Source organism: Saccoglossus kowalevskii, chromosome 16 (genome assembly GCF_978046115.1).
Source record: "Saccoglossus kowalevskii chromosome 16, keSacKowa6.1, whole genome shotgun sequence".
NCBI classification, from domain to species: Eukaryota; Metazoa; Hemichordata; class Enteropneusta; family Harrimaniidae; genus Saccoglossus; species Saccoglossus kowalevskii.
The window spans coordinates 8,588,764-8,650,185 of NC_140656.1; the positions used below are offsets into that span (position 1 = coordinate 8,588,764).

The following is a 61,422-nucleotide window of genomic DNA, read 5'->3' on the forward strand; positions in this document are numbered from 1 at the left end:
CCTCCCACGTCCGGGCAAATATTCACTGGTAGTAATTTTTTTTAATTGAGGAACTGGTGGTGACTGAGTAAATAGTAGAATATCCCTGTTACTAACCTAACTTCACTAAATTTTATTTGTTGCAGAATTGACCGACCGTCCCACTCAACTACATTTGTGATTCATAAATTGTCATTGTTTTATATATATAAAAAGATTTTTTTCTTTGTAACCTCTGAAGATATTTTACTAAATCTTTTAACATGTTTTTATAAATATATATTAATTTGTGTTTCAGTCGGGAAGTAGTAAATTCCTTCCTTTTCTTTTTTTTTTATTTTATTTAGAGTTATATTTAGTGTTATAAACATTTAGTGATATTTCAGTCTACCTGGATAAGTAAACACAAGGACACTATGTGGGTTATGCGATACAACATGTTAGAAGGCAGAGGAAAATCAAATAAGTAAAAGTTGTGATTTCGATATTCAGTTGGGATAATCTGCCTCACGATTAGGCCAACGTAACCCGGGTGATTGTCATTTGTTGAGTTTACTGATTCAGATAGGAACCACATGGGATGTTGGTAAACGACGAAAAGTGGAAAGTAATTAGACCTAAATTTGATACTGCTAATGTTTTATTTGGAGATCTTCTAATAGACAGTTAAAAACAAATTAATGACACTAAGTTACTTTATTTTGCGACATGATTAATGACAGAATACTGGTGAACTGTCAGCACCCATTTATCTAAAATAATCAAAGGGAGATTGAATGACAACCACATGTGTTCTAGTTCTTAATTCCGTTCATCGTACGTTGTTTTGAGCCATTGTGGAACCCTTCATCAGTCCAGCCTAGAAAAAAAAAGAGAGAGACAATGGGGAAATTTGAGACGGGTCAAAATGTATGGATGGTCGATCGCGTAAACGATGGACCACCAAATCAATGGCCGACATTGCCTGTGAAGTATGCTTCGCGACAACATGGAGTAGGCAAGAATACGACGAACATATGAGGAGGTTGCATCCGAGAAACCTGACAACGAACACAACACTAATGCAGAATCCAACACCTCATGATGGGGAACAGCGATACCAACTGCGGAGAGTGAGTGCGCCGCCAGCAGGACAACCCATGCCGAGCTTAGATCCGCGTGCATATGCCACTCCCGGCACTTCTCTCTTGTCAAATATGCCACAGTTACTAGAAGAAATGGCACAGCCGGAGGCTACTACATCCACACAAGGTGGGGAGATACGCAACATCCATCCCTCTCCCTCCAACCATTAATCACGCACCAGAAGACCAGATGGTAGAGACTGATACCACCTCAAGTGGCGATACCACCGAAGATGAGGCAGACGAAGCATTGTTAATGGAGTTAACCATATACAATTTGGGAGTGGAAAACGCTCATTACCTCCGCAATATAGCCAATGTTGGATTGGATATATTGGAACAATTCCGGATTAGGCGAGGAATTCGCGCCAGAAGACCAATTGTGCGAAGGGTTGGGAAACCGAAGATATCCCGAAAAATAAATTGAAGCTAGTACAGACTTTTCGTTGGCAAAGGATTAGGCAGTGAACTTGAAAAAAGGGGGGATGAATTCGATATTTTAACACTATGGGGACGTAAAGCCTGGATCGACATGGGGAAAAACAGCGGCTCATAACCCACTTAAGGTTTTTAAGTATTTCTTTATATTTAATATAAGCCATTATTTTTGTTACCCTTTTCTCGAGATATTACATTAACGTTTTTTTTTTTTACTTTGTAAATTAACGGACTGGACCTCGAAAGGATATAACGAAATACATTGATGGGTAAAAGTGACGTTGAACGGACTTTGTTTGATTTACAATATTTTTTTATTATCTGTATGCATGCATATTTCAACCTACCTTATTTAGCCGTATGTTAATTGTTGTTAAGGAAAAAAAATGGTCTGGTAAGGGAGAAAGGGATTTGTTCTCTAACATTAAATTTAGCAAAGAGACCTTTAAAATTGTATGATTAGTGTGAGTTTGTGTGTGTGTGGGGGGGGGGGGAATCAACCGAATCGTATTTTTATAACGAACTAACAGATACCCGAGGCAGTGAACTAGGCGGATATTTAATTTTGGCGAAAGAAACTAGAAACCGGACATGAAGTCGGAGTCTTCATCCTTATTTAGGTCAAAGGGTTTGTAATAAAATAGCCGCCTAGTAGATTGTACACCCCCTCCCTTTTTCATGTCCTGCTTGGATCGTATATCAACTCTTGTACTAGAATCTCGAAGAGACGTGAAGACAGATCAACAAGTAGATACATTCGAAGTGCTGGGATGACAACTGATACTTTACAGTCCACGAGTATATTGTTTCAAGTCCAGCAACCAGGTGGCTGATGATATTCGATCCCTAAAGTAAGAGATCTTTGTCTTCTCTCAGTTAGTGACCAGAACCCGGGAAAAAGCCTCCCGTTATTATTTCAGTTTTGGAACAAGTCTGGAAACCGAAAATGGCAACACAATCGCGATAATAGTTGTTAAATGGTTTGTGAGATCGCTTAGAATTCACAGAGAGGTACTTCATTACAAAGTAGAAAACCTAGTAAGATTATTAATTCCGGACCTAAAATTCGGCTTATTATTAGTCGTGGTTCATTAATTGATTTGTTTCGGCTCTTAAAGGTTATATAATGTTTCAATTGGCCGTGAAATTATAACTAGAGTTAATCAAGGGATTAGTGGTGATAGCTAAACAAGAGTATCTTAATTGGTTTATCATCGAGCCTGTGTTGAAGCCAAATACTCTCATTGTTAGTTGACGGGTTTACAGATACTTGGAAAGTGATAGTGTCCAAGTTCATGTATTGATTTACGGTTGGAATACAGTTGGCATAGCAACCCAGGCTATGGGAAACTGAGTAGCACGCAGTACTGCCCAATGTCATCACGAGACTCTGCGTCTACAAATAGCGATACCTCATTAAAAATCCAGACTTGATTCAATAGCTCGAATATAGGTTTGGAGTCCAAGTACGCTCTGTACTCTTTTATAGAAGACTGAACTTAATCCTTGCAAAAACACCAACGGCAGATATTGTCAATATGTGATGTATTTCTGGAACTTAATTAGCATCTGACCATACACATTTTAATTTTATATTTCCTTTGTCTGAGTATATTTTATCGAAATAGGAACTGACCTGAGTTGACCCCTTCGCCCTTCTGGTATGATCTCCCATTGTCATAACCCAGTGTACCAGCCATTCATTAGGAAATAAGCCTTCAATTTATGACAACTGAAGCCGGACCTTGTGAATATGTGAAGCTAAATTACCTTTATTTTATTTGGCAACGCTACCTTTTCGAGACGTCGCTCACATTCACTAAAGTAGAATTCGTGCTACTGTTTAACCGTCAGTAACACAAAGTACATTAACCGAAGGGGTGTTTGGGGATTGCTTCCTTGCAGAGTTCCTCCTTGCTCCCCGACGAAATTTTGTTCCAATATTCATAATTAAAACAATAATTTACTACTGTGACATTTATCTGATAAACTGAAATCATATTACTATCTTCTGGTTCTCAGTGCTATAAATGTCTTCATTTATTTCTATGTCTAACACATGTTTTAGTTCAGTCAAATTTTAGTTTTCATAGTGATTGCTGAAAGAAGAAGACAATTTAAATGAAATTTTACCAATTACTCAAACATTATGTTCGTGACTTGCATCTATTTGAAATATATTAGCAAAACTATTGGATCAAACAGACCTAGTGTCAGGTATACCTCACCTTTATATTCATGCTTAATAGTAGGATTTTAAGGTCACCATCACGATGGTCATCCAATAACTTGTTTGTATAAACAGCTTGGTCATCTTCATAAACTACATTGAACCATTCCCCATAACCCGGGACCTGTGAGAATGAAATTAAATTGAGTTGCCTGCAATCTACCAAAGTTATATGGTATTTCAGACAGTATAAATGTAATGGTACAACCCAAGCATAACTGTGATACTTGCTGAGTAGGCTATTTGCCTTTTGGTGAAAATTCTAAAGTCGTTAATATTTCCCTTATTATTCATCTCAGAAATGTTAGTTTTGAAAACCAGCGAAACATTATGCTAGCAATGCAATAACATTTGTTCATATTAAACACTGGATAATACAATTCACTTTATTCGATATGATCATATGCAGGCAACCATTTTTTAATGAAATAAAACTGAGCCTGCTCCGATTATAGGCCAACACAAACCATACAATAATATTAGTATTCATTTCACACACATGAACTAAAAATATTTGAAATAAAAGAAAAGGTATGATTATGGTCACATATGACACTACTGACATTGATTACAACTGATAATAAGAATAATGAATAAAGTTGTTGCTAACCAGAAAATTGAAAGCATGGTAATGACTCTAGTGCTGTGTCGATGATACTCAGTTACTGTTAACACAATTTATACATTTTTGAAGTTATTTTCAAAGTCCATAGTTTCTTGAAAAGGCAAACCTGGGAAATAACTTTGCCAGTGTACCAATCTGGCGGTAAGTATTACCTGCCTTTCTTCCTGGCTTGTTGGCAAATTGGAGTAATCTTCGACCAAAGTGATAAGATTATCTCTCAATTTCTGCCATGTCAGAGATACTCTCCTATCCCTATCCGCCGATACTTTCTTAGAAGAGAAGGTGTACACTTTTGGTGTAGATGGTTTCTGCTGAAGAACAGTATCCCGAAAACGAAGCTAGGCCTATAAGCCATCATTCTTCCCTTCAATGGTCCAGAATGTAGGCAATGAATACAGGACTTGTTGCTTGGATTGCCATAATCCATAGTGTATCCATATCTGCTGTTACCTCTTTAACTCTAAGTTGAGCCTTTTTTTCTCTCTGTTCTTGTAACGCTTGTTTCTTTTGAACGATTGGCAAATAAAGTGCAAAGATATTTTACATCCCTTCGCACCTCTTTAACCAGGACTGCAATTTCATCTTGAGATTTTGTGGTCAACCATCTCTGTCGCGTAGTTGCAATACATAATGTATGCTTCAGCTGGTAGTAATATTGGGATGATGACGCAACATCATATCTAGATATGAGAACACCCGCTCAGGAAATTTTTCGTGTATTTCTGCACTCTGTGTAAGCTTTTTCAGACCCTCTGTAACATCAGAATATCTTCCTCCAGGTAGGTATTCTTTGTGTTGGGTCTGGATAGTGATGGCAAGAGCAGGAAAGGCAATAGAAGGATATTGACAACATGGTGGTCATACTCATCTGGTGGTTCAACCAAGTAGTCATAGATCACATCTCGTTGTATTTCTGTGTCTTCCCCCAAAAGGTAAAAGATTGCCAAGCATGAATTCCTCTATATTATTGAAGGCATCACAAAAAAGCACAGCAACTGCAGATAGTAGGTATTCATATCCAAAATATGAATTTCTTTTTTCTTCAACAGTCGCCAAAAGGGTGTGACAAGCTTGGAGAGAAGAGCTAGTGCTTTAGAACATAGAAAGGCTGCTTCTGATAATGAAAAACAAAATTATGCAAAGCATTTGACTTGTGAATATCTAAGTATTTCATCCTCTTATGCAGAAAATACACATGACTAGCATTGGTAAAATGATTATTGAATCGATTCCCTTGATAATGCACCATTGGTAGGGATCTGAAACCTTTCTCTCGCAAGAAATATCTTGCAAAGACACTAAATGGCCCATGACACCCACATTTCATATCACCACCTCAAGCAAAGATTTTACAAGAAGTGCGGACAAGTCTCACTACTGGGACTCTTGTTTTCTGTTATATGCTGGATTGAATGATGGTATATTTGAGCCAAATTCAGCTTCCTTACTTTGAAGGATAGCAGCATCTGTGGCTTCAGCATACTGGACAAGTCTATAGCCACAAGAAAATTGAAAAGACGGTCAACTACATCTTTGTCTTCCCCTCTAATAGATGGTAATTGTGGATGGTGTAAGGAAGAACCGTTTTTCTATAATATTAAATTTCTTCTATGTGCTGGCTCTATCAGACTTGTAATGTTGCTCAAAATGTTGCGTGTGGTTATGTTGTCTTGAGTTTTAGATGCGAAATCAATATGTTTCAGAATCTCTTTAAAGACCTCCAGAATGTCTTGAGTGGACTTGGTCACCATATCACGCAAACCTAACACATAATACTTGTAATACTGATCTGCTGATGTGCCAAGGAAAGCCACTGCAAATTCATATTGCTGACTGTGGAGCAGCTTGGAATTTGTTGTCATTTTTTAAAAACCAATCTCAAGACTGTCGATGACAGGACCCACATGTGCCAACCCAACATGATGCTCCAGCAATGTGTAAACACAATGCTGGAGTTCAGACGTGTAGCATTTTTCATCACCGTCATACAAGCTCATCCAGTTTGTCTTTGGGGTCAAATATTGCTTTTCGAGCTTTGTCCAATTTTTGGATGTTTTGCGTTTCTTCAATGTTGAATGCCACATTGTGAGATAGCTTCTTATCTTCAGAATGGTAATACTCTTCACGACTTCTGCACCGTTTTAATTCAAAACTTTTGGTGTTCAATTAAACAGCCATTGACGCAATCTGTTTTTCTAGTGATACTTGTGATCCCAGTTTACCTAACTGTGCTTGATTCATTCTTTCCTTGGACCTAATCACTTGATGAAGGGATTTAAACCCCTGTTCTTTGGTTTGCGCCAGCTCCTTCAACTCTCCCGCCAAAGTACATGCAACATCTTTATGAACGAAAGCTTCGATGTCGCTACCCTTTGATGTACATGGTTTTGAACTCGTTTCTGTTGAACAGCTTTGCTTTGCTTTCCTCACCCATAAACTCCTCCCATTTTTTCAGACCCTGCTCTCTATGCTTATTTTTGCTAAGCATGCGATTCTCTGAATCTAGCTTGCTCCTCAGAATACACTGTTTCCTGCAAGAATTTGGCTATCATATGCGTAGACAGCTTCTCCCCCAAATGTTTGGAAACAATAAATTTATTTAGCATTTTGCAAGACTTAACCCTCTTTTATGAGAAAAGAAAGTTAAACTTACCCAAATTTGTAACAATCGGTATCTACTTGTACACCTGGAATGAATAATACAGGAATACAAATTTTATCAAAAAACACATGTTCAGGTTCACAAATTGGTTGTACTATTTCCAATGTGTTGAGAGTAATTTTAATGAAACATTGCAAGTAGTACTTAATTGAAAACTCTGAAGTTATATACTTACCCAAAATTCACCACTTGTTCTATTCTACAGTATTAAATGACTGAGAACACTTATAGTCGTCAGCCATGAAGATTCCAAGAGGACATACACATTTGAATCAATAATAAAAAATAATAATAAATTATTCAATCACATCATGAAGCACATTGAGTTTAAATGGTCTTTGTTACTATCACATGGTCTAGTCTGCATTCAATAAGAGTACCTTATTGGTCAAGATGGTTATGATTGGGCCCAGACATACTAGTTTGCATAGTATATATCAAATGCCAGTACCACTGAAATATGGAAAATAGGCAAAAAACGACCATCATTCACATCCATGCATTAGTATAGGGCATGTTAGTTTAATATTTAGGGAAACATACTTACACGAACAAGCAGAGTTTTAGCAATGGTTAATCATCAAATGCCTAAATCAAGTAGACAGATTATGTATATACCTGCAAACCCACAAGAATATAAACTATTGATTAACTTAGCAAAAGGCATAAATTACTTGTGACAACCTACCGAAGAGTTCAAACTGAAAACTTAATTAGCATAAATTAGCGTATGATTAGAATTAGAAGCGTTATGTGAAATCATTTTTGTTTGAACACTCGATCATGTAATAAAAAGGTTATTATCTGATATTACTTATCTGTAGAGCTGATTGATACTCCGTCAGATCGATGATGCTGACTTATGGCGTTACTTGTATCAAGCAGCTCTAAGAACAAGTAATATCAAGTGATAGCCTAATAATAAGTATTTCCCAACAGCGAGGGAAAACAAACGATGAAACAAACATTGGTCGTAAAGAATAAATACTAATACAAGTAAATAAAGTATTTGCAGATGCATATAGCGAGATTCCCATCGGCCCAAGTTTGAAATCACATAATTGGTCAAATACCCAAGGTGAATATACTAAAAACACATTCATTCAAATAAAATGTTTTATCCATAAATTGAAACAAGTGCATTTAGACCCATGAACAAAGCAACATGTTGAGATATGGGTAATGGTATGTGATATTTAAGCTACGATCAAATTTATAAACTAAAGATGCAATTGCAGGCTATAAGCTCATGCTCATCATGTAGGCGAATGTTTATTTTTACTGCCCTCGTAAATTCAATGTTCAACGCTATTGGTATTATATACATGCATGCATTGAACATCACAATTTTAAATCAGATGAATTGCAAAATGAATGGAATAATCTCAACTTTATTTTCTAGTAATAATGACAATATCAAAGTATACAAAAATTAATATTACTCTAGGCACTCTACGTTATTTTAATTATAGAAAACAATTGCTTTTGTTAAATTCAGTTGTTTGAATCAGGAGTATTTATACACTTTACAGTTGCCACGTGATAAGGACACACCGCTTTACTGGTGTAATTGTCAAGTAATTAGCATTTTAAAAGCTACTCTCGCGAATGCAAAACACAATAGTTTGGTAACTCAAATAGCTGATAATTGTATACATGACCAGAGGCTGAACAGTTTATAAAAACGTCGCTGCGCTCCAAGGCGCTCGTCACCAGCCACAAACTGATCACACATGTGAATTATACATTCTACAACGACAAATCGACACTGGTGTTTGATTGGTTTTTCGGTTCTTGATGACGAGAAAAATGCATTTCAACATTTCATAAGCATATTAATTATATTGAAATCACCAATTCAACAGCGTCAATACAAGAAACATAATCACTAACCTTCCATCTAAGGTCACTTTCGCTTTGTGGGATTTTTTGCAAGATTTTCCGATTGTCAAGCGAAGCGCGTTACTCGTTCCGTGGTCAGTAAAAATATATAAATTATATGAGCTTATATTGATATTTACATATTGAAAATGAAAATTGTTATATATGTGCTATGTATTTAGAATGTGTGCATAGTGAATATCGATGCTCGACAATATAATTATTATTTTAAGGTAGATTTCAATGGTGACAGAATGGGGATACCTGTTGTGGCGCTTTCAGTGTCATCGCTACAGCATAGTTTTTGGCCTTTCATTCTGACTCTACAAACGGCACATTGGCCAAAAGTAATTCATTTTAGTTCAACACACAATACTAAATCTGAAACTAGTCATTTTACACTCATCTGCGAATTGCAGAATTGAACAATAATCTTTCTTGTTCGAGCGTACGCCGATGGGAGTTTGAGAGGACAAGGCCAGAAAAAATTTCAAAAAATTAATAGAAGAGTCTTTATTAATGGCTGAAATCTTAAAATTTAAAAAAATAGAGATATGTATCTAAGAATTTAGAGAAAACATAGTAAAATGCAAAGTGTTTTTATTCTTTAGGAATATGCCAATGCACTGAATTCTATTCAAAATGCAGAGTTGTCTTCATATGTTTAAATATATACATGGCAGGTACAACCCCAAACTACAAAAATATGGCTGTTCCCCATGAAAATTCACCCACATGAAAACGTAAATGACTAAAATGACGTATATATTCAACTAAATGCAGGGTTCACCATTTTCACTTTCACCTGCACTTCTGCTCAACATCACAAATCATTTACAGCTTTACTCAGAGACAATGTCACAACAATATACCAAACAAGTTTGTCAGTCTGCTCTGCCAGTAATTCGGCGATGGCCCGTAGCAGCTTGTCGAAGTACAATGTATGTATATGTTGTATTCAGTTTCAGAAGACGCCTCTTCAATGGAGAGCGATAAACATATTACATCTTCGAATGCGCAAATTCAAGGGTCGGCGAAGTTTACTTGCAGGAATTCACAAGGAAGAGCACCAAATTCACGTCGTCAGTAGTGAACACGAAAACCAGCGCTAAAGTCCATTTCCCAAACCTGCGGACAGCATCACAAAGATATTCTTTGAAAATTAGAGGGAATTTGAAAACTTTCCATTAATTTTAAAAAAAATACGAAATTCAATGATTCTCGACTATAAATGAATGCCGTCACAGTAAGAAAGAATATAAGAAAATTCAATCATATCTTTTACATGTGTGTGATGCAACCAAACGAGAAAAATCCTACAGCGTGTTTACTTAGAGAGTATCCATGCAAGCACTAACCACGCCCGATTGAGCTTAACTTTGGATCTTCGTGAATCGCCTAACCACACTACTGCCTGAATACTTTAAAATTGACTCGAATTGGCGGCTATTTCATATTTGGAAATGTTTTAATCTTGATATCGGATGTACAAGTGACTTCTTGATTTGACCTATGACCTCAACACGCTTCGGTAACAATACGCTAATTTAACGGCAATTACGAAATATGTATTCAGTGACACATTTTCGAACTTTTAACTATGGGACTTGTTAATATAACATCATAGGTAACAATCTCAAATGAAACTAACAACTTTGCAATTATCTTTCACAACTTTGTAAGCTGTTTGTCTTCGATTTTTCGGTTCGCTGCTGTGATAATCTGCTTATATGTTTTCGAAATATAACTGCGGGGTTGGCATGACAATGACTTAGCTCATATATACAAGCAACTCCGCCAACTTTTCAATCGCTTTTTCTAACTTTGCACGCTGTTTTATTACATTTTGCAGTCAGCTCATCTGACAATCTACTAATATAGGCTGTTTTCATCTGGCTTTTATTAATTTTTGCGCCTTTACAAGTGCGGGGTTCTATATGCAAACAACTTAGCTCAATATACAAATGCATCTATCAACTTTGCAATCACTTTGCACAAATATGCAATCATTTTGCACAACTTTGCACAGTGGGTTAACGGCTTAAAACCATCCACGTACGGACAGCATCACGAACATGTTCTTTGAAAATTAGAGGGAATTGGAAAACTTTCCATGAATTTAAAAAAATACGAAATTCAACGATTTTCGACAATAAATGAATGACGTCACAGTGAAAAAGAATATAAGAAAGTTGCCTCATATCTTTTCCATGTGTGTGATGCAACCACACGAGAAAAATCCGACAGCGTGTTTACTCAGGGAGTCTCCCATGCAAGCACTAACCACTTTCCATGATTTTAAAAAAATACGAAATTCCACGATTCTCTACTATGAATGATTGACATCACAGTAAGAAAGAATGCAAGAACGTGGCCTCATATGTGATGCAACCAAACGAAAAAAATGCAATAGCGTGTTCACTCTAACCACTAACCACACTGCCGCCTGAATACTTTGAAATTTACTCGAATTGGCGGCTATTTCATGTTTGGAAATGTTTTAATCTTGATATCGTATGTACAAGTAACTTCTTGAAATGACCTATGACCTCAACACGCTACGAGTAACACTACGCTAATTTAACGGCAATTTACGAAATATGTATTCATATTTTCGAACTTTTAACTATGGGACTTGTTAATATATCATCATAGGTAACAATTCCAAATGAGTCTACTAACTTTGCAATCACTACGAAATATTTATTCACATTTTCGAACTTTTAACTTGTTGGACCCGATAATGTAATAATTAACGATAATGTATCATTAACCGATAATTTAACGGGTAACAATTCGAAACCAACAATGTAACAAATAATAACTGATAATATAATAGATTTGTTTTCAACTGATAATGTAGCAAGATGGAAACCGATAAAGTAATAACATATTTGTAAGTATATTTACTTTTTAGAGACGGGCGGCCCCAACAAATCAGATTCCTTTGCCATCCTATGCCGCGGAACAGGAACTGATTTAGTGGGCAGCCAGGCCATTCTTATTTTAAACAAGTCAATATTAGCGCGTTCATGTACAGCTCGTTTGCAAATACACTGTAAAGTTAACGTGGGTGAACGCTCAGCGCGGGTACGAAGCGCCAAGTACGGATTAAATCTGGCCCGTTTTAAGACTCACTCCTGATACGCCATTGCATTCATTGTTCATTTTGAAGATTTACTATTACATGCATAACTATTCGTTTCTGTATGTCATTTCCGGCATGACAATCAACGCGAGCACATCAAAAGATGTTGTTCTCGAGAAAAAATGAACCGACGATGAGACTCCGTGCTACTGTTATTCTGCAATTTGCATAACTTTTACCCATCAAGTTAAAGGGGAGCAGAGGTGTGGCTTTTGACACTCTGTACATGAAATTTGAGATCTATGAATGAATTCTGTCGATAAAAACAACTTATATGTGCTGCGAAATGCCCTAAATATCGGGTATAAAACGGGCTGTGAAGCAGACGACAAACGCCCGCTTTGCCTGGCCTCATTTCGCCTCTAGAGGGCCAGTCAGATGATGTCATCAGTGAACACTGATAACTGAACCCATTCATGCTAGTACGTCAATCCCATAGAAATGCTACTATGAAAGACCTTGTTAACTGACAACTTAAAAGTTGAAACATGGAGAGGTGTGTTATAAATGCCATAACGATTCATGTTATGTTTCTCGAAATACCAAATAAAAATTCACGTTACTGGTTGCGAGAAATCGGCGGAAGAACTAACCTGAAAGTGAAGACACGTACAGCGTTCTGGCTATAGTAAACAGTGCGTGAATAAATATTGTACGAGTTAAAACTAAATGAGAAATATGCTAATATCACTTGAGCCACAGTACTCATTTTGCCCAACTTCCCACTTTTTAAACGATCGCTTAATTTCCGACCTCACTGTATTTTCCAACCGGAAAACGACTACATTTTTACCGTTTTTTTTTCCCTCGCTCACTTATTGAAAACACCGACCGCTTGCCCAAACACTGGTCATCGGCACAGGAGTAGTCAAACTGTTTGGGGATATACAACGAGTGTTAACTATTATAAATTCTGAACGGCTCTTCAAATCTATACCACTCTGTATCATTCGCGAACAACTTCATCTGTGTGACTGTCCAATACTAGAGCCGGTACAATATTATAAACAAATGCCATGATATCTCAGTCATATCGCTATTGTATACACTACCTTTTTTTTATTCTGGTTTGCACAAACGTTGAATAGCCGTCAAAAATTCAAATATATTTAGTTTTTAACTATCTATAATTATATGAACGCAATTTGACCCTTTGACCTAGATATGATTGGGATGGAATATTTTATTTTAAACAATATTCTGACGTTACTTATTGCCCCAAAAATGTTTCAACACAATTGCGGTATGACTGTCCGATTTACAAGTACATCGGGTAATATATTAATAACCATTCTCGCCAATCGCTAGCTTAGGAGAAAGTAGGAAATCAAACAGCCGCAGGTCGCCCGCCTTTTATGCATAGATTTCATGACGCCGTCTGACCGCGGTCGGGTACAAAAAGCTCGCACAGCAATTCACATATATTGTCAAGACAATGAATGAACAGAAAGGACTGAGAAATTAAAAATATTATATTGCCACAAAGTTATATAAATCTGGCTGCATCAACAGTTTGGAAACTAGTTATAATATTTTGCAAAAGACTGAGTGATCAACGACATCATTTTGGGACGCAATTGAACCCTCAAGTCACGCACTGAACAGGCGCGTTACCTTAGAAATCTTTTTCTTTCATGCTCCGCGCGTCGATCTTGTAAAATTGTTATTAGTTCTGACGGTGCTGTACGCAAACTTGTATATTTTGAGGTCGTTTACTTAGTGCGCTGCTTTTCTAATTACGCAAATTTGTTTACAATGTTATACCGGCTCTAAAAATTTCAACATTGTAATATATCGCTTTCATAATAATTACGCAAAGTCAGTTATTTAATATTGGACACAGGTGAAGTTTCGTCCGCGAACGATACAATGTGGTATAGATTTGAAGAGTAGTTCGGAATTTAATAATAGTTAGTACCCGTTGTATCCCTAAACTGTATCACTCAAAACCACTATTTCGATCACTCCTGTGCAAGTGACCAGTGTTTGGACGACTGGTCGGTGTTTTCAATGAGTCAGTGAGAGAAAAATCACGATAAAAATGCGGTCGTTTTCCGGTCGTGAAAAATACAGTGCGGTCGGAAATTAAGCGATAAGTGGTCGATTAAAAGTGGGAAGTTGGGTGTAATGATTACTGTAGTTCAAGTGATATTAGCGTATTTCTAATTTAGTTTTTAACTCAAACAATATTTATTTACTCACTGTTTTTTTTTTTTTTTTTTTTTTTTTTTGTAACTTATTTATTTTCTTGGGCTTACAATACATTTTATGAATACACATTTAAAAGACACTTCAAGTAATCCATATGAAGATGTTACTTTAAATATGGTATCAGGGAAGACCACTTCTTTTTGTGTGACGTTTCTTTCTCTTTTTGTTTGGCGATCGCACTCTCAATTTGAAAATGATGTTTAAGTAAATTAATAAAATTTGCATAGTTAGGTTTCTGTTTCTTCCATTTTGAGTAGTATATGTGGTTTCTGATCAGTGAGCAAACAAAGTTCACCGGCCAATCGTACTCCGGGTCCCCTAGTATCACACAAAGTTTACCAGGTACTTCTGTAATTTTCAGTGGTCTTCCCAGTTCCTTGATAACATCATGCCAGAGGGATTCAGTAAATTTACATGTCATAAAAAGGTGTTCATATGTTTCACTATATTCGTTACAGAAAGTACATTGGTATTCAGGGAAGCGTTCTGGATTTACTTTGTGTAAATGGTCATTTGTATACAGTATGTTATGTAATAACTTGAAATGAAATTCTCTGGATTTTGTGTCAATTGATAACCGTGTAATCATTTTATACATTTCCTTCCATTCAATTTCCACATTAAGTTTTCTCTCTAAAGAACATTCACTTATTGGTTTCACAAAAATTTTGCTGATGAATTCTGTTTTAAGCATATTTTGGTCAAGTCTTCCAACAAAATTTGCTTGTTTTTTATAACGATAGTTGTTTCCCTATTTTCTAGTACTTGACAATGTTTCAGTTCCTCCGGAACAGTATTGCATATTCCAATCCATTTTAGTTTATCAATAAGCGATAGGCCCTTCTCTTTGTATTCATTCCATGGTTTCAGTATACCATCAATATACAAATCCGAGATAAATCTAATTCCTGAATCATACATGTTTTGGTAAAATATTGATTTTCCGCCTATCAAAATTAATTTGTTGTTCCAGAGAACCTGATCCATGTTGTCTTGCATACCTTTGTTTTCTGCCCATGTATCTAAACAATCTGTCATGAATGCCGAATATTTCACAGGAAGCAGTCTGGTGGAATAGTTACATTTTAATAACATATCTCCCCCTAGTTTGTTTAATTTTTCTTTCACAAAATATTTCCAGGGGTGATCTGTCTCCTTGCTTATTGTATGTTTTAGCCATAATATTCTTTGTATTTTCTTTGTTACATACAAGTCTACCATTCCTATACCCCCTTTGCCCACCCCGCCTATCATGGTTTTCCTTGCAATACGATCAACTCCTTCCCATATGAAATTATTTACTATTTTGTGCACCTCTTTTAAGACACTATTTTTAACATTCGTATTTGCCAGAATATAAGTAAACGTTTTGATAATTTGAGTTTTTCCAAATATTGACAGTTTTCTGCTTTTCCACTGATTTAAAACTTTCCACAAATTATTTAATGGTTTTTCAATGTTTATCTTTTGCATTTCTTCTTTGTCATACGAAAAATGTACTCCCACAATTTTGATAGGCGAGGTGGGCCATTTGACCCCAAACTTTTCCTCATTTTTGTTTTTCCATTTTCCCAACCAGACTGCCTCAGTTTTATCCCTGTTAATTTTTAACCCACTACATTCATGGAACTTTTTCAACACCTGCATTAAATTGTCAACTGATTCACTATTGGATAGAAAACATGTCATGTCATCCGCGAATGCAGATTCTTTGACCTCCTTTCCTGCTATGGTGATGCCAGCAATATTTCTGTTACCCCGTATACTGATGAGCAGGGTTTCCAGTACCAAGATAAAGAGGGCTGGTGACAGTGGGTCCCCCTGCCGTACACCTCTTTGGACTGAGAAGTAACCTGTGCCGTAGCCATTATTTATTACGCTACTTTCAACATTGGTGTACATTGTTTTTACCCATTTTATAAAACTTTCTCCAAAGCCAAAATTGTGCAAGACTTTCAGTAAAAAACTCCAATTAACCATGTCAAAGGCTTTTTCGAAGTCCACTGCCATTAATATGGCTGGCAAATTCTGCTCCTCTGTATAGTTATAGATTTCATCAATTAGCCGAATGTAATCACCTACTTTGCGGTTTTTTACAAACGCAACTTGTGTTGGGCCTATTATTTCCGGTAATACCTTTTCAATTCACTTTGCTAAGCACTTGGAAGCTAATTTCATGTCTACATTTAATAAAGTTATTGGGCGCCAGTTTTTAAGGAGCCGATGGTCCCTTCCTGGTTTTTCTATTAAGGTTATTATTCCCTGTCGTTGCGAAGGTGAGAATTGTCCCTTTTCAAACGCAAAATTGAGTGAATCAACCACCAATTGTCCCACAGAAGGCCAGAAGGTTTTATAGAAATCCGATGTCAGACCATCGTTACCCGGACTTTTGTTTTTCGGCAGTGTATTTAAGATTGTATGAATTTCCCCTTTAGAGAACAGGCCCTCGCAATGTGCTTTCGACCTTTCATTCAGATTAGGCACCTTGTCATTTAGGAAATCATTTAACATTCGATTTGTTAACTTTTTTTCTTTGTAAAGGTTTTCATAAAAGGTTTTAATTTCACAGTGGATATCCTTTTGATTTTCTATAATTATATCATTTTTCTTAATTTTTTTAATTGATGATTTGCTTGTGTTTATTTTTATTAAATTAAGAAAGTACTTATTATTTCTCTCCCCCTTTTCAAACCAGTTAGTCCTTGATCGTATAATTTGCCCCTCTGTGATGTAGTTGTATTCTTAATCCAACTCCATTTTGGCTTCCTCTAGTTCATTAAAATTTATTTCATTCGGCGCCTCTGAGCATTTTTCTTCTAGACTTTTAACTTTGTTTTCATATTTTTTTGTCTTCTCTTTACGATTTTTAGCTTGTTTCTTACTGTATTTAATTGAAAACTCTCTTATTTTAAATTTAACATAGTCCCAGATGAGGTCTGGATTTTTTCCTTCTATATCTTCCATCCAATTCTTAATTTTTTCATTTATACTATTCACATACATTTCATCCTGTGTGAGACTCGCATTAAATTTCCAATGGGACGGACCGCGTCTAGTTTGTGTAAATTTTAATTTAAGTTGGACTTTGGAGTGGTCTGATTGAATACCTGGAATTATTTCTAATGTATCCACATCATTTTGTAGATTATCCCCAATCAAAATATAATCAAGTCTACTCTGTATAACATATGGCTTCCTTCTTCCCCATGTGAATCTTTTTTTGGTTTGGATTATATAACCTCCAAATGTCTACCATGTTAAAATGTTCCATAATGTCATTTATGATATCAATAGATTTTTTCCAACTTTTAGGATTCCCTCCATCTCTATCCCAACTAATATCAAGGACACAGTTTAAATCACCTCCCCAGATAATTGCACTTTCAGTTTCAAATAAGTTGTCTAGTAGCAAGTGGCGAATTTCTGATACAAATTTACTGTGATCTATTTCTTGGTTTGGCGCATAAGTATTTAAAATTATGTAAGGTTTTTCATCAATCACGGCATGGAGCAGAACATACCTTCCATTTGGATCATGTACGCATTTCTTAATAGATAAATTTAGATTCCTGGCTATCACCATAACACCCCTGCTGGACCCTGTTCCATGGGCAAACCAGCATTGCCCTTTAAATTGCATGGACCAAAACATTTCGTCCTTCGGTACACTATGTGTTTCTTGTAGGAAAATCAGATTAGCTTTTTTTCTGTTTAACCAAATAGACATTTTTTTCCTTTTGTTATACTCTCGTAATCCCCTAGCATTAAATGTTAGTACATTAATTTCCATATATTAACATGTATATTGTACATTACACCTCGTTTGCAGTGTCCCACCATCTGTTTACCCTTTGCCCATTTTATGACCATAACAAAATTAAATAAGGAGTAATAAAAACACAAAATGAATATTGAAATAACAAACAGGAAGGCACATCCTGACATACTACTACCCAAAGCACAGAAAGGATAAGGGGGAGTCGCAATCAGGTGCCAACCAACTCCACAAACAATTTGATTTCGATTTGTTCAGTTTAGAGTCTCCTCAACTGGGCAGTCTCAAGTCCTGTACCGTTAATTACCGGAATATACATATGGAAAGAGAGTACCTTTACTTAAATGTCTTTGACTGTCATGGGTTGAAGCTTTCCTTGGGCGTCTTCGACCATTAATGTGGCTGGGATCCTCCATGCTACGAAGCAGGTTTTATCAGGATTTTTAGCTTTGAATAACTTTTTGTACTCAAACCAGCCGCCTACGTTCAGCTTGTACCACAGCGCTCATATCATCAGTTACAAAAATGTGATTTCCCTTGTATGGGTGGTTTTGCAATTTTCGTGGTGCCGCCATTAGTATGTTCCTTGCTTCTCCTGCACTTACGAAGGCTACCTTTATGGGTCGGTTTCTTGCTACGTTTCTTCTCGTTGCATCCAAAAATGGCGGGTCTCTGTGCGCCCTCTGTATTGCTACATTTGCCGCCTCTTCAATTCCCATGTGCTCCACTATAAATTTACGTATAAAGTCCACACTTCCGTTGCTTCCTTTTTCCGCTCCTTCTGGTATATTTCTGAAGTTTATGTTGACTCTTCTTCCTCGATTTTCCTGATCGTCTTGTTTCCATTTCATCTTCTTTATTTCTATTTCAGTTTCCTTGAGTTGTTGTCTTAGTTCCATCACTTCTGTTTTCATAGCGGCGTCTTTCATCCCTTCTTCTATTTTCTTGTGCGCGTTTTCAACTGATTTCTCGATATCCGAAACTTTCCCTTCTATTTCTTCAATCTTCCGAGCTAATGGCTCTATCTTTTCTACCTCTGATTTAATTTCAAATATCTTTTTCAAAATAATCGTTACTTTTTGATCAGTGGGTAGGTCCAACATCACATCAATGTCGCCTGTCTGTCCGCCATCTTTATCTTTTTCCCGGTTAGGTGTGTTCCTTATCGTTGTTCTCCCCGTTGCTTGTATCATCTGATCGAGTTTTCTCTCTTTCCCTTTGCTGCTAGACCTATTACTCGCCATACTGCATTCAAACTTTGATGTTGGAGAGATATTCCTGTATAATTATTCAATTCTTGTGGAGCCGATCGGCTTCGATAACTCATTCACTCGCGCATGCGCACCTGTACGTACCTATTTACTCACTGTTTACTATAGCTAGAGCGCTGTACGTGTCTTCATTTTCAGGTTAGTTCTTCTGCCGATTTCTCGCAACCAACAACGTGATTTTTTATCTGGGATTTCGAGAAACATAACATGAATCGTTATGGCATTCATACGCACAACATTTCGCCATGTTTCAACTTTTAAGTAGTCAGTTAACAAGGTCTTTCATAGTAGCATTTCTATGGGATTGACGTACTAGCATGAATGGCTTCAATTATCAGGGTTCACTGATGACATCATCTGACTGGCCCTCTAGAGGTTTGTTTGTCGTCTGCTTCACACCCCGTTTTATACCCGATATTTAGGGCATTTTGCAGCACATACAAGTTGTTTTTATCGACAGAATTCATTCATAGATCTCAAATTTCATGTTCAGAGTGTCAAAAGCCACACCTCTGCTCCCCTTTAATATATCATTTGAAAGAGTTTTATTTAAACTTTCCAGTTCCATGGTTTACAAAAATGTGCTATGGTACCATATTAAGTGGTGTGGATTTGGGGTTAAAATCGTGCATTTTAGGTGAAAGTGTACTTAAAACGTTTGAATGCATACCCTGATTTTGATTTTAAAACACTTATTTAGAACTTATTGGTTTGTGTATTGGCTTATTTATTAGTGTTTCCATTGAAATGTTTTTACACAGATCTCTTTGAAACATTAAAATTTTATAAATCATTCACAATTAACAGAGTCTAATTGGCAGCTCTATTGTTTCTGTTCAAGTGAAGACAGTGAAACCAAACGAAGCCACTCACTTAGGATAGACCTGATGGAATGATGGATGGAAAGTGATTTATTCCACTACCAAAATTGTCACCCTTTATACTCTGATTTGTCCGCTATTTCGAGATAACCAATAATTTCATTGGATACATTTTATTGTTTGCATGGCCATAATTAAGTTGTATTTGTAGTAAGTTGAGACATAAGGGAAAATCTTTAGTCAGGAAGGTGACCTGACTTGATCCTGTAACATCTTGTCATGCTGATTCCTGACTCCAGTGAGCTGTACCCTATACAGGGGTACATATGCAGACGTGCTGTGCAGTAAACCCTGCTGATCAACAGGTACAGGTGCTACGAGTAGCAGCGGATAGCAGTGCAGTTTCCGATACTCCCTGACACAGAGCACAAGTTATATTGTAGTGCAGCTGCTTCGACAGTGTGCCAGATAAAAAGGAACGCAACATTGTATATTGCTGTTTACCGGAGAGTCCTGTGTTTCATTTGTTTACTGGATATCATCGACCCAAAATATTCCGCATTTTAATCAGCAGACGCATATTACTAAAATATATTTTGAACTATCATCAATATGTAATGTTTTCGATCCCGTGGTTCAGTGTTCGGCAATAAAAACGACCACTTTAATACTTACTCTTTCTTGTCGTAGTTGGCGTCATCAACCCCCAAACACGTAAAAAGTAAATATAACACACAAAAATGTATTTCACGTTTAGAAAAAGAATATGAACATATGTTTTACGATATAAGGCACTTTACAGATAAGTATACGACTCTGTTGTCAGTGAACATTGTTTCCACAGAATATCCCATGCTAAAAACGGATATGTGGCCTGGTTTTCCAATTATTTTCCACGCGACTCTCAGGGCAACACTATTGGCAGTAATAATCAAGAGAACTGGGACATTTTTTGGGGAAAGTAGGCATAACCTGATACAGTGACTGTGTGGATATTCCAATTTGAACTTTGACCTTAAAACTAAAAAAAAAAAAATGGCCGTCCGGTAATATTAAATCAACATTTCGAAAGTGGGAAATTCCAATTTTAATCTGCTTTTTAAGTTCCAAATAAACCTTGGAATATGAGTAATAACTAATTATTGACTATGATACCCCAAGAAAACAAAATGGTCACCACATTTGTTGAATACTAAAAACATTTCATACAAAAACTTAGGCAGTTCGGTGAAATACAATTTTTCCACAATTAAGGGTTTGTAAATCTTTCAATTGTTAAAATAAATACTGAATGTAAATAGCCTCAATGTTCAAAGAAAGATTTTAAGATTCGCATGGAATTTCATTAAAAATCACATTGTTTTGTAGTCTTTTGTAATCAACAAATGATGGCTGCTTTATTGAAAAGGTAGATTCCCTGCAGGTAAAAGTTATAACAAAACATTATTAAAAGTCGTGTGAAAGCATTCATATAAATATATTGTCATACCACCCGAGTTGTAAAAAGTTATGAAAAGCGATAGAAAAGTTGGTAGATCTGCTTGGAAAATGTGACATTTTTGTCGTGTAGACACCTGCAGTGAAGTGATTAAAACTGTGATTATGAAGTGATTGTATTATCGGATTATCATCTGAAGCATGTAAAACACATAATAGTGCAATTGATATAAATTATAAAACATTGCTTTCAAGTTTATAACGCATGTTTGAAAGTTTGAAAAAGCGATTACAAGTCTTATTACAAAGTTTATTAGTAGATTGTCATCTGAAGCTTGTATATCATCGCTGTACCACCGAATCAGTCAACATCAAAACATTCAATGGATGCAAATTTGAATGAATTCAGGCAATCAACAATTGTCTGTTATGTAATTATAAGAAGTGATTCAAAATTTATATAAATTTAAGCTGAATGATTTGGAAATTGACCTATAACTGCCTAGTTACACAAGTCTTAAATTAAACTTTTGCAAGATTTCTACTAGTTTGACTTTCTATCAACCACATTCAGCTTTCAATTAAATTTCACCAACTTTCAATCAAAATGTTCAACTTTTCCAAACTTTGCACTTTTTAACAGATGATTTACTAGTGAGAAAATATCTAATAAAAATTTGCGAGATTATTTTAACAATCTTGTTTAACTTTCCAAGGAATGTAAGCGACATTCAAATTAGTTTATATTTTTTTTTAACCTTTGAAGGCTGCTTCTGACGGCCAATGCTCTTCTAGCCTATGAAAACCACTTTCTTATTGACATTTTGTGCAAATCTTACCACTTTTTTTGAACATTTATGACTTTCAAAAAAAAAATTTGACATCACAATTATGTTAAACAGGCCTGAAATTGACGCATGTTCTGCCTGAGCTTGCATTTTACCAATCTCCAAGAAAAATTGGTGGCATAGTAGTTGTTGCATCAAACTCGCGATCGGTAGACCCAAGTTCAAATGCCACCTTAGGCTGAACACCTACCCTGGGCGAGTGTGCCAGACTCAGTGGGAAGGCCAATTCCACTGGCCGAGATTCATTCACTAATAAAATGCGACTTTGGGGGAACCTTGGTCAAGGTCTGCAGGTGCTTGTGTTCGACTGAGCCTGGTTGACGCCAGGATAGCGCATTAAATTGCCATTTGATAGAGAGATGGCCGCACAGCCCTGTCATGTGTGTAGTCCCAAAACATGAATATGACTTCTGTGGCAAAAATGCACTACATGTCAGCACTTGCAACTGACACATACAAAAAAAAAGTCAGGAGAGACAACAGTGACATTCAATGTCCAGAACTGTCGCCGGGCACAAAAACATTAAAAAATAAAAAAAGAATTGTTACACCATTTACTGGTAGTTTGCTCCATCGGATAGAAAAGGTTTTGTGTTTCATTTACAACTGGTTTACATGTAATCCAAAACAAAATTCACACACATCCAACAACAAATTATAGAATATTCAAAGCTTTATTGGATTATATAAAAAAAAGATTTTCTAAATAAAATGAGAAATTTGTGAAAACATAACAGGTTCTGTCGACCATCTCAGTGAGGTAAGTTTGATATGAAATGCAGAAATTGTTGGTCTTCACACAGACGTTTTTTCATGATGTGAAACGTACACAATGTGAAACATACACATGGCAATAAAATAGAATCTCTCTTTGGGGTGCACAACCTGTAAAACCAGAGTGACGTTTTAGGTTGAGTACTGCAACAACGCTTCTTTCAAAAAAAAACTATTATAAAAACCTGTGTTTGCATCACTAGTCTCCCACACAGCAAGGAATCGCAAAATCAGGAGAGTTCACCAGATTTAGAAACAAATGAAGGTCTTGATCACGACAACCCAGATGTTCAATTTGTGTGTCAGTTCGCATTTAGCCAAACAGATAACTATTCGTTCATTTTTAAGGTGGTTTACCAATGTTTCATAGATTCATCTTTCTCTTTCATCCTGTAAATGCATTAATTATTTGCAGCGTTTTAATTGGGCTATTTTCGCTGACATGTAAAATTTACTAAATTAAATCAATGTGAACATGTAAAATAACAAAAGAAGGAATTGTTTTGCTTGCAAATCAGGAAATTAAAATCCAGTGAAATTGCTTAAATAGTGAAATTAAATGTCAGTGAAAATAAATGGGTTTACAATATAGCGTACAGACCACAGACCCACTTTTTTGTACATTTTGACTGAATATCATCCAAATCACTGAATATACCAATCGCAAACTGGAACAGATTCAACAAAAGTGGATTGTGGGATTGCTTTTTTTTTTCTTGTTTAACTTTCACTAAAAGCAGATCACTGACTATGAAACCACAGTAAATCACATGAGTACATTCTCTGTGAAATAAAACCTGCACATAACATGTCCTCTAACTCCATACCTATCCAAGCCTCAAATCAGACCAGGATATGTACAGGAATGAAAAGCATACTTGGTACTGTATTTGGTCTACCTCATCCACCCACTAAAAACATGACTCAGATTTGACTGTACAATTAAAACTGAGAAATTACAAGCAAACATCAAGAACAAAAGTTTAGTTAACAAAACATTGAAAAATTAATTACTTTTTTTCCAAATCACATTTGTTCGCTTAGTAGTGCATGAATTTACATAAATGATGTTTCTATGGTAATAAAAATAGTCATGTTTTAATGATCCAGCAATGTGTGTGCTTCTGTTAAAGACATCTTTCTAATAGAACAAATATAATATTTCTCTTTAAACGATTGATGCTGTATAGTAGACACAAGTTTGGTATAGGTGAGGAGTTAAAATCCTTCTGTGAATTGCCAAGAATGGAAATTACATACTGCATTCGAAAAAATCAGTCGGCCATCTTGAATCATATAGTCTGTTGACATGCTGGTCTGTGTACATTTCAGACAGCATGTAATGAGATAGAGAGTAACAAATGATGTGTATACAAGCCTAAAACATTACCTATGTGCGCCACAGTGCAAAGCGGATCCAGTCGGCAATCTTGGAAACAAATGTGATGAAGCTCGTTCATGCAAATGGACTTAGGTTTGATTGAATCATGTGGAAAATTGCTTGTCCCACACACATGCAGGGGTTGGTGACCAGATAGACAGGACAAAACAGCAACATTGCCAGCTAACTTATGTACATCTGCAGTTTGTTTTGAAGTTGTTGGATCATACCATTTTACAAGGGTGTGGTCAGCTTTATACAATTATCTAAATTTGTTTTGTTTGTTTGCTAATTATTAAATTTACATTATACTAATTATTATTGAAAATAAATCAACTTTTGAAATTTGACTTGTGAAATACTTTGACTCTCTGAACTTAGTCAAAACTTATTTAATTGTTTTTCCAACAATTGTTCTTTTGGGTGTCCCTCAGTATCAGTTGGACATACCTTTTTGTGATATTGGTTTGAGCCAACCAGTTCTGATCAGGTATCCTAGCTTAGACCACACACATAACAGTCTGCAATTTAGCTGGCGATGATGGTGTGTAAAACATTATTGTGACAACTGTAAGTCATGAAGTAAAGACCAATGATTCCAATGCTGTTACTCCCAGAGAGTAACCACTGTCTGCTTTGTTATTTGATAACTTCCCAAGAGATGCACCGTGTCTCGGCAAATACGGATGTAATTTACCATATATCAAATCATTATGAATATAAAAAAAACAACAACCAGTAATGGCAGAACAAGTTAAGAAATCAACACTTTTCAGAATAAATGGGCATGAATTGTCATTAGTTATCAAAGTTTTTTTACAGGTATTATAAAAGATGACAGTAAACAGAAGAATAGCACAGATATATGGCACAAGTAGAACAAATTTCCCTGAAAGCTTCATTCATTTGTACATTGGAGGAAATAAATTACAATATGATTACAAACTTCCCCACATATTACACCACGCTATAGTTTGAGTGTTGCCAGATACTCCATTTTCTGTTTCAATATCCCTGAGAGATTCTGTGAAGACTGTTTGTAACTCTCTTCTATTTTCTTCCACATCGATGACTCAAGTTCCCGGTCACTCTGAAATACAGAATAACATTTTATGATAAGAATTCACTAAACACCCCAAAGTGAGCCCTTTTTCTATCCTTCGCAGATAACTAAAATATGATTTACCATTTACCATAGCAATAAATTTTATTTTATTTCCCACAAAACAATTTCCCAAATTTCTTTGTCAATTTTGGATCAAGTCAACTTAATTTCTTATAGTTGAAAGGTCAGGATAAATATTGATAGAAAAAATGTGAACAAATTATTTCAGTTTATTTTGATTGTGTGAAGGACAACAAAAAGCTAAAGTTTTTACAATGAGAAAAATCTTGTACTGCCGACCCCAACCCAAGAAAATCAAATTTAATTCAGCTAAAATTTTTGCAGTGGGAAAAATAAGTTAAGGTAGAAGCCTACTCAGAACTAAAAATACTTCAAATTTAGTCATTTTTCAATACATTTTACTCCAGGGCAATATAAGGATATAGACAAATAACAATTTTATGATGACCACCTTACATAAATGCAATTGATTGACAATTAGAAACTTTAGAAGGAGAATTTAGTTTCCAGAATCATGATGTGCTATATTTGTTTTGCTTTCATCATAAAATGGATTTTTTTTAAAATATATATACCATATTAGCTCTATTAGTGACACATCTGCAACAGAAGCACAAGCAATCCAATTGTAGTATTTAAAGCGAGAGTGTCGTCACCTGTGCACGCGCAGGAATCAAGTCCCAAGCGATGATAAAACACTAAGAACGCAAAAGCTCATGGGTAGACGCTTGTTTGTAAACAATGACACGCTATGGCCACCTGACGCATGCGTAGGTGACGAATCCCACGCTTTAATGTAACACGACTCATTTTGACCATAGCTGTCATTTGTGTATGTGGATACGTAACTAATACAGCAAATATAATACTTTTTATGTCTGTGTCCTTTTATATTTAAAAAGAGTTATTTTTGTACCCCCACCCCTAACCTTACCCTCCAGCACTCCCCATTTAATTGTACATGCCCCTCCTAAGGACATCTATAGTTATCTAGAGGGGGAATATACAAATGAATTGTGTAACTGGGAGTGAGTGTTAGAGTTAGGATTAGGGATGGGGTGTACAAAAGGAACTCGATCTTGCCTAATATTTTTTCGTAGATTTTTAATGGTCACCCCTAACAAAGACTATTTCAGTTTCCTTGAACACGATTATTCATAAATCATGATAAAGTATTAGTACTTTTTTTTTGGGGGGGGGGGGGGGGCAGTACACTCACCTCACTTAGCGTCTCCTTGTCAACAAGGCTTAGTTGACTGAGATCCATGGATACAAACACTGGGTCAAGGTCTAACACAGCAATATGAACCGTATCAGCAAACTGCTGAATGCTGTCTAAGAACTTCTTGTAAGTTTCAAATATTGCAGGCTTAAAAAAAAAAAAAAGATTTTTAGGTAAGAACTAATTCATACATTTTACTGCAGTGCTTGTATACAATATACAGCTAAATATACAGGTAGAAAAATAAATAAATACCATTGCTTGTGGAGCTTCTTTCTTCTTTCTGTTTCGTTTATTAATTATAGATTTAATTGGTTTTAATAATTTACAGCACACACCAGAGAGAAGCGTGATATAACCGATACTCTGCAAAGAGACGTAAACGTTAGGTAAATACCAGTACATACTCACCACCGGTGTCACCTTTGACTCTTACCCCATCGATGACAATTTTGACCACCAGTGTCAACTCTGACTATCATTAACACTCGCAATCAATCAAGGTTTAACAGCACATACCACTATCATATAATCACGCAGACATGTCAATGTACAGATTTAGGTTGACAACCATACTACGCTCACCTCTGTTAAAAGCACCATGTTGGGTAATACAGAATAATGCAATTTTTTCTGTCCATCCTTCTCTGTCACAAGACTTTGTCTATTTTTAGACAGTGTATCTTTAAATAAAGAAAAATATTTACATGAAGAAATATAGAACCATTTTTTGTCAATTCCTTGATTTTATTTACAATATCTGAGCTTAATCAGTTCTCTTACCATTGTAAATTAACAGTTCATTTAATCAAATAATTTTTGTAAACTCTACGTAAAAAATACTCCCACCAGGAACTATTTTATATTTGACCTGAGTAGAATAAATCTGATTGGACATGCCATGTGTGACCAATCAGAATTGGTGTAGCTTGTGACAATGGAAACAAAGAAACAAAACAATGAGATGTCAAAATGTCAAAGCAGGTGTACTCACAGCAAAAATTAGTGCTAAGCAATTGGACACTTTGTATTTTTAATTAAATAAGCTAAAATATACTGTGGAATACTTTATTTTTGCTGGAATTAATTTTCGCTGAAAAGGCTTTTTGGGCGTTTTGTATGGAATTTATTTTCACTGATTTTTGATGAGTTTAATGTGAAATATAGAAAAAAAAGTATATTCGCTGGATTTTATTTTCACGGAATCATCCCTTCAGCGAAAATAAATTCCAAGCGAAAATAAAGTATTCTACAGTAGTAGTGTAGACATAACACACACCGACTCCAAGAAAGTCAGAGACTATGATTATTATTAACACAGTTGATAGTGATTACTAATATTTGTTGATGTTGGTGCGTTAATGGCCAAAAAAATGACCTTTGTCTTGTGAAGGCTTATAGCAAAATATACGTCCTAATCTTTTAACCACCAGTTCCCTGTTTTCATCACAAATCTGCACTTTCCTTCAGAAGATTGGGACAAAAATAGACAAAGTTTTTGAGTGAAAAATGAAAACTGACTCAAATTGCGTCTGTTGGCTTCAAAATTAGCGTTCATTTACAGAAATATTGAAGAATGTAAGAAAAAAGCGCAGACAAATTTGGGTAAAAAATGGTCTGGTGGTGAAACGGTTAAAACACAGAAGGAATGGTGATTACTTTCTACCATTTAAATCATAATAAAAACAAAGACACAAATTCACCTTCAAGAAGTCTGAGTGTCTGTTGAAGATAATTCTTTATTCTCTCTTGTACCTCACCAGAGTTGTCTGAAATTCAAAGAAAGAAACAAAAATATATTAGAATTTTTTTCAATATTAGGTAAGGATATGCAACTTACATAAACATGTGACACCATATTTCCCCATCATAAGCCCATAACCGATTATAAGCCCAACTCTCTATATTTAGACATTTAACGAGTTAAGGGAATCCTAGATTATAGGCCCGGGGTGTTTTAACCGTTCGTGAACGACATTTATTAAAATATACATGTAAAAAGTGTCTTTAATTGCTTAAAAATCGTAATTGGTATGGTAGTTTGGTTCATGCTTTTATGAGAAAACTCGCATTAATTTCAGAGTGCATGGCAAACGTACGCAACATGGTTTGAACCAGTTCTATTCTGTTATTCACTCAAGATGAACCACAATGTTGCAATACTAAAATAATCCATATATCTGAGTGGTAGCTTTCGTGACCATCAAGTCATGAAACCTGGTCATTGTCTTTCTGAATAATCATGTCCATTAAGACTCTCGTGAATAGAGTTTGAACGAGTAAACTATTATTTGACGTGACATGTTGGTGACCGTGAAAGATACTTCCTCCACATTACCTTTTGAGAATTGTGAATCACCAGTTTTTAATGGGAAAAATCACCTTTTTTTTATCAAAATCAGTGCCAACAGATCGCATTTTAACATCGGAAAATTTTGTCAGTATGACACACATTTTAAATAGTTAATAAAAGACTTGACCTTTGACATTGTTTCAGGTCAAATCGTGCTGAAAAACATGGTGGAAATTGCTTTGAATCAAGCGTACAAACAAAAACATCCCGCAACGAAGATAATGTTTAATGATCTTGCCTTTGACAGTTTTCCCACAGACCTTACCCATTATTACACCGTAAATTCAGACGCTGTGTAAATCGCATTGTAATAAAATATGTGTATTTTTATGAACATGTTCGTTTCTTTATTGTAAAAGTGTTGTTGAAATCACTGACGACTCGTTTGTCATTTTTTTCTTTCTTCCAAAAGACGTGATATTCCCATGAGCACGGCTTGGTGAATGAAAGATGTAATTTTTCGTTGACTGTAAGATAGTCACTACATTAAAGGGGAGCAGAGGTGTGGCTTTTGACACTCTGTACATGAAATTTGAGATCTATGAATGAATTCTGTCGATAAAAATAACTTGTATGTGCTGCGAAATAACCTAAATATCGGGTATAAAACGGGCTGTGAAGCAGACAACAAACGTCTGCTTTTCCTGGCGTCATTTCGCCTCTAGAGGGCCAGTCAAATGACGTCATCAGTGAACACTGATAATTGAACCCATTCATGCTCGTATGTCAATTCCATAGAAATGCTACTATGAAAGGCCTTGTTAACTGACAACTTAAAAGTTGTAACATGGCGAGGTGTTGTGTTATGAATGCCATAACGATTCATGTTAAGTTTCTCGAAATCCCAAATAAAAAATCACATTGTTGGTTGCGAGAAATCAGCAGAAGAACTAACCTGAAACTGAAGACACGTACAGCGCTCTAGCTATAGTAAACAGTGAGTAAATAAATATTGTTTGAGTTAAAAACTAAATTAGAAATACGCTAATATCACTTGAACTACAGTAATCATTTCGCCCAACTTCCCACTTTTAATCGACCGCTTATCGCTTAATTTCCGACCGCACTGTATTTTCCGACTGGAAAACGACCGCATTTTTATCGTAATTTTTCTCTCACCGACCCATTGAAAACACTGACCGGTCGCCCAAACACTGGTCACTTGCACAGGGGTGATCGAAATAGTAATTTTGAGTGATACAGTTTAGGGATACAACGGGTACTAACTATTATTAAATTCCTACTCTTCAAATCTATACCACATTGTATCGTTCATGGGCGAAACTTCACCTGTGTCCAATATTAAATAACTGACTTTGCGTAATTATTAGGAAAGCGATATATTACAATGTTGAAATTTTTAGAGCCGGTACAACATTGTAAACAAATTTGCATAATTAGAAAAGCAGCGCACTGAGAAAATGACCTCAAAATATACAAGTTTGCGTACAGCACCGTCAGAACTAATAACAATTTTACAAGATCGACGCGCGGAGCATGAAAGAAAAAGATTGCTAAGGTAACGCGCCTGTTCAGTGCGTGACTTGGGGGTCAAACTTCGGTCAACACACACTTGATGTCAGCATCGCCGCGCAGTAAGTTACGCAATGAAGTACTTAAAGTTCAATTGCATCCCAAAATGATGTTGTTGATCACTCAGTCTTTTGCAAAATATTGTAACTAGTTTCCAAGCTTTTGATGCAGCCAGATTTATTTAAGTTTGTGGAAATATAATCTTTTTAATTTCCCAGTCCTTTCTGTTCATTCATTGTCTTGACAATAAGTGTGAATTGCTGTGCGAGCTTTTCGTACCCGACCGCTGTCAGACGGTGTCATGAAATCTATGCATAAAAGGCGGGCGACCTGCGGCTGTTTGATTTCCTACTCTCTCCTAAGCTAGCGATTGGTGAGAATGGTTATTAATATATTACCCGATGCACTTGTAAATCGGACAGTCATACCGCAATTGTGTTGAAACATTTTTGGGGCAGTAAGTAACGTCAGAATATTGTTTAAAATAAAATATTCCATCCCAATCAAATCTAGGTCAAAGGGTCAAATTGCGTGCATATAATTATAGATAGCTAAAAACTAAATATATTTGAATGTTTGACGGCTATTCAACATTTGTGCAAACCAGAATAAAAAAAGGTAGTGTATACAATAGCGATATGACTGAGATATCATGGCATTTGTTTACAATATTGTACCGGCTCTAGTATTTGACACAGATAAAGTTGTTCGCGAACGATACAGAGTGGTGTAGATTTGAAGAGCCGTTCAGAATATTCTTTGTATATCCCCAAACATTTTGTCTACTCCTGTGCCGGTGACCAGTGTTTGGACGAGCGGTCGGTGTTTTCAATAAGCGAGGCAGAGAAAAAAAACGGTAAAAATGTGGTAGTTTTCCGGTCAGAAAATACAACTGTGGTTCAAGTGATATTAGCATATTTCTCATTTAGTTTTAAATCGTACAATATTTATTCACTCACTGTTTACTATAGCCAGAACGCTGTACTGTCTTCACTTTCAGGTTAGTTCTTCCGCCGATTTCTCGCAACCAACAACGTGATTTTTTATTTGGGATTTAGAGAAACATAACATGAATCGTTATGGCATTCATAACACAACACCTTGCCATATTTCAACTTTAAGGTAGTCAGTAAACAAGGCCTTTCATAGTAGCATTTCTATGGGATTGACATACTAGAATGAATGGGTTCAATTATTAGTGTTCACTGATGACGTAATTTGACTGGCCTTCTAGAGGCGAAATGACGCCAGGAAAAGCGGACGTTTGTTGTCTGCTTCACAGCCCGTTTTATAGTCGATATTTAGGGCATTTCCCAGCACATACAAGTTATTTTTATCAACAGAATTCATTCATAGTTCTCAAATTTCATGTACAGAGTGTCAAAAGCCACACCTCTGCCCCCCCTTTAAATCCTCCCAAAAATCATCTTTTCTGAGGTGATCCTCAAGTATAAGCCCGCCCTTTATTTTCCTCGATTTTACATGTTGAGGCTCCTGGGCTTATGATCTGGGAAGTACCATAAATATACTGTACTCGACTGCATTAGCTCCCATGCCAATCCAAGCGCCCCCCCCCCCCCCACTTTTGCGCAATTTTTATATGCAGGGTCACATTTGGCAAAGCACCCACCCCTTCAAAACGCAACTAATTTAAAACTTGGTCTTGCTTAACGAATCTTGGTAATCATTTTTATATAATAAAGCGTGGATATCGACCGCTGTGAATATGTTGTGAATGCGTAGACCACGGTAACCGTGTGTAATGGCATCATGGCGGAAAGTGATTTTCATCGAGAATTTGTGTACAATCCAACACATTCGTCAGTGGAGATAACCATGAGAATTTTGACTCTGACTGTGTTCCAACAGTCACTAATGTTTTTAATTTCGTAAATTCTGGTGGTACGTAGTTAATATTGTAATTTTTTGTGATCATTTCTGTTTCTTCATTGTAAAAATCAATGACGAGGCAACTAATTTCGTAATTTGTCTTTCCCTCAAAGACATAATATCCCCCTCAATCTGTCACATGATGAATCAAAATTTTCATTTGCACTCTTTTTCGAGGGGGGGGGTGCTCGGGTAAGCATGGTTGAGTACGGTAATCTCATGAGGAGCAAAACTCTCATGCTTTGTGAGACTTGAAAGCACTCCTATTTCCTGTATTTTAACCAATAGTGTCACAGAATGCAAGGGACACTTATAAAAGTTTGAATGAAAAATAGAAAACACATATATTACCGGTACACGCTTTTTGTACCACTACTAAAAACGAAGAACTGAGATGAAAAGAAGTCAGTTCTTTCACAGACTAATACTAATTTTGATTAGAATTTCTAGAAATTTTGATTTCTTAAAAGTCCTAGGTATTAGTAATTTCATCACATGTTGTAGATATTAACAGTCAATTCCTAGCAAGCGAGCACAACTGAACAGTGTATCAGTGAAACAGTGCATTTAATAAAAATAGGACTAATGTATAATCATAAAATGTTGAAGTACGCAAACAGCAAACGTCAGGAGTTAGTTTACATGCAAGTTGAACTAGATTCAAGATGGAGTCATTCAAGCCTTGACTGCTTAACACTTTGTTAATTTTTTCTCAAATTGGGATAAATATTTGTTCATATTTTCTGTTTTTTTCATTGAATTCAGACTAAATGTGACATTACTTCTAGTTTTTGATCAAAAAATTTGTTGTCAAGCAATCTATAAATGGAACTATTTTGTAGGTGGTGCCTGAATTTGACTTTGGAGCTTAAAGGGTTAAAATAACTGAAAAAGAAATATTCCAAGGTTGAACAGCATGCAATCCATTGACAGAGAATGTTTTCCCTCCCAGTGCATAGCATTTGAGAAGATGTTTTATCATGAATGAGCTACTCATTAGCACAATTTATGCAACTGACAGGAAGTGCACTATTTCAAAACTCTCAGGCTACTTATAATTTCAGATAAATGACAACACTGACTTGACCTCTGACATTTGACCTTTGACTTACCAATACCATTGGCATGTAAATGTTGGATATCACTCGTAGCTTTCATCATATTTAATATGATGTTCCCATGGTTACCATTAAGGAAATCACTTGTTCTTGATTCTGGTGGGCCTTGGAGTGGGAACTGTGAAACAAAAATATTTCCACAAGTGAAAGATCTTGTATTAGGTACCTATCATGTTACCAATTTAGTATCTGCAGAATTTTTTATTTTCATTTAAAATATACTTCATGCTATGAAATGCATCTTGAAATAATATATATTTTATTATAAACTAATTAATTGAAAATGTTCTACCACTGGATAAGTGGAAATATCAAAATTACACTTATCGTAACAGTAGTTAGACACACATATCTTGTTGCTAAGAAGTCAGGCAGACATGTCTTGTCAATAAACAGACACACAGACTTTATTGCCAAGTAGTCAGTCAGACATATTTTGTTGCTAAGCAGACACAGACTTTGTCGCGAAGCAGACACACATATTTTGTTGTAAGCTGACACACATATTTTGTCGCTAAACAGACACACATATTTTGTCGCTAAGCAGACACACATATTTTGTCGTTAAACAGACACACATATTTTGTCGTTAAGCAGACACACATATTTTGTCATTAAGCAGACACACAGACTATATCGCTGAGTAGTCAGACATACATATCTTGTCGCTAAGCAGACACACAGACATATTTCGTCACTGAACACAGACAAACAAATAAACTTTGACGCTGTGCCAGACATACTTTGTTGATCTGCAGACAGACACATAGTGCTAAGCAGTCAGACTTTCTGGACATACCTTTTTATGCGTAACTGGATTCTTCTCCAGTTGTTCAAGATGTGTCTCAAACTCATTGACAAGCGTCTTTAGAATCTCTCCCATGTCTGGCGTTTCTGTGCCATTCTTATTTATATTGGTATTGACCGTGGGAAGCAGTAACCCAGCGGCTGTGAGAATCCGCAACACCAAACTCTGCAACTTCAGCCAACCTTTTTCTTGCTCAGTTGAATCTTTTTTATCTTCCTCACTGCATTGCCTGGTGGAATATTAATATTGGAATATTATGTTTCATTGTGGTGAACGATGATTAAATGATTTCGCAAATTATTGATGATTTCACAAAAGGAAACCAGGTGACTGCCATGAGCTAAGAATACACAAACAAACATCATGAGAATGTCTGCCACAATAGTTTATTGTCACAACATACATACATGCAAACTTACTTTTCCTCGGAATCATAGGACACTAACAGAGTAAAATCTCTGTTATCACTCAGCTCATCCCAGACAATTTCATCTGAAAAATAAACAAGAATAATATTAAATTTCAATGCTAGAAAATTAAAACAGTGCTCTTGAAACAACCAAATGCTACCGGTCACAAACCAAGTAATGATAAAAAAAACCACCAAATGTTACAAGTAACCACCCAATGTTACCAGTAACCACCCAATGTTACCAGTAACCACCCAATGTTACCAGTAACCACCCAATGTTACCAGTATCCACCAAACGTTATCAGTAACAAGCAATCATTACCAGTAATGACCAAATGATACGTAACTAAAAACTGAATGCTACCAATAACAAATAATGTTACCAGTACCAACTAAATACTACCAGTAAAACCAAATGGTAAATTATTAGCCAAAAGCTACCAGTTACAACAGAATGCTTCTGGTAATAACCAAATTCTACATTTCACTGTAAAGACTAACCTTTTTCAGGATTTATCTCCATATATCTAATTAAATCTTCAAATTTTAAATTGTTACTGTAAAAAAAACAACATCGAAAGTTTGTGAATTGTCTATGACTCGTGGTTCAATGCTTTGACCAATGCACAACACTCACTGCTAAAAAAACAAACAATTTTTTTTAAAGTTTACTTACGCATTTGCCTCTAGTAGTAACTCTGAAATCATCTTTTCAACAGTTATTGTTGTGTAATGCAGAGAATTATTCAGCTTTTGTCGAAATTTCACAAATTCTGGAATTTTTGGAAATGATCCATATTTGTATGCTGAGATGATGTACTCTGTGGTCTAAAAAAAATCACATACAACATACGAAAGGCTTTTTATACTGAAATAGTTTTTAAAAAGATATTCTATTAGCAGAACAAATTAAAGTGGGAGGGTCGTCACCTGTGCATGCGTGGGAATTGAGTCCCAATCGACGATAACAACACACGCTAAAATGCAAAGGCTCATGGGTAGACGCTTGTTTGTAAACAATGACACACTATGGCCATCTGACACATGTGCAGGTGACAACTCCCTCGCTTTAAGATCATGACCCCAAGATAAACTACCGTACTCGACCGCGTTAGCGCCCACCCCCCACTTTTGCGCAATTTTTATATTTGGGATCACATTTTGCAAAGCGCCCACCCCTTCAAAATGCAATTAATTTAAAACTTGACGACGCAACTAATTTCGTAATTTGATTTTCCCTCAAAGACGCAATCTGTTGAATAATCAAAATTTTCATTTGCAATCTTTTTTGAAGGGGTGCTCGGGTAAGCGCCCACCCCTGAAAAATCATGATTTTCTGAGTTAAGGCCCCTGGGTGCTAACGCGGTCGAGTACGGTAATAACTAACTGCATCATTGGTGATCAAAATAAATTCCTAAGGTTTGTTATGACAAATGTATATCATTGCTAGAACAATAAGTAATGAAGACAAAAGTACTCACATCTTTATGATTCACTGTGAAAAATTTGAGTGTATCATTGTAAACCCCTGAGACCAAGTGAAAATGACCAAGAGGTGCACAGTGTCTTGTCACTATGTATCTGAAATCAACAACACAATTAACTATTTAATTCAGTAATAAACCCAACACCTTGAAAATACAAAAAAACTAACACAAAAATACAATTTTATCTGAAGTTTTTGTTTTGTTATCCCATTTTTGTCCATAACGTGAAAATTCAAATAAAATTGAGCGATTTACATGATGCTTGGCAGACATTAATCTATAGATTATAATATATACAAAAGTAGGATATTCTTGACTGGCTGAAAACGCTAAAAAAAACGACCAAACCATGATGAATCAAAGTCTATCACCATGAGAAATTCGCCCTACGACCCCTCTCCTTAAACAAAATGCCTTTCATTTTTTGGCGAACTTTTGACAACTTTGGAACACCTTTTACCAAAAACTGTGAATTGAGTGAAGTTAAAAAAAATACAAGTGAGTTTCTACACCATATCACACACTATATGACAATTATGACACTGATATGGGAAAACAAGGATACGTACCCGATCGTATCTCGTTGCACGTGTTTGATTTCCATTTCTTCGTACAATTGCAGACAAGGTCCAAACGCACCTTGAAGTGAAACAGACAAATAACTGAGTAACGTCATTAAATGTACAAGATGATAGTACACCACATGGTGTGTATGACTATTTTACTAACAGATAACATTTCCAGAAAGAACATGCTTCAATGTTGTCTAGATTTATAATGTACCATAAAATTCCTAATTGAGGCCGCGGCTTAAAATAAAATTCATTTTTTCAATGGACGAATTCAGATGCGTGAAGTCTTGGTGCGGCTTTAATAAGAGCATTCACTTCAGTAACAGTGGGAATTTTTTTCAGAAAACAAAGGCCAGAAGGGATAATGATAAGCTAATGAAATGCACGACACTCGATTACAACTTTGTTGCAATTCCAAGCACACTTTCGGATTTTTACATACAGACAAACTTATACACAAACGAAATTTCACACTGTATAACATACTGCACAATAAATAATATCTACAAATAGATTTGTATGCATTTGCAGATTAATGTACCATACATGTATACTACAATCTCTTGAGTAGAGGTCATTCTAATTCGTTAGCACTGGTATAGGTCAGACCTGAGAGAGAGTCGTCTGACAGTCGATTTCGTTCGACTATTGGCATGTTCAACTTCTGGCAGAGTGACTGCACCTTCCATGTTTAATTTAGACATCAGGGAAATTACATTCAATCAAAAAAAATGTTCACACGATAACAAAAAAATACTCAGTATGTTTAATGTAATATGTATTTATTTTATTTTTTTTGATAACAAAAAGTATATTCTAAAAGAACTAAAAACAAAAACGAATGCATTCGTAGCAAATGATCACGGTAAGGCAATCCAGCCAGTGATGCTACGTTTCACACAAGTGAATAACTTAGGCAGAGGGTTCTCTGAACCCGCCTATTCACATAGTTCATACCCACCATAGACTCTGGTCAGTCAAAATGACTATTTTGAACTGTAGGCATTAATCAGCAATTCTGCCGGTGACGGAGAGATAGAATCTAGGTCAGGGGAAGCCCCATGACCCCAAGATTCTTTTTCCCTTACGTCACGAACCACGTGACCGAGCCCATATGGTGACGCCATAGACGGCTGTACAATCACTCTGATTCCTTTCCCCGCATCGAGGACTTAGACGAACGCTACGGAAAGAGTGGGGTGGTTGGGGGGGCCAGAGTCTATGGTGGGTATGAACTATGAGAATAGGCGGGTTCGGAGAACCCTCTGCCTAAATTTATTATGTTCAATTACCCACCATAGACTCCGGTCAGTCAAAATGACTATTTTGAACTGTAGGCAGAAGTCAGACGCCAATAGGTGGCGAGTTTTCCAAGCAAACAGAAAAATGATGAAAGTCGCTTCCCAGTCCGGGATGAAATACAATAATCACTCAACACTCTGGTTAAGGCCCAAAAAGGGTGGTGTCTTACCTTGCCTGTGCTGTCCCCGAAGCAAGAAGCCAAAATGCTGCTACGGTGACAGGGTTCGATGTGCCCGAGAAAGCTAGACCCCAACCCAATTCTGGGGGTAGTAAGCTTTTGAAGTAAAGACCGAAACAGTTCTGCATGAGGGCATAGGCCGCAAAGCGGGACCTGGGAGTTTCCAGGGAAGTGCTGACGGTAGAGAAATCCGTCCGCATAAAATGCCGAGACTGACTTATTGCCTATGCGCAGGGACCCTTGTGGTCGCTCGGGCTGGGTCAGCAAACCAAGACTGACCCACTACGACGGGACCCAATCTAAAGAGACCTTCCTCAATGGATACGGTGTCTGTTAGGTGGTAGTTGATAAAGACGTTCTGCGTTCTCCAGAAGCCTGCCCTCCGTGTATGCTCGAGGGGGCACCTGACGCTAGCACCAGTGAGTTGGCAATCACACGGACCTCATGCGCTCATACTTGGTGTCTTTGCAAGCTCTGTGTCAAGGAAGTTAAAGGATTATAGACCTCCAATACAGTCGCAGTAAACCACCTGTTTATGGAAGTGGGGAGGTCGGCCTATCCTGCCTGCCTGGGCCGTAACACAAAGACATGTGCCTGGCACCCCGTCCTGAATCCTTAGTACGGTTTGGTAGCAACTCTGTGCTCAAACCGGGCAGAGAAGCAATTCCTCCTGACCCCCCGGGCAGACAAAATTTGACAGCCGGGGGATGACGATCGGGTGAGGATCGTGTCCTGGGATTTGGTTCTAGGCGAGAAACCCGATTCGTGTCTTTCGCACAACTTGATTGTTCATAACGGCGGTACATCATCCGAGAAGGACAATTCCCCCAGCTCTGGTCAACGCCTCCCTGAGGTGGTGCTGATCAGAGAGGCTCAAAGGGCGGTCTGCTCAGAGCGGACAACACAGCCAACAAGTCCGAGTTGGGTGGTTCCCTTGTATGGGGTCTTGGAGATGGATGGTATGAATTAATGTCCCTTCCGCTACACTAATCAGTGTATGCTCGCAGCCTAGCAATGTAGGCTGCATTGGTGGAATCCCTGTTCGCCGTGGCCAGGACGTTGGCAGCCCGCTCAGATAAGGCTTTCGTATGTGCAGGTTTAATGAGAGCCTCTATGCATGTAAGTGATACCCGCTGGGCTCGTTGGTAGTGCGCCGTCTGGTTGGGACGGCAGGTCCGATAAGTACCGAAGCACTATTGGTGTTTCGACTAGCATTTCTGACAGAAGTGGAAACTAGGCCTTGCTTGGCCAATTGGGTGCGACCAATGATAATATGCAGGCGTGCACCTGTCGAAGTTTTCTCTGGTGCCCGGTGAACTAGCGGGAAGGGAGGAAAGGCGTACACAACTAAGTGGGTCCACAGGGTTAGCAAAGCGATCCTGGCCCAGGCTCCTGGAGTCAGCATGAGTGTTACGTACGTCAAGAGCTTGGCGGTCCGGGATGCGGTAAACCGGTCTAACCTTGGACCGTCCCACAGCCAAAACAGCCTGGAGGCTTGTATGAACCACCCCGTGTTCTGGAGACGGAGCCGCCCTGAAAGGGTGTCTGCCAGACTGTTCCTCACCCCTGGAAGGTGGTGTGCGGTTAGCTCCACATTGTATTCCAGGCACCACAGGAGGATTTGCTCCGCTAGAACTGACAACGATGAGGACCCCCCCCCCCCTTTCTTGAAGGAGACCACCGCTGCATGGCCTGTGCGGAGCAGGACTCTTTGGTCTCGAAGTACGGTAGAAAGCGTGGTAGTGCTAAGTATACTGCTTTCAGTTCGAGCCAGTTGATATGGTAGTCCGAAGTCGAATACTTGGCACAGCTGGGCGATTCGAAGAAGATGGCAACGAGCTGGGTGCATCGGTATGTGCAGGTAGGCCCCGCTTAAGTTTAGTTGGGTTAGCCAGTCGAAACTGTGAATGGAGAGAAGAACCCTGAATGGTGTCTCCATGTGGAACCGATCGAGGAGCACGTACTGATTCAGTCTGCCTAGGTTCAGAACTGGACGCCCGCCACTTGTAGATTTGGGACTACGAACACATTTGGGTAGAAGCCTAGATTTACATGTAGTTCCGGCTGATCTACCCTGTGTATGGCGTCTTTTCCCAGCAAACTGCTACTTCCTGTCTGATTGCTCCCGCCTTGCGGGAGTACCCTGGCAGTGCCCAACAGGGAAGACACTGACGGGGGAGATGGAGATTTCAGCGGTATCCCGTAGCCACCTGGAAAGGTCCAGGGATCGGTCACCCGCTGTCTCCAAACCGGACTACACCGGCGCAATCTGTGTACAACAGGGATATGTGGCCATGTGTTCGGCAATTGCGAGGGGGGTGCTCTCTTCTCCCATGAGGCAAGTTCCCCAAGGCCTGAGGAAGTCACTAAGTTGTGACCTGGCCACTCGCCAAACACATGCCTGTCCCCCCGGTTGCAGAGGTGAGCGTCAAACACGCTTCCCCCGCTGCCGGGGTAGACGTCCGCCCAGGGAGGGTGAGGAGCCATCACCTCGCTCTTTCCTCCCTGGGGGGAGCGGCACTACTCTTCCCTCCCATGGAAAGGTATGAGCGCTTGCCTCCTGGCTGACTCTGGCTAGCGGACGACGCCCTAGGGCGTTGTGTTTTCTGTGCTTGGGGTGCCCTCCGCTTGCCCTTGGCAGGGCCAACTGGCTAGCGGATTCAATCTGAACCCTCTGGTTCATTGCACTCCGAAGCTCCGAGAATGTACCCACCATTCCCTGAACAAAGAGGGTGCAAGATGTCCAGTCTGCGTCACTGAGGTGGGGACGTACCCCCTGACTCAGCTTGTCGGGGAAAACATGTGCGTCTAAGGCCGCGTCTCGTAGCAGAGTAGTGGCCCCGGCCAAGAGAGCCAGGTGACACTAGGGGTGTCGCACGTAGATGTGCGGTGGCCCGCCAGTAAATGTGTCGCCTGGTCTAGGAGGCTGGTACGTTCTGCCTCCGAGGTCTCCTCCGAGTCCTGGGCGCGCACAATAATGCGCTCAAGCAACTCTGCCCTCAGGGCTGGATGGGTAGTCTCCGATTGAGCTGGCGAGAACGCCCATGGAACTCGGCTGTCCCCCTTTGCCCGGTTTGCCAAACGGAAATTCGTGGTACCGGGGGGTCTGGGGAAGAAGCCTTGGGATCCGGTCGGGGGCGTTTTGGTCTGATCCCACGCTATGGGGTCTGATCCAGAAACAACACTGACTGGGTAGCGTTTGGTCCAGCGGGAAGTGTTGCCTAAGGCCTTAAGCGTTACATCCTCCGTGGCTGACCAACGTCCGCCCATCAACACAGTTTGCTTGCCCTGCGCCCCACTCAGACGGACAGGGAGAGACGTGCCGACGGGGTTGCTTTGGATCCCGACGCCCATGATCCCCTAAGCGTTGAAGCAACCTTAGGTGGTCGCCTTAGGATCAAGGGTGGGGGTATTTACATCGTATCACTGGGATCGATGATACTTCGCATCACCCGAAAAGCGTAGCTCACCGAGTCATTACAGATGGAAGACTCTGAGAGACCGCCCGGAGTACCGGCTGTATACGACGCGAGCAAACTGTGTCTCCTTTCACTTTAAATATGTGAGAGGGAACGCGTTCGACTGTGCGTCTCATGACAGGGTCGGTTCCCTCTGGGGACACCAGTGGGTCGGTAAGAAGGGAGTCCAAAACCCACAGCGGAGACAAGGATAAATTCGTTACCATTGTACAGTTACCGCGCGACGAACCCTGGCTGGCTGAAAGTAGGGGGGGTCAACGTGTGCCCTGCCCTGAGATCTGAGTCTTGGCTGCCAGCACCCCGTTGGCATTCAGTGCCCAAGGCTCCAGAGGAGGCCCGGTGCAATTAGCCTGAGCCTCGGCCTCACCCAAAAATAGTGGGAGAGCCGCGGCTGGGAATGGGGGTTCCACTGAAGAGACGTGTTTGAATGCAAACATGCTTTCATGTTTCTTCCTGCTTGCCCACCGAGGAGCCGCAGTGAAGACAGCTGGCTCCGACTGCGTCTGATCTACCCGGCCTGCCAGGGATGCAATTGCCCCGACAGTCCTTCGACTGAAGCCCTCAACTCGGAGGCAAACCCAGCGCTGTGCGAAGAAGGGTCCACAAAGGGACCGTAACAGGCCCTATAGGAGGAAAGCCTCCAGGGGCACAGCCTCGCTGCAGCAGGTAAAATCGGGTAAACCACCGCCTGAAAAAACAGACTGTAAGGATGCCCTCCGATCAGCGGGGCGAGACCGAGAAAAAGTATCGGTATCTCCACCATCGAACCTCCTACTCGACGTCCCGGTACACAAAGCACCGGTAGCCGAGCGTGAGGACTTTCCACTCATGCCAAACACGCACTCACTTTAACCGATTTGTTTACTGAACGCGCGACCTTGCTGTGAAGAAACGAGCGACGGTCTCAGCGATTTTGATGGCTCTAAAAGAAAAATCTCAGGCCTCAGAACTCCAGTGAAAAAACACACAATTACAGTAGGAAAGGGGACGTGACGAAACCAACAAGTGATTAAGCTTCGTCGCCCGGGTTTTATTTAACAAAGGGGAAAACGACACGAGGGTAAAAATGACAAGGAAAACTTATCCTACCAGCTACAATGTCAGATGCCGGGCAGCGGCAACAACCCCAGCTAGAAACCCGGACAGGAAAAAAAGCAGGCGATCCAGGCAGAGCTCGTTAGACTTGATCTCCATTCGATTCGGAGAAAAAGCAGAGTGATTGTACAGCCGTCTATGGCATCGCCATATGGGCTCGGTCACGTGGTTCATGACGTAAGGGGAAAAAGAATCTTGGGGTCATGGGGCTTCCTTTGACCTAGATTCTATCTCTCCGTCACCGGCAGAATCGCTGATTAATGCCTACAGTTCAAAATTGTCATTTTGACTGACCAGAGTCTATGGTGGGTAATTGAACGTAGTGAATTTACTTGTTTTCTAAGTGTTACAATTGATGATTATTACTCAGTAGCGATTACAATAATGTACAAAGAATAAATTTGTTGAATAATTTTTGTAAAAATTCAACTTAGTTTCACCGCAAGCGAATGATTTCGGTCACATGTAAATGCTTGATCTGACCAATCGATTTACCGTTGTTGTAGTGCGATCGTTTAGATTTGATTTTGATGGGAAAACGTCACGATTTTTTTTTAAATCAAGAAATTAGTTGTTTTTCGAAAGATAAGCTGAGCATTGAAGAAGAATTTAACACTTTTGACGATAATAACAGTTCATTGTCGAAACACAGTTTACTCATTCACGCTACCCACAATAAACACTGTACTCTCGTATAAGCGTCAATGACTACGGAAAACCTAAATTAGACTCTAAACTAGGCGTCAGAAAAGATTGAAATCTTCGAAAAATTATGCCTTAATTTAAAATTAAATGGTATATCTTTTTCTGAAATATGTGGTGGCTGTTTGGTTTGTGAAAGTTTGGAGTGCGGCTTATATTGCAGACTTTTTCCTGAAATCAGAACTTGTCAATTTCAACATGAAACAAGCCATGCATGGCACAGTCCCCGTTAGTTATCAAATTTAAGATATATAGTTTTGTTTATAGTAATATAGCTGGAATATAACCATGTCAGGAATATGATTTTTTAACATTAAAATGATTGACATTTATATCTGATTGTCAAAAAGTACTTATTGTACCATATTGAGAGATATTGCTCTGGAACAGCATTCAAAATCAGCCATTTTCAATACATGTATATATATAACATGATGTATAACGAATATATAAAATTTGAATATAATCAGTCGAAGCATTTAAGAGATATGGCCCAATCATTAAAACAAAATGGCCACCAGACAGCCATTTTGAATCCAATCTGAAAAATAAATGATGTGCATCAGGAACCTGTAATGTCTAATATATGTACCAAATTTGAACGAAATCCATTCATAAATGCTTGATATTTTGCACAAAAATGACCACCATTCGGCCATTTTGAATAGGATCGTCAAACCAATACATCTGTTTATCTATGACATGATGTATAATGAATATTTAAAATTTGAACATAATCAGTCAAAGCAAGTCAAAGATATGGCACGAGAACCACATTCATTAAAACAAAATGGCCGTTTTTAATCTTATCTGAAAAACAAAATTATTTGCATCAAGGTCCCATAAAAAATTTAATACAAAACTTGCCCTTGCCGATTTAGTATCTGATATTGTGGATAAAATGGATGAAGGCTTTGTAACATTTGGTATTTTTATTGATCTAAAAAAAGCCTTCGATACAATTGACCACAAAATTCTCCTTAAAAAATTAGCATATTATGGGGTCAGGGGTCTCCCACTCAAGTGGTTTCATAGCTCCCTTTCCAACTGCCAACAAGCAGTAAATATCGATAGCACTATGTCAGCGCAACGACTTATTAAATGCGGGGTTCCACAGGGTTCCATTTTAGGACCAATTCTTTTCCTTCTTATATTAATGATATTAACCAATCCACTAATGCATTTGTTTTTCGTTTATTTGCCGATGATACTAACCTGTTTAAATACATGAAAACACATACTATTGACCTTAACACAATTAACAACGACTTTGGTAAAGTGATAGAATGGTGTAATGCTAACAAACTAACAGTGAGTGTAGACAAGACTAATTACATGATTATGAAAACGCCCCAAAAACGAACCCAAATAATAGGCCATCTAACTATGACGGGCACGTCGATAGAGGGCGTACAGTCAGCTACATACTTAGGTGTTTCTATCGACCCCTCACTTACCTGGAAATCTCATATAGAAAAAGTGAGACAAATTATTACTCCCAAAACTGGTATTATATCCCGAAATTGTCACTATATTCCTCGTTCTATGCTAATTTTACTATATAATACATTAATCCTTCCTCATCTAACATACTGTATTGAAATTTGGGGAAACACTTATCCAACTTTACTTGAGCCAATTCTTTGTCTACAAAAAAAGGTAGTTCGACTTAACACTTTTTCTGACTTTCCTGCTCACTCTGCTCTCCTTTTCCTTGGAATTCTCGATATTCACAAACTCTGCAAACTTCAAACATGTTTATTTATTTTTGACCTCAAACACGATCGTTTTGCCCGTAGTCTTAGGTATTATGCAAGCAATCCGTCACATAGCTACCCTACTAAAGCAACAACTGAAGGAAACCTGTCAATTCCGAAATTACATTTGTCCATTTCCCAGCATAATTTTCAATATGCAGCTGTTACACATTGGAACTCCCTCACAGTTTTATTAAAAAGTTCAAATAATAGAAATCAATTTAAATCAGATTTAAAGACCCATCTCATAAGTAGTTAACTGGCATATCCATCTTTATTGACTATTATTAGTATTTTAGTTACATTATTTTCTTTGTGTTATATTTGCTAACCAGGGCATATTTGTTAGTTCCTTGGAAGATTTTGTTTGTTTTTTCCCTACCAATTCATTATTTATATTTCTTATTTTTTTTTGATTAGCAGTTTGATTCATTTAATTGTTTCATAACAGGTTAATTAATTATTATATCAACTGGTTGCTTGGTTATTTATTTATTTCTGATAAATAGTTATTGATGAATTGTATTTTCATCTATTTTGTTTCCTAATATAGATTTAAAATTATAAATAATTTCTGTCTGTCGACCTATGCACATAAGTTTACTAGCATGGCAGGGCTGTGGACTGGACTACCGGTAGTTCAGTAGAACTATTTTCACAGTCCTCATCAGATTTTTATTGTATCTATTTAATTACTTGTATTTTCATTTTTTTTCTGATGAAATAAACATATAATTAATAATGTCTAATGTATATACCAAGTTTGAACAAAATCCATCTGTAAACAGCCAAGAAATGCTTGTTTTTTTTAGGATTTTTTTAGCACAAAAATGGCCGCCATTCGGCCATCTTGAATCAGATCGTAAAACAAAATGATGTGCATCAAGGTCCTATAATGTCTAATGTATATACCAAGTTTGAACAAAATCCATCTGTAAACAGCCGAGAAATGCTTGATTTTGATGATTTTTAGCACAAAAATGGCCGCCATTCGGCCATCTTGAATCAGATCAAGAAACAAATTGACGTGCATATGTATAATATCATGTATGATGTATGTGTGAAGTTTGATTGTGATTGGTCCAGGCATTTGAAAGATACAGGTCCGAACTAACAATGTCTCAAGTTAGGGGTGCGGCTTCTATTAAAGCTGCAGCCTTGAATATATGATTTTTACGGTATTTAACATTTTCAGATACCATAATTCCAAGGTATAAATAATGAATTGATAGTCAGACTCCCTCACACCCATGATGGAAGGCTACTGAATGCATACCCACAATGCAACACAATAGCTACCCAGTAACAAGGAGTTATACTTAAACCCACAATGGCTACCCAGTAACAAGCAATTATACTTAAACCCACAATGGCTACCCAGTAACAAGCAGTTATACTTAAACCCACAATGGCTACCTAGTAACAAGCAGTTATACTTAAACCCACAATGGCTACCCAGTAACAAGCAGTTTTACTTAAACCCACAATGGCTACCCAGTAACAAGCAGTTTTACTTAAACCCACAATGGCTACCCAGTAACAAGCAGTTATACTTAAACCTAGAATGGCTACCCAGTAACAAGCAGTTATACTAACTCACATAGCAATACAATGGTTACCTGGTAACAAGCAGATGTACTCGCCCAAAATACAACACAATGGCTGCCAGGTAACAAACATTTATATTACCCACAATGCAACACAATCATGAATGGCTACATAGGAACAAGAACTAATCACAAAGCAACACAATGGCTACCTTGTAAGAAATGTTTTTACCCCAATACAAAAGTTATACTTACCCACAATGCAATATAATCTTATAAGCAGCAACTTAAAATGGTGATTAGCAGGACTGTTTGAACGTCCCTTCTCTAATATTGGAATAACCCTCCATAGCATGCCATCATCACCTGAAATACAATGTTAAATAGTTTCAAGCTAAATTAAATATCATTTGTCATGTTTTCAACATTATGAGTGCATAAAAATACCAAAACTGAAAAAAAAATTGGGTGATAAACATGATGGGGATAAAGTCAAAATTGGCCTTTTCAAACTGGTTTTATGGTTAGATAATTTCTTCACATCTAAAATTTGTTCTTAGTGAAATAGTTGTATATTACTATTGATACAAATTGTAACATTACAAAATAATACATAAAATTCAAAAAAAGCCAAAATTAGCACTTTACACTGGTTTCTATGGTGAATTTATTTCTTCATGTGTAAACATTTTACTTGGGGGCAAAGTTGTATTGATACAAATCCAAAAGTTACAAAGAATTTCATAAATTTGACTTTCCATAATGTAATGTATACACATGTGCAGTAACATGCTCAGTATAATGATAGTGTTTGGATCATAGGTGGAATAATTGGCTGAAGTTTTTGTTGTATCAAACAGTGATCCAATCAGCCTGTGTAAAATATGCTCAGAATACTATAATCAACATCTTACACACTGAAGACTGACTGACATCAGCTTTGTTGTGATCGTAAGAATTGTCTTCAAAATGGGATCTACAGAGATTCTCAAAATTCAACTTCAATGTAAATATCAATGACATACTGAATATCAATGACATAGTGAATATCAACGACATAGTGAATATCAACGACATAGTGAATATCAACGACATAGTGAATATCAACGACATAGTGAATATCAACGACATAGTGAATATCAATGACATAGTGAATATCAATGACATAGTGAATATCAATGACATAGTGAATATCAATGACATAGTGAATATCAATGACATAGTGAATATCAATGACATAGTGAATATCAATGACATAGTGAATATCAATGACATAGTGAATATCAATGTCCAGCATTTAGATGGACAGAATAAAAATTATAAGACCTACTACAACGATGAGAAACAAACGCACCTGCCTGCTTCCAAACATCCAACAAAAGATGAGCTGCAAACAGACAATACATATCACTTGGTAAGAGATCCGTGCTTAATAAATCAGCACCAAACTTGAGACCATCATGGTAACGTTTAAGTAATTCTTTCGAGAGAGAAATTTTCTCGTCTGACGAGAGTGACTCGTGTTTTCCAAGGAACCTTGATATTTGTAGGAATGATACATGTCTCTGCAAATGTTTTTCCTGCAAACAAAAACATTTTACTAAGTTTTATGCAAAAAGAAATTTTGGTAGTACAGCAACATTATCAATTTTGTTTGTTTTGCTTCCACACAATAATCCGCACATTGTTTATTCTGCCATTTTTGAGCTATAACCAACCGCCCTACTTGTTACATATCAATACACTATGGTGATCAGGTGACACAACACCATTATAAACGAATGTATTTTACGCCTGAAATAAAGTAGTCCCAAAAATGTCACAATGGAATAAAAAAAAGCTTCAACATAAGCATACCCTATATATGCCAATACACACACTTTCGATATAAATGTATGAAACAGATAATGAAACACTGTACACGATAGGTTTTATGCAAAAACTTTGGTAGTATTATCAATTTTGTTTGGAATCTCACTATTTCACCAGCTTCCACACAATCTCTTTTCTTCTAAAACTGATTACCAAACACGATATCAATCCAAATTAATTGCATTCTGTCTGTTCAGTTTAAATTTACAGGTTTGCAATCACTTGCATATTTATGTACAGTGTTGTACATTGTCTAATGCTATCATTTGCTGAAGTTTATCTTTTAACTTTAAGTCGGTAATCGTTACCGCGTGTTTACAATTGTAAACACCACAGTTGTAGCCAGCATATAGTAAATGACAACCAAACACACAAATCATAAACATGAGATTATTTATACTTACATTTTCTGCAAATGTTATCTTTCCGTCCACTGGATCCAACTCCAGTCTTTTCCATAAACTATCCAAGAATGACTGGATAGTTTCCTTGTCAAGATCAGCAAGAAAAGTACTTAGGTCACCAAAGCAGCAGTACTTGTCACCAAACACATCAAAATAGTGTAACAACATTGCTGTCAGACTACCTGCAAATCAAGCAAACCATCGGACATGTCTGTGAGTGTTTCTTTCCTAACTATGGTTCAATATTGGTACAAATTCGTAATAAAAACAAGGAGGGTGGACTAAATTGTCGGTGCACCATGCTCCCTACCTCTCTTACATATAATACACTACTGACTATGTAGAAATCCTAAGAAAAAAACGGTTTTGTCCCAATCTTCTGAAAGAAACTGCTATAAACTATAAACGGGATGATTTTGTGATATAAGGAGTAAACTGTTAGTGAAAATGACAGTCTTTCTGGTATTTACCCAATTTTTCTATATCCTTATTCTTTCTTTCTTTAAGCCTCTTGAAAAGTTCCATCCTCGCTAAGTACGGACCTCTCTGAGGTCTACTGTCCTTGGCAGACTCTAATTGTATAACATCTTCAACAAAGTGAATTATACTATCTACAGTGTAATCAGGCGGACCATCTACAAAGCTAAAATCATAACACAAGTTGCAATTAGTAATCTACAGTTATATTAAAACAATTGAAAGCAGTGCAATGTTTATTTTTAATTGCAATGTTTATTTTTAAGTTTATTTAAATATTTTTAACTTTTATGTGACCGCAATTTAACAATAATAAATTATCGATTTTGTCAAGGGTACTTCTACTGGAGAGATACTTTTAACATAGGAAATATGGCAATGCTTTTCATTTCTGGAACTTGTGGGCCTGGGTCTTGTTTTGGAATACTTACATTTGATCCTCCTGTGGTGTCCACCCGGAATCTATAAGTTCAAACGCTGATTTAAAATATGATAAATAAAAGCTCCATTGATCAGGTCTGTTAGAAAAGAAAAACGGAATGCATAATGTACTTAACCCTGAGACCTTTGACCCTGTGAAAGTTAAACTTTGACTCCTCTCCCAAATTATGTCCAAATAATTCTTTCCATATCATTTTCAAAAAGGTTGATCAAGAGCTGTAACCAATGTACATTCGATCCAAAATTATTAGGCAATTAAAAAAAAAAATTAATATAAAAACGAAAAATGTTTCACCAAAATATTGGTGATAAAAATGTTGGCAGTCAAAGGAAATATTGTCAATCAATCACTTGGATGGTAGCACTGAATCATGGGAAACTGTTCACATTGCTCACATGATAAAGTAAAGTTCAAACTTTCTTTGCATTGATGTACGAGGGCAGTCTGCATTGGTTCAACTTACTGTTCACGCAACAATTTTCTATATGCTGCGTTGGCTTCTGCCCATTTCTCCATCTTAGCGTAGAGACATGCTATTCTGTATTTGTGATAATTCCATTCACTTACAATCTTCTCTGTTTGAAAACAAGAGAGAACATCGTCATGTGAAAACATTGTGGTGGTCTAAAACAGGGAACTTGTACACACACGTCAAACAGCCATTACACTAAATTGAAGTATGCTTAAAGAAGTATGTTCCGTTTCGTTACAAGATACCAGAAAGCTTCCACGTTTGACTTTTTGTTTATTTCACCATTTTCAGTTACACCAACGGCACTTTAACATATCAATACACTTAGGTGATTAGGTGACCTATAACACCATTACAAAAGTATGTATCATGACGCATACAATGAAGTAGTCCCAAAAATGTAGAGTAGAAATAATTCAAATCTAAATTTGTTGCTCTGAAACCTGACAGGTAATCTGAAGATAAAACAACAAATTCTTTTCTACAGTGACAAAAAATATCCTATATTATTTTTCCACAATATAAAAGGGAAAATATCTTGGTTGGTCATTGTTCAGTCCGATATTTGTTACACTGCAATCCCTTTTTTGTGTCACTCACCTCCAAGTTCACCTTGGAGTAGCGTGATAGCTTCTTCGTGTTTATCCATTAGATCGAGAACCATTAAATAAAGCTGAACTTCAGCCTCAGCTTCTAATTTATCTTCTTTAGCCAACTTTTCAACCATTTTCAACGTTAAAGGTAAAATTATTTTTTTTGAGAGGGTGTCATCTGAACTAAACATTGCCTACAAAGTATAATATCAATGAATGGTAGTAAAACTCATTAAAATCAGCCTTTACTTCAACTGGACATATTTCAAAGGTTGACATTTTTTGAAAAGGTGACAAAAGTTGACAAGTTGGTGAATTTTTTAGACAAATTTTCATTGCATAATACTTCCCTAGTAACACAAGCACTTCATAAATTCCAGAAGTGTATCTATGGTGAAAATAAGTAATATTTTAATGGTTCAGTAGAGATCATACGCAATTTTTGGTTTATATGTTATTTTATTCAAGATGGATTTCTAATAGAACACATCCATGACACAAGTGTAGTTCAGGGAATATGGAGGCTGTATTCAAAGTGCATCTCCAATACCCAAAGGTGATTTATTTTATTTTCATAAAGCAGCACAAACATGTGAAACAATGCTTTTTAGACTTTTTGCCATTTGATTTCTCAAGCAAAAATGTCTTGTAATATGAAAAGAAAAAGACAGTGATGTGTTGATTTCATCAGTCAGTACTAAGTTTGACGTACAATATCAAAATAATAACAATGGCGCAAAAAAAACAGTGGTCAACTTATTTATGGTACATGAGAGTAGCTTTTTATTATAAAAGCAGTCCTACCTCCATAACTTTACTCATAACAGCCCAGAAGTAGTATGGATTTTTTGGAAACTGTTTGTATAAAGTCATAGCGGCCTAGAATAAAACAGAACAAACATATAGAATCAATACGACGACTCATAATTCAAAACTGAATGAATGCTACTGAGACATTTAATAAATCACGTCGGTGTAAACACTTAATACATTTTATCATAAAAAACATAGCTATGCAAAGATTATTGCTTTAAATGACAAAAATATTACAAATTTTGACGTACAATGAATGCTTGAATATATTTAGTGCTACATGTGTATAGATCATTATGACCTTACTTAACCACAATTTGTTAATTCGGCTTTGTTTTTTGTGCTAGTGACGGAGTTGCGTTGCTAACCACTCGTACAACTCCTACATGCCATTGTACTCCAAGACCAGATCTAAATTTGTGTGTTTGGCGACATTCACTTCTTACTGCCTGAATTTTTGCCTCAAGACTCGTTTGGGATCATTCAATTACGGAAAATCAACCAAACATAACATATTCAAATGATTGCATTGAATAACTAAATTGTATTGCCTAAACTTCAATTTTGTCATCAACCATTTTTTTCCTCAAAATACTAGTATGAGGGCACTGTCTGTCTACCTTTGAATGATATCAGACGACTGCATCAGACTAAATGTCAAATAACATGCGATGCCAGAAGGTTCACCATAAGGACAGGAATGTCTGTCACATTAAACTTTATATCACAAAATAGTCCTGTTTATAGTCTGCACTTTCCTTCAGAAGATTGAGACAAAACAATCCAATTTTTTTTGAGTAAAAACTGAAAATTGACTAAGATTTTTTCTGTTGGCTCCAAAATTAGGGTTTATTTTCAGAAAAAATATAAGAAAACAGTGCAGAAAAAAAAAATGTTGGCAAGAAAGTTTGGTTACTTTTGATAAGTCAATCAGTGTCAGCAAATAAAGGATAAAGATAAGGTCAAAGGTCAGAATAAATATCCATATAAAGTACAAATAAACTCTAGCCTACAGGCACTTAGTGACATTTGGGTCATAAATTTTTACAAACAAAATTTTGAGCAAATTATTTTATATTTTAATTTTTCCTGACATTTGCATTCTGATAGATAACCAAAAGTGAAAAAATTGTGTCAAAATCTCTTCATTGTCACTAAATTCAATGATTTTTCTGTTACAAGCTGACAAAGATAACAAGTTTTAATTTCTGTCATTTCATTTTTCAGCAAGTAAAAATACTGCATACAACGTGGTAAAGTACAAATATTTCTAAATAGGACGTAATTGGTGCGATTTGCAATTAAGACAATATTTGAAGTTGCATGAATTGCAAGACTATAAATACCTAAATCAAATGACAAGTTTGTGAAATATGATCAGTGATACTAATTTCCAGAACATTGTGTATTGCAAGTTTTTCACATTTTTCAATCAAGTGTTTTTAGGAATTTTCACAGCTAATTATCTAATTCTTTTAGGTAATCTATTATTATGATTATTGATAGGCTCTCAGATTGACCTATCACATACCTAGGTCACAGGTCATGAAAAACAATGTAGCGCATGACCAATCATGTTTTGTTTTTTAATCCTTGTATTTTCAAGTTAAGTTCTGTGCTCTACCGTTGAATAAACATCAGTTGGATAATTATTAATTAGTAATGAACTGAATCTTTCTGACTATGTTATTGTTTCGGATACAGTATACAGTGGCTATACTCACGAATCAATTTCCCACAGCCACAACACATGGAACTCATGGAGAAACAGAAATTTGCATGCCACCAATCAAAGAAGAGAACTCTGAAAACAGTTACACATGAAAAAGTTGAATTCATACAGTAAGCCCTCTCACTGACCTGATGTTGTTTTTTGTAGTCTCCCATTCGCACATAAGCCATAAACAAATGTGAATGGTATTCTTCATTGCTTGGTTGTTTTCTTACTGCCGACTCGTATATTTTCGTAATAAGCTCAGCTAAAATTAAAACAGTAAAAAGATGAATTACATAAATATCACTTCTTTATAACTGAGGAATTGAGTTTACCGTTGACAAAATCTAAAATATTAATATCTAAAATATTACGAGGCTTTGTGGTATGACGACCAGTTTTCAATTCAAAATGGCCGTTTAATTGCTCACAGTCATTGTTTCCATGAATACAGATTGTGGTACAGTTAATTTTTGTTTTAACTGTTTAAAATACCACCAGGAAATGAGCAGAGAGTGGCATGCTTACGTTTTTGCATTTCTCTGTAGCATATTGACATTGCCTGCAATGTTGGGTCATCTGACGGTTCCAATGAAGCTACTTCTTGAATTAAAGTGAACGACTCATTTGATTTACCCATTCTAAACAGTGCTAAGGCTTTTAAAACCTATAGAGAAGATACAAATGACAATTCAAATTAGTCAAAAGGCAACAATAAATTCATTAGTAGACATTTCACGAACTGCAAAATCTAAGAACATCACAGGTGAGACTTTGCATTTTAAATACACCTATTTTCCATAATCTAGAAACAAAACTGTTGTTGTGCATAACTATTGCACATTACAACATTTTCCACGACTCAAGTTATTGTTTTGAGGTTTTGCCACTTAACAAGGTCAACCTAGCTAAATGAAAGTGACATTATTTACAACAAATCTCTGGAAATATTGGGTCAGCAAGTTGCCAAACCATCTCATGAATTGGCAGGTTAAGCCTAGGATTTGAATAAACAAATGGCTTATTCTAGACTTCAGGGCACCAGTTGATCCTGCCTATGATTGACTATATTGCCATGTGCAAACAGTGTCTGCAATAGAGAGTGGGCGTGACCACTAATCGATACCAGTAAGTTAGAAAAGCCAAGTGTTCAAAGCAAAACATAAACTCTGTCAATTCACAAGACGGTTTGCCAACTTGCGGCCACAATACTTCCGAGACTTGATGTAAATAAAATAGGAATGTTAGTTTCAATAAATGTACATGCACCAGCACAATTATATTTTAGTTGACAACTGAACTATTGATGAGTGATAAACATGCTCCAGCATTATTTGGTTTAGATGCAATCAATAAGATTGTTGACAGACGAAAAACATTCCAGTAGATAATACCAGTTAATTTGATTATTAGAACAGCATGACAATAATCTGCATTAATATGCATATATAAACAAATTAAAAGCAGCAGATCATCCATGTTACTTCAAAGAAGAAACTCTTACTGGTGTAGTGAGGGATATAATTTTCAAAAGACACACATTGCTTGTTACATTACACAGAAATGCAATATCTTATTTGATAACCATTGTTAAGCAAGAGTTCTTACCTTAGCACAGTGCAAGTCCTTCTGTTTCTTCAGAACTTTATCAACTAACTGTATTGCAACTTTATTATTTCCATTATCAAGATTATCTGGGAAAAGTACAGAAGAAAGATAAAAATGTAACGCTGAGGCACAATACTGAATTCTTGGGTGAAAATTTCACTGGAATCCTAAAGACAAGAAGTAACAGAATCTTTCACAAAACGTTGTCTTCAGACACCATTAATTCATCAAATTGCAAAAATAAAATGCTTTATATGTAGTACACCATGTCCTCAGAACTCTGGCTTTTGGCATCATGATGATCAGATGCTAAAAAAAAAGTAGCATCATTGGACAAGATTTCGTAGGTAATGAGGCACAGTATAACTATAAAGTGAACTGAAACCTTTCTTTTTTTTTTTAATTAAAACAGATGAGATTTGAGATTAGTATATGGAGGGACATTTGCATTGAAAAAAAAAAAAAACAGTACGATCTCCAGCACATAAAATGATATAAAGTATTCCACGTATGAAATTTCAAAATTAGATATAAAAGACCATTTGGCAAGTGAAAACCAAGAACAAGATTCCTCTGCTCGTGCAAGGCCACCACTGGCATTGCAGGATTGTACAAACTTAATTTTCACCTGAAATGATACGAGCAGAACATCTCGTGATCCTGTGGTGTAAAGGGGCAGATCTTTAAAGGGGAACCGCTCAATCCCATGCATTGCACTAAAGAATCATGGGACACTATTGTTTATGTTGTTTACAATGTTAATCTATCTTTTGTTATCCATTGTTATTTTAATCCAGAAAGTAAATTTGTTGTGAGATTAGGCTTAACTGGAAGGTGCCCCTTTAACGGCATTGGCGAATCCTTGGCTTAACTTAAACGCCAATAAATAAATAAATAAATAAATAAATAAATAAAACTTGTCTCAATATTAAGTATATTCATTTCTAAAATTGATGACTTGCAATCAAAGCGAGGTCACTTAGAGGTCGATCGTGGTCACACAACATGCTTCAACTCATACGTGTGAACATAGATACGTCATGCGAACAATCGAGCGGTTGATGCAAGCCAAGCTCCGGTACAGTGCAGGACACCGGTATGAGAGCGCCAACCACCCCCGAAACGCATCACATCGATTATGTTCACGGGCAGCACAGCGAGAGGCTCAAATAGCTGTGGCATTGACTTCATCGTATGTGGTTTATTGATTAGTCACGTTGAAAAACCCACAAAGATGTTTGCATTTTAATGATTACACTCACCATAAATCGGCCTAAGCCTCCTCTCGTTCACATCCACATGGCCACGACCTGCCATCTTGAATTTCCGGGTCCACGCATTCTACGAGATCACACGATATCAGACAGACACCTACGAGAAGTTAACAATTTGTATCGCGGGGGCGCTATATCAAAACAAAATCAACTTTTCTTCCGGGCTGTGATTTCACAATGTGGCGAAATATTTTTTGGGCCATAACAGTGGGTTGTTGCAATATGATGTTGCTTATAAATTAACTCACACTTCAGGACAAACCTGATAAGCATTAATTATTATAGGAAAATGGCTCACAGTAAATCTGTTTGGCAGACAGGTAACTACATGGAAATAATGAAACTGTGGCCAAAGAACGGAAACCACGTTCTGGCTCAATACGATGACCACAATATTGTTGTGTATCAAGCATTCTGTCCAGAAATTGCTAATTATGCAGTTAAAAACCAAAGGTAAGGTTTTTATTATATTTTATTTTGTTTTTAATGTTTTCATTTGACCAATCACCATAAAACTATCACCTTTCAACAGGAATTCAATGTCAACATCACCAATAACTACGTCGCTATCACCAGGAGTTCTGGGTAGCGGTAATGATTGACATCAGATCGGCCCTTGAAGCGGGAGGGTCTTCGCATGCGCACGCGCGGGAATTGAGTCCCAAGTGATGATAACAACCCACGCTAAGAACGCAAAGGCTCATGGGTAGACGCTTGTTTGTAAACAATGACAGGCTATGGCCATCTGATGCTTGTGCAGGTAACGACTCCCCCGCTTTAATTAAAAATTTAATAAACTTAAATAGTTGTTGATACCACTACACAGGCTGAGCTAGCTATTAGTTATTGCAATATATGCAATTGTAATAATGTAAAACTTGTTTATTAATCAGCAACTGTTTTTTTTCCCTTGTTTTATTTCATCTTAGGTTTGGAGGTCCGCATTACAGTTTTGACAGAATGTCTTGGATAAAGCCAAACTTCTTATGGATGATGTATCGCTGTGGTTGGGCAACTAAGTCAAAGCAAGAAAGGGTCCTTGCTGTGAGGATAACTAGGGAAGGCTTTGATTCCATTCTTTCCAAGGCATATTCAGCTCAAGTAAGTCTGGTCCAAGGGATAATACTTGATGTGTATATGTGTTGAAAAAAGCAAGAGTCTATTTCTAATTAGTTGGTTGTTGTATGATATTATACTGGGCAAATAATTATTAGTTTCATTTTATTTTGACAAAAAATCTGTTGTATATTGCATCATTTAACTTACTAGTATTGTGACCATGAAAACACGTCTGTAATCATGTGAGTGAATATGCGAGTAATAGAGCAAATATGGTATACCAGGTACTAAATTAATTATAAAATAAGCTGTTATGTTTATCACAAACCAGGGAGTATCCTTCGTGCAGCGAGTTTTCGAATTTCATGTAAATAAACAATGTACCGGTATGCTATAAGTACCATATCGAACAGGATTAATTAAACACAGTGAATATTATTTCTCTTGCAGTATTTGGCTTTTATGGCCATACAAAATGACATACTTTGAATGTATGCCCAACATACTGGCACATACATCCAATAAAATGTACAAAACATAAATTTTTTTTTTTTTTTAACTTTCCTGAGAAATGTATATACAAAATCTTAAAACCAATTTGGCCCGGCATTGAAAGAAACATTTTCCATACTATAAAGACATGCATACCTAATTTATTTGTTCTTAAAGATTTTGAGAATTCTTGGTTAAGCTTTAAAACACTAGCAAAGTAAAGTTTAATTTGTGAGGCAGTTCACATCTTTTTATATTGATGCTGTTGTACAGCAACCTTGCCAATGATAAAAGGACAGGTCATACTGCCCTCTATAAACCATTTGAAAATCTTTTGTTTTTGTCAAACATACATTTGTTCTAAACAGTATGATGCATAATATAAGCAACTGTGTTGTTCATTGTCACTATGCTGACAAATGAAACTACCAGTATGTGATTACTAAATTCAAAAAAAAACGAGGATCAATGAGAATGTGACATTTCAGTCATTTTAACATATACATTTTTTGTACTATTTCACACCTAGAATGGCAAGGATTTTTCATTTCAACTTTCATTTTTATACAATTGGCTAAAATTTAGTCTATTTGACAAGATTTGTTCTATTGATTTGCATATGGATTTTTTGGGTAGTGCTTATTCGTACTGAAATATGCATGTGCAACACAGTGGCAATACATGTGAATGGAGGAACGTTCGTGCATATTTGAATTTCTACTTTGAATCATCGTACCTACATTCCACTTCATAGGCACAGAAAGCTGCTGGTCTTAACAAGAATGATATACAAGTACGTCTCCAGTGGGATCCTGACCACAAACCAAGCGGTGCGCCAACATTAAGAAGAGCTATACAGCTAGGACTCAAAGGAGAGGTCAGTTTACAACTTGTATATCGGTGACTCAAATGACGTGTTGAACCTGCCTTGATAAGTCCAAACTACTTATTATATCTTCATAATCTCACTATCACTGCCATATTGTTCGAACACTGAAACAGCAACATTCAGCTGTTGAATTGTTTTGCAATAGAAAGAATTTTAGGGCCTGTACATTTGTTGACTATTATTTAGTAAAGTAATCACTGAAATGATTTCATCTATGGGCCTGTGCACGACTGATTTCAAAAGGTTCCATCCAGATCGGACAACACCTTTTTGTGCCAATTCCCCCTGATCATTACATGATTAGAACAAGTTGGGTAAAACCAACCTCAAGAGGAGACGTCATATAATACCCTGGTAGTTGGGGGGGACTCAAACACGTTGAGTATAAATATAGAAGATCAAGAAAAGCAATGCTATCTAAACAAAATGTATGTACTGACACTATCGATGGCGTGTCATAATGCTTGTAAATGTGCCCATTAATTATCGTAAAAATGGTTAGAACTAACCAGTAATAAACATGTAATGATCTCAAGCCAATCTCTCAGCTGGAAATGTTGCTGCTTTGAACAGTACAGTGGTGACAATAAACATATTTTATTTAGATTTTAAGGAAATATGCGACTGAGTGGATTGTGAGCATAGAAGATGTGACACCGTTTGTACAAGAAGAGATGGTTAAATTGACTCCAGAAAACATAGACAAATTGGTAGTACCAATTGAGAAAGTATACCATGTTACGGATAAGAAGACTGCCAACTTGATTAACGTTGAAGAACCAGAATTATGATTGAATATTTGTTTATATTTCATATACAATGTACAACTATTATTTATGGAAAGCATGTTTATAGTCCCCAAAAATACCATTTTTTTTCGAGCTGGCTAATAGAAAGTACATTTATAGTCCCCCCCCCCCCCAAATACTATATACTAGTATGGCTTTTTTTTTTCGAGCTGGCCAATGGAATGTATGTTTAGACTATAAATGAAAATATATATACATATTAAATGGATTATTTTTTTAGGAAAATATAAGTTTGGGCACTAATATTTTATAATGAAAATGCATTGACTAAACTTGTTGAGAAATGTATTTGTATATTTACATTAATTAATTAATAAAGGTAAAGTTACAGTACAAATATTCATGGATATGAAAATAAGTCTACTGTACATCTATGGCATGTGAGTTTGCTATGTGAACTCCAATGAATCTATTTTGAGAAAGTCAAGTCACATTGCTTTGTTTTCAATATCAAACTGAGGAAGCTTAAGAAGACTCCCTTGGTCCTTAGAAAATTGCGACACTATATACAACTTTATGTTTTATAGGGGTGTGCATTTTTTTTCTTCTAAACGTTTTCACAAAAAAGAACTTCCAACACCAAGATTTAATCCATATAGCAATATTTTTATAAATTGAGTAGAATTGTTGGTAACACTCTAAGAGATAATTGCATTACACAATCCCTGTGAGATATCTAGTTCAAGATATATATATGTTTGAACATTCACAGCATTCATTAAAACAAATGACTGACCATTGAATATCTTGTATCTCATCGAATAAAACATCAGAGAAAGTTTAGAAAAAACTCTGTGTGCTCAGAGTATTGGAGACACATTAAAATTAATTCAAAATTTAAGATTAGCCTTTCAAACAAGAAGCATAGCAACTGATATTTGTCTGCTATTTGAGATGTACAACATGAAAACTATGTGATCCACATTATCAAAATTTATAATACTAATAACAAAAAAGATATTTGATTTTAATTCTGTGGTTTTCAGTCTAATTCCAAAGCACCTGTGACAAATAATATTTTTTTTTTAGATCAGAAATGATCCAACAATAATTAAATAATCAATATGCATGTTTTTCAACATAAAACTAATATCAGTGGATTACCCCAATGAACTAATTTAATTATGCAAATTAAATGATTATTATGGATGTACCAAAAACTAATTAGATCATCACATTGTCTTAGAGTATACATGTACAAAGCTTCATTGAAATAAGATAATTAAGTACTTGAGATATTGACGGAAAAGCTGAAAATTTATTAATTATGCAAATTAGGTAATTCATATGCAAATATGCAACCTAAATCCTGTGAGGT

The 61,422-nt window shown here is 36.8% G+C and overlaps 2 protein-coding genes across 2 annotated transcripts; one reads left to right on the forward strand and one right to left on the reverse strand.

Moving 5' to 3' along the window:
- Positions 1–23,105: 23,105 nt before the first annotated feature.
- Positions 23,106–56,933, reverse strand: LOC102802070 (N-alpha-acetyltransferase 25, NatB auxiliary subunit-like). Its single transcript, XM_085491727.1, has 24 exons — positions 56,844–56,933; positions 55,582–55,667; positions 54,502–54,640; positions 54,120–54,238; positions 52,251–52,325; positions 51,454–51,640; positions 50,845–50,956; positions 50,371–50,457; positions 49,933–50,105; positions 49,463–49,644; positions 48,541–48,766; positions 47,442–47,552; positions 37,124–37,193; positions 36,549–36,648; positions 35,744–35,895; positions 35,569–35,624; positions 35,075–35,147; positions 34,647–34,884; positions 33,842–33,965; positions 28,657–28,722; positions 27,539–27,636; positions 27,209–27,319; positions 26,951–27,100; positions 23,106–25,695 (listed from the first exon to the last, which is right to left on the reverse strand). Exons 1-24 carry the CDS (start codon positions 56,896–56,898, stop codon positions 25,573–25,575), a joined length of 2,913 nt encoding a protein of 970 aa, XP_085347853.1. The 5' UTR covers positions 56,899–56,933; the 3' UTR covers positions 23,106–25,572.
- LOC100367844 (uncharacterized) lies at positions 56,911–60,462 on the forward strand. The gene is made up of 4 exons (XM_002738839.4): positions 56,911–57,308; positions 57,785–57,956; positions 59,161–59,283; positions 59,901–60,462. Exons 1-4 carry the CDS (start codon positions 57,145–57,147, stop codon positions 60,084–60,086), a joined length of 645 nt encoding a protein of 214 aa, XP_002738885.1. The 5' UTR covers positions 56,911–57,144; the 3' UTR covers positions 60,087–60,462.
- Positions 60,463–61,422: the final 960 nt, after the last annotated feature.

Coding starts and splice junctions, on each gene's coding strand:
- LOC102802070 (XM_085491727.1), bottom strand. CDS start 56,898: ATGGCAGGTCGTGGCCATGTGGATGTGAACGAGAGGAGGCTTAGGCCG. Junction 35,896..36,548: donor TCACAGTGAATCATAAAGAT/GTGAGTACTTTT, acceptor GATTTTTTTTAG/ACCACAGAGTACATCATCTC. Junction 27,320..27,538: donor ACATGGTGCTTTTAACAGAG/GTGAGCGTAGTA, acceptor GTCTCTTTGCAG/AGTATCGGTTATATCACGCT.
- LOC100367844 (XM_002738839.4), top strand. CDS start 57,145: ATGGCTCACAGTAAATCTGTTTGGCAGACAGGTAACTACATGGAAATA. Junction 57,957..59,160: donor CCAAGGCATATTCAGCTCAA/GTAAGTCTGGTC, acceptor TCCACTTCATAG/GCACAGAAAGCTGCTGGTCT. Junction 59,284..59,900: donor AGCTAGGACTCAAAGGAGAG/GTCAGTTTACAA, acceptor TATTTTATTTAG/ATTTTAAGGAAATATGCGAC.